Source organism: Ranitomeya imitator, chromosome 2, assembly GCF_032444005.1.
Source record: "Ranitomeya imitator isolate aRanImi1 chromosome 2, aRanImi1.pri, whole genome shotgun sequence".
Classification (NCBI taxonomy): domain Eukaryota; kingdom Metazoa; phylum Chordata; class Amphibia; order Anura; family Dendrobatidae; genus Ranitomeya; species Ranitomeya imitator.
In genome coordinates this window covers 294,112,115-294,184,203 of record NC_091283.1, presented here as the reverse complement: position 1 = coordinate 294,184,203, position 72,089 = coordinate 294,112,115, and the positions used below count along the sequence as shown (strand labels likewise).

Below are 72,089 nucleotides of genomic sequence, written 5' to 3'. Positions count from 1 at the left end.
TAATTTTATTGCCCTCCTTTGTACTCTCTCTAGTTCCATTATATCCTTCCTGAGCACCGGTGCCCAAAACTGGATACAGTACTCCATGTGCGGTCTAACTAGGGATTTGTACAGAGGCAGTATAATGCTCTCATCATGTGTATCCAGACCTCTTTTAATGCACCCCATGATCCTGTTTGCCTTGGCAGCTATGGGACATGGGGATTTACCAATAGCCCTTTGTCAGGTCTAGGGTTGTAATGTACCTTGCGGGACCAAGTCTCTCAATGAGCTCGTCCACATAAGACACCGAGTATGCATCAAATCTATAGACTTCATTCAGCTTGCTGTAGTCGTTGCAGAACCGCCACTCACCATCAGGCTTTGGCACGAGGAAGACTGGACTCGATCATCCAATTTTCGACTCCTCTATCTCCCCGAGATCTAGCATCCTCATCACCACATTTGAAATCACCTCCTGACGTGCTTCCGGAATTTATAGGGATTGAGGTTCACCCTGACATGCAGTTCTGTCAACATGTCATATTCTACCACCTGAGTATGCGCTGACAGCTCCGAGAACAGGACTTGGTTCTGCTGCAACAGCTCCCGACACCGTTGCCACTGGGCGGGAGTTAGAGTCTCCGCAACAGTGACATTGTCCACTGTGGCTTTGGGACTGGCTCCCAGGCAAGGGGCGTCCAGCTATTTTTGGTCTCGCCAAGGTTTTAGCAAGTTCACATGATAAGACTTGGTGCGGCTTCCTTCGGCCCAGCTGTGTACCTTGTAATTAACTTCACCCAGTTTTTCCACCACCTCATATGGGCCTTGCCACTTAGCTAGGAACTTGCTCTCCGCCATACAGAAAAGCACTATTATTATTTTATTATTATTATTCATTTTTTATAGCTCCATTTATTCCATGGCGCTTTACATGTGAAAGCGCTAGCATGGGGTTCCCGGGTTGGAACTGCCTCAGTCTCGCTGTTTGGTCATAGACCCTTGCCTGTGCTTGGAGAAGATTGTACTTCACGATAGTCATTACAGTCGCCATTTTCTCCTGCAGCTGCAGAGCACAGAATATTAGGAAGAAGGAAAAAGATGCAAGACGATAATACACAGATAGGAATAACAGAGAGGAAATATTGGAGAACAATACATGCAATATTGAGATTGATCCAATCATTGTTTAATTAAAAAAACAATCTGCTTATTAAACAAACAAAGCTCAGCTCCATACACACATGGCTCTGCTACATGCACGTTGTACACACAGGGCTCTGCTCAGTACATGTCGTAGACACATGGCTCCGCTCCGTACAAACATGGCTCCTGTCCATACACAAACAACTCTGCTCTGTACATACAGTACACGCACGGCTCAGCACCGAACACCCTGTACACACACAGCTCCACTCAACACACCCTGTACACAGGCGGCTTCACTCCATATATCACATGGCTCCGCTCTGTACACCTCGTACACACGTGGCTCTGCTCCGTACACCTCATACACGTGGCTCCGCTCCATACACCTTGTACACACGGGGCTCCACTCCGTACACCTCATACACACATGGCTCTGCTCCGTACGCCTCGTACAAACACATGGCTCCGCTCCATACACCTCGTACACACACAGCTCAGCTACATCCACACTGTAAACCCCTCCTGACCCCACACATAAACTTCCCCTCATCCAGCACCATGACAACCAGCACAGCAGAGTCCTGCATACAGTGAGACCCCTGATCATGTGACCCCTGACTCCTCCCCTACTGTGACCTCATCACAGGTCCTGTGCGCACAGAGCAGCCATATATGTGGTGTGCGGCTCTGCAAGTGAAGGTATGTGGAGATTCCCCATTACTGGCGCATTAATATTAGAAATATATTGCTTGGTCTTCCAGACCTTATCTTGATCTCCACTGTTCCTGGTAACTGCTATTTCCTAATAACATTTAGGACTGAGGAAAGGGCAACTTGAAAATGCTTTACTATCTTCTTCTATCCTTCTCCTGCTTTGTGGCCTCCACCATTTTCAGAGCGCTCGGCAGCTGCTTAGAACACATGGCTGCTGATTTTTGGCACAAGGTTGGAGGAGGCTGGGTGTTCTGTCTTCCTCCACGTAGGATGCTGTGTGGATTCCAACATACGGCTAAACCTTCATCCACATCCCAGTAAACAGACTGTGTTGATGCTTAAGTCTTATTTATTAGGGTGATGATAACCAAAACTATAACGTTGAACAACAATGGTGGACAGTATTCATAGTAGATGATCGAATAGTGAATGATGTTGATGTACAAAGTGGATGTTCAGTGAATAATCATAGTGGATGACTGATCATAGTGGATGACTGATCATAGTGGATGACTGATCATAGTGGATGACTGATCATAGTGGATGACTGGTGAAAAACTGTAAAGAATAACAGCATTTCAGTATATGCACATACAGGGTGCAATCACATAAATAACTGGGACATTACAGCAAGAATTATACAGAGTGCATTACACAGTAATTCTAACAGCACTGCCCTATTCTATACAAGAATGCATCTATCTACATGCAGAGTACACATTAACCTAACTGCAAGCTGCAAAGCACATCTGCCTAACTATATCTGACTATAGGAGCTGCATAAGGCTTAAATACTAACACAAACATAAGATGCATTAAACCTTTATAAACGTACCGAGATCCGTTAGGACAGGGGTAAGAAAGTAAGCGAGACAGGAGCACGTGTGCCTCTCTGCAGATCTGAGGAAAAATGGCTACTGAAGCTTGTCTGTTGTGAGTTCTGTTTTTGGGCTCCCTCTGGTGGTTACTGATGGTACTGGGTGACTTGTGTTCTCTGCGGTCTCTGGTCTCCACCTGTTCCATCAGGTTATGGGAGTTTCCTATTTAACCTGGCTTTTTTGTCATTTCCTCGCCGGCTATCAATGTAATCAGCGTGTCTTTTTACCTCTGCTCCATGCGTCTGTTATCTTCAGGACAAGCTAAGTTTTGATTTTCCTGTTCCACGTTTTGCTTAATTTTTGTCTTAGTCCAGCTTGCAGATATGTGATTCTTTGCTGCTGGTTGCTCTAGTGGGCTGAAATTACTCCTCATGTTCCATGAGTTGGCACATGAGTTCAAGTAATTTCAGGATGGTTTTTTGAAGGGTTTTTCGCTGACCGCGCAGTTCACTTTTGTATCCTCTGCTATCTAGCTTTAGCGGGCCTCATTTTTGCTGATTCTATTTTCATAACTACGTATGTGCTTTCCTCTCATTTCACCGTTATTACATGTGGGGGGCTGCTATTTCTGTGGGGTGTTTCTCTGGAGGCAAGTGAGGTCTGTGTTTCTTCTGATAGGGGAAGTTAATCCTTCGGCTGGCGCGAGACATCTAGGAATCATCGTAGGCACATTCCCCGGCTACTGCTAGTTGTGTGTTTAGGTTCAGGATCGCGGTCAGCTCAGGTTCCATCACCCTAGAGCTTGTTTTGTTTTTGTGCTTGTCCTTTTGTGGTCCCCTGCCATTGGGATCATGACAGTATAGCCGGCCCAAAGAAAAAAAAAATTGGTCATCGTTTTGGCTGAAGTAGGAGGAAAAGTAGTCTGAGGAAGTTTTTTTTTTTTTTTTTCCCCTCCTCAGTGTTTGCTGCCTAGCCTTAATTGCAGCTTGGCTGCTTCTTTCCTCCTCTTAATCCTTGAATGGCTCTGACCTCAGCTGTTTATCATGGACGTCCAGAGTTTGGCTTCCAGCCTGAATAATCTTGCTGCTAAGGTTCAAAATATACAAGATTTTGTTGTACATACGCCTATGTCTGAACCTAGAATTCCTATCCCAGAGTTTTTTTCTGGAGATAGATCTAGTTTTCTGAATTTTAGGAACAATTGCAAGTTGTTTCTTTCCTTGAAATCTCGCTCCTCTGGAGACCCTGCTCAGCAGATCAAGATTGTTATATCTTTCCTGCGGGGTGACCCTCAGAATTGGGCATTTGCATTGGCACCAGGGGATCCTGCGTTGCTCAATGTGGATGCGTTTTTTCTGGCATTGGGTTTGCTCTATGAGGAACCTAACCTAGAGATTCAGGCTGAAAAAGCTTTATTGGCTCTCTCTCAGGGGCAAGATGAAGCAGAAATATATTGTCAGAAATTTCGGAAATGGTCGGTGCTTACTCAGTGGAATGAGTGCGCTCTGGCTGCAAAATTCAGAGATGGCCTTTCTGAGGCCATTAAAGATGTTATGGTGGGGTTCCCGGCGCCTACAGGTCTGAATGAGTCCATGACTATGGCTATTCAGATTGATCGGCGTTTACGGGAGCGCAAACCTGTGCACCATTTGGCGGTGTCTTCTGAACAGGCACCTGAGATAATGCAATGTGATAGAATTCAGTCCAGAAGTGAACGGCAAAATTATAGGCGGAAAAATGGATTGTGTTTTTATTGTGGTGATTCAGCTCATGTTATATCAGCATGCTCTAAACGCACAAAAAAGGTTGATAAGTCTGTTGCCATTGGTACTTTACAGTCTAAGTTCATTCTGTCTGTGACGCTGATTTGTTCATTATCATCCATTTCCGTCGATGCCTATGTGGATTCAGGCGCTGCCCTGAGTCTTATGGATTGGTCATTTGCCAATCGCTGTGGGTTTAGTCTGGAACCTCTGGAAGTTCCTATTCCTTTGAAAGGAATTGGCTCTACACCTTTGGCTATGAATAAACCTCAGTACTGGACACAAGTGACCATGCGTATGACTCCCGTTCATCAGGAGGTGATTCGCTTCCTGGTACTGTATAATTTACATGATGTCTTAGTGCTTGGTCTGCCATGGTTACAAACTCATAACCCAGTCCTGGACTGGAAAACAATGTCTGTGTTAAGCTGGGGATGTCAGGGGGTTCATGATGATGCATCTCCGATTTCTATCGCTTCATCTACTCCTTCTGAGGTTCCGGTATTTCTGTCTGATTATCGGGAGGTTTTTGAGGAGCCTAAGCTCAGTTCGCTTCCTCCTCACAGGGATTGCGATTGTGCTATAGATTTGATTCCTGGCAGTAAATTTCCTAAAGGTCGTTTGTTCAATCTGTCAGTGCCAGAGCATACTGCTATGCAGAATTATGTTAAGGAGTCCTTGGAAAAGGGACATATCCGTCCATCTTCATCCCCTTTGGGAGCAGGTTTTTTTTTGTGGCCAAAAAAGATGGTTCCTTGAGGCCTTGCATAGATTATCGTCTTTTGAATAAGATTACAGTCAAATATCAGTATCCTTTGCCATTGTTGACTGATTTGTTCGCTCGCATTAAGGGGGCTAAATGGTTCACTAAGATTGATCTTCGGGGTGCGTATAATTTTGTGCGGATAAGGCAGGGTGATGAGTGGAAAACCGCATTTAATACGCCTGAGGGCCATTTCGAGTATTTGGTGATGCCTTTTGGACTTTCTAATGCTCCTTCTGTCTTCCAGTCTTTTATGCACGATATTTTCCGTGAATATCTGGATAAATTTATTATCGTGTATTTGGATGATGTTTTGGTTTTTTCTGATGACTGGGAGTCTCATGTTCAGCAAGTCAGGAAGGTGTTTCAGGTTCTGCGGGCCAATTCTTTGTTTGTAAAAGGTTCTAAATGTCTCTTTGGAGTCCAGAAGATTTCTTTTTTGGGGTATATTTTTTCCCCTTCTACTATTGAGATGGATCCCGTCAAGGTTCAGGCTATTTGTGACTGGACGCAGCCTACATCTCTTAAGAGTCTACAGAAGTTCTTAGGCTTTGCTAATTTTTATCGTCGCTTCATAACTAATTTTTCTAGTGTTGTTAAGCCTTTGACGGATTTGACTAAAAAGGGTGCTGATGTTACTGATTGGTCTCCTGCGGCTGTGGAGGCCTTTCAGGAACTTAAGCGCCGGTTTTCTTCGGCTCCTGTGTTGCGTCAGCCAGATACGTCGCTTCCTTTTCAGGTTGAGGTTGATGCTTCCGAGATCGGAGCAGGGGCGGTTTTGTCACAGAGAAGCTTCGATGGCTCAGTGATGAAGCCATGTGCGTTCTTTTCTAGAAAATTTTCGCCCGCTGAACGGAATTATGATGTTGGTAATCGGGAGCTTTTGGCCATGAAGTGGGCATTTGAGGAGTGGCGTCATTGGCTTGAGGGTGCTAGACATCGTGTGGTGGTCTTGACTGATCACAAAAATCTGATGTACCTTGAGTCTGCCAAGCGTCTGAATCCTACACAGGCTCGTTGGTCACTGTTTTTCTCCCGTTTTAATTTTGTGGTTTCGTACCTGCCAGGTTCAAAGAATGTGAAGGCGGATGCTCTTTCTAGGAGTTTTGTGCCTGACTCCCCTGGAAATTCGGAGCCCACTGGTATCCTTAGGGATGGGGTGATTTTGTCGGCTGTCTCCCCAGACTTGCGACGTGCTTTGCAGGAGTTTCAGGCGGATAAACCTGATCGTTGTCCGCCGGAAAGACTGTTTGTTCCGGATAATTGGACCAGTAGAGTCATCTCCGAGGTCCATTCTTCTGTGTTGGCAGGTCATCCTGGAATATTTGGTACTAGAGACTTGGTGGCCAGGTCTTTTTGGTGGCCTTCCTTGTCGAGGGATGTGCGTTCTTTCGTGCAGTCTTGTGGAGTTTGCGCTCGGGCTAAGCCTTGCTGTTCTCGGGCCAGTGGATTGTTGTCACCTTTGCCTATCCCGAAGAGACCTTGGACGCACATTTCCATGGACTTTATTTCGGATCTCCCTGTCTCTGAAAAAATGTCCGTCATATGGGTTGTGTGTGACCGCTTTTCTAAGATGGTTCATCTGGTACCCTTGCCTAAGTTACCTTCCTCCTCTGAGTTGGTCCCTCTGTTTTTTCAAAACGTGGTCCGTTTGCATGGCATTCCGGAGAACATCGTTTCTGACAGGGGATCCCAGTTTGTGTCTAGATTTTGGCGGACGTTCTGTGCTAAGATGGGCATTGATTTGTCCTTTTCGTCTGCATTCCATCCCCAGACGAATGGCCAGACGGAACGAACTAATCAGACTTTAGAAACTTATTTAAGGTGTTTTGTTTCTGCTGATCAAGATGACTGGGTTTCCTTTTTGCCGCTTGCCGAGTTTGCCCTTAATAATAGGGCTAGTTCTGCTACCTTGGTTTCTCCTTTCTTTTGTAATTCGGGGTTTCATCCTCGTTTTTCCTCTGGTCAGGTGGAGCCTTCTGATTGTCCTGGAGTGGACATGGTGGTGGATAGGTTGCATCGGATTTGGAGTCATGTGGTGGACAATTTGAAGTTGTCCCAGGAGAGGGCTCAGCAGTTTGCTAATCGCCATCGCCGCGTGGGTCCTCGACTTCTTGTTGAGGACTTGGTGTGGTTGTCTTCTCGTTTTGTTCCTATGAAGGTCTCTTCTCCTAAGTTCAAGCCTCGGTTCATCGGTCCCTATAGGATCTTGGAAATTCTTAACCCTGTGTCGTTTCGTTTGGATCTCCCGGCATCGTTTGCTATTCATAATGTGTTCCATCGGTCATTGTTGCGGAACTATGAGGTACCTGTTGTTCCTTCGCTTGAGCCTCCTGCTCCGGTGCTGGTGGAGGGTGAATTGGAGTATGTTGTGGAGAAGATCTTGGATTCTCGTGTTTCCAGACGGAAACTCCAGTATTTGGTCAAGTGGAAGGGTTATGGTCAGGAGGATAATTCTTGGGTGATTGCCTCTGATGTTCATGCTGCCGATTTGGTCCGTGCTTTTCATAGGGCTCATCCTGGTCGCCCTGGTGGTTCTCGTGAGGGTTCGGTGACCCCTCCTCAAGGGGGGTACTGTTGTGAGTTCTGTTTTTGGGCTCCCTCTGGTGGTTACTGATGGTACTGGGTGACTTGTGTTCTCTGCGGTCTCTGGTCTCCACCTGTTCCATCAGGTTATGGGAGTTTCCTATTTAACCTGGCTTTTTTGTCATTTCCTCGCCGGCTATCAATGTAATCAGCGTGTCTTTTTACCTCTGCTCCATGCGTCTGTTATCTTCAGGACAAGCTAAGTTTTGATTTTCCTGTTCCACGTTTTGCTTAATTTTTGTCTTAGTCCAGCTTGCAGATATGTGATTTTTTGCTGCTGGTTGCTCTAGTGGGCTGAAATTACTCCTCATGTTCCATGAGTTGGCACATGAGTTCAAGTAATTTCAGGATGGTTTTTTGAAGGGTTTTTCGCTGACCGCGCAGTTCACTTTTGTATCCTCTGCTATCTAGCTTTAGCGGGCCTCATTTTTGCTGATTCTATTTTCATAACTACGTATGTGCTTTCCTCTCATTTCACCGTTATTACATGTGGGGGGCTGCTATTTCTGTGGGGTGTTTCTCTGGAGGCAAGTGAGGTCTTTGTTTCTTCTGATAGGGGAAGTTAATCCTTCGGCTGGCGCGAGACGTCTAGGAATCATCGTAGGCACGTTCCCCGGCTACTGCTAGTTGTGTGTTTAGGTTCAGGATCGCGGTCAGCTCAGGTTCCATCACCCTAGAGCTTGTTTTGTTTTTGTGCTTGTCCTTTTGTGATCCCCTGCCATTGGGATCATGACACTTGTCTTCACAAGAAGAATGTGGGCGGAACTAACCCATAAGACATTGCTCTTAGGAGGGAAAGGTTGGTAAACAACATGAAAAGTAGGCAACTGATGACCTCCAGTGGCCACAACTTGAATAACATGATAATTAACTCTCTGCACATTAAGATGGGCAGAACACTCCCCGCTTGGCGTCAACAGATGCCACAATTAGGTTCTTTTGGGGAAAATAATAATGCAAGCTCGGTAACGGGCCTGAGGAACAGTTTGTTTTCTCCAAGTTTGCACACTCTGACCTCTACTTTCCGCACTTTCCCATCTTTACTGGGAAGGGTCTTAATGACTAGGCCGAGTGGCCACTCGTTCCGATGTGACTGACTGTCTTTGACGAGTACAACATCGCCAGATTGAATGTTTGAGCGGTCTTTCTGCCACTTTGTCCTGCTTTGCAGAGTGGAGAGATACTGTTTCCTCCATCTATTCCAGAAGACGTTGGACACGCTTTGTACTTGCCTCCATTGTCGTCTGTAGAGGTCTTTGTCATTGAATTCTCCGAGTGGAGCTTTCGGGACACAGGTTTTCTGTGTGAGTAACATTGCAGGAGTAAGGATGGATGGATCTCCAGAATCACTAGAAAGTGCTGTCTTGTAGGACTGGGTTACAAGAAATAGACAAGCTATAGCTCGAACAAGTGACTTCCATGTGGAGAACCTGCTGAACTGGTGAGATTCGAGGTGGCAGCTTGAAATCTCTGTATGTAGAGCAGACACTTGAGGTCGGATCTCTTCGTCTGCGTCTGAACCCACTAGTTCGAAAGTTTCAGGCCTGCTGATGTGGGACATCGAACGGTACAAAGAGGTAGGACCTGTGAACCGTGAAGTGTCCTTCAGATGACTGGGTGCAACGGATCTAGTCGCGTGGTCCGCAGGATTGTGGTGAGTAGGTACGTAGTGCCACTGATTAGGGTCGGTGGATCTTCTTACCCGAAGTACCCGGTTGCTGACGTAGACGTAGAAGCGTCGTGTCTCGTTACAGATGTACCCCAGTACCACCTTGCTATCGGTGTAGAACTCTGCATCCTTGATCTTCAGCCTCATCGCATCCGAGATCAGTTCGGCCAACTCAACTGCGAGGACAGCAGCACAGAGTTCCAGTCTGGGTATCGTGTGTTCACGAAGTGGCGCCAATTTCGTCCGGCTCATAACGAACCCGATATGGCATTGTCCGCTTACGTCTGTGGATTTGAGGTACGCTACTGCTGCAATCGCTTTGACTGATGCATCACAGAAAATACAAAGTGTTTGCGTTTTGACCTCTGTGGATGGCACAGGAGCATACGGTCGTTTCACACGAAGGTTGGTCAGGGCTTCAAGAGACTTCCTCCATTCTGCCCACAGGTCAGCCTTTCCCGCTGGAAGTGGATCATCCCAATCAGTAGTGTCTTGGGTGAAGTCCCTGAGCATCAGCTTTCCTTGGATGGTTACTGGAGCTACGAACCCCAAGGGGTCGTATAAACTATTCACGAAGGAAAGAACTCCTCTGCGCGTGAAGGGTTTCTCATCCTTGCTGATCTGAAAGGTGAAGGTATCTGTCTTCAGGTCCCACAGCAATCCAAGGCTCCGCTGCATAGGAAGGGGGTCGATGCTGAGGTCTAAATCCTTTAGATCGCTGGAATAGTCTTCAGAGGGAAAGGCTTCCATCAACTCTCGGCTGTTGGAAGAAATCTTGTGCAACCTTAGGTTAGACTGAGCGAGCATGTCACGAGTCCTCTTTAGTAGACTGATTGCGGCCTCACTTGTCGGTGTGGACTTCAAACAGTCATCCACGTAAAAATCCTTTTCCACAAAGGACCTGACGTCCGAGCCATACTCTTCTTCACCCTTTTTGGCAGAATGTCGGAGGCCGTAGATTGCGACCGCTGGGGAAGGACTGTTCCCAAAGATGTGTACCCGCATCCGGTACTCTGCGATGTCTTCGTCCGGGTCGTTGTCACGGTACCAGAAGAACCTCGGGTAGTTTCTGTGTTCCTCTTTGGCGAGAAAACAGTGGAACATCTGTTGTATGTCGGCCATAAATGCCACTGAATCTCTACGGAAACAGAGTAATACTTCCAGAAGTCTGTTGTTGAGGTCTGGGCCCGACAGTAAGACATCATTCAATGACACGTCTTCGCATTTGGCACTTGAGTCGAATACCACTCTAATTTGACCTGGCTTCTTAGGATGGTACACTCTGAAGATGGGCAGGTACCAACACTCCTCTCTGTGTCGAAGTGCAGGTGCAATCTCTGCGTGGTTGTTCTGGAATATCTTTCCCATGAAGGTAAAGAAATGTTCCTTCGTCTCAGGTGACTTCTGAAGCTTGTGTCTTAGGGAGATGAATCTGCTGTAGACCAATTCCTTGTTGTTGGGTAGGCGTCTCCTCTGAGGTCGAAATGGTAGAGGTGCGACCCAACTATTCGCCGTATCCTTGACTATTTGTTCGTCCATGATGTCCAGGAATATCTTGTCTTCTATAGACATCGCTACCTTGTTGTCTTCCTTCGTCCTGTGGAAGACTGTACATCCTATGTGGTCTTGTTCACCTTCACAGGCGTGGTCTTCGTTGATAGGAACTGAGAAAGGGCAAGGTAGGGGAGTGCTGCTCGGTAGTTCCTTTACCAGCAGACTATTGTGACACGGCTGGAAGAGAGATGGACGTCCATTTTCTAGTGTGCTGGTAAGCATACTGTTGACTTAGACAGGCTTGTGTGCTCCTCCTAGACAGACATCTCCTACAATGACCCATCCAAGGTCTTGCCTCTGCGCGTATGGAGCATTCAGTGAGCCGTTGATATATTCTCTAGTCTTGTGGACTCGTAGTATATCTCTTCCCAGAAGTAAAGCTATTGGCGCTTCTGGTTCCAACTTAGGTATCAGGTGGGCTATACGCTTCAGGTGGGGGTAATACGTTGCCACCTCTGGTGAAGGTATCTCAGACCTGTTGTCAGGAATCTGGTTGCACTCCAGGATGGTCGGTAGTGACAGACAGGTCTGGCCATCCATGGACTCCACTTTGTATCCGGTTGCTTCCCTCCCCACCGTCTCGACGGTACTTGAACATGTCCTAAGGGAGTAGGGAGAACTGGGGCCTACAATGCTGAAGTTGTCAAAGAAGATGGACCTGGCTAAAGACCTATTACTTTGGTCATCTAGGATTGCATATATCTTGAGCGCTTTGTCTCTGTGGCCTGTTGGATAGACTCGGACAAGGCAGATTTTTGAGCAGGATCTTCCTCGCTTGAGTCCCTTACAGATCTCCGTACATTGAGAGGTGACCGCAGGGGTGTCTTCGTCGGTGTTCTTCTGTTTCTCATCGTGCTCCTCTGCTTGTGACAACACTCCTGGAGGTGGTCCAGGATGCAAGGCTGTATTGTGATCCGTGCTGCTGCATTCTGCACATTTCACGCTAGCTCCACAGTTCCTGGCGAAGTGAGAGGTCGTAGTACAGCATTTGAAGCAGATGTTGTTTTCCTTGAGGAAACCTTTGCGATCCTCTAAAGTCTTCTCCCTGAAGGCTCTGCACTTTAGTAGAGGATGTGGTTTCCTGTGTAGAGGACACTGCTTACTGACATCCTGAGGTTTGCTCTCTTCCGTAGGGGGCTTAGTTGTCTTGTGTGGAGGACCTGTGGAATCAATATCAGTTTTATGGACTGCCACGGGTGTCTTACTGGGTTTGACACCAGGGGTAGTGGAACATGACAGAGTGAAATCAAAACTAGGGTCATTTCTGATCTTGGCTTGCTGGGTGACAAACTCAACAAATACAGTAAAAGGAGGGAATGGTACGTTATGAATTTGTTTATACCGTGAACCATGTATAATCCACCTTTCTTGAAGATTGTAAGGAAGTTTTTGTACTATTGGATTGACACCCCTAGCAGTGTCTAAGAATGCCAATCCAGCCAAGTGACCTTCCTTCTGGGCGACCTGTAACTCTATCAATAAATCATTCAATTCTCTAAGTCTTTGATAACCCTTGGGCCCTATCTTAGGGAAATCATCAATTCTTTTGAATAAAGCATTCTCTATTACTTCTACGGACCCATAGCATTCGTCAAGTCTTTCCCACACTTTACGTAAACCTATGTGTGGGTATTCTATGTTAATGTCTCTTAGTCTTTTAGCATGCTCGACCGATTCAGTTCCAAGCCACTTTACCAGGAGATCTAGCTCCTCACTACTAGAAAGGTCCAGTCCCTGAATGGCGTTCTGGAACGAAGCTCGCCACGACCTGTAGTTTTCGGCTTTGTCAGTGAACTTTACAAGTCCTTTTGTTACCAGTTCTCGGCGGGCAAAGAACTTTGCCAAGTCTATGGTGGCTTGATCAGTGTTGGTACGAGCCGGTATGTTATAGCCATGTCTAGTGTGTGGTGCGTCACCATACCTGTGAGACGCTCTTGGCTTCGGACAGTCTGCATAGTACCTTTCTGGTGAAGATGTCTCTTTAAGGTGAGGTGGGAGCTGTACCTTCTTCTCAGTGGAACGGTAGCTGTGGTCGACTCCTCTGTGTTGGACGTCTTCTTGTTTGTAGTAGTGAAGTTCAGGGTTGGATCAATGATAATCGGCGTAGGCTGATCGTTGTAGTCTGTCGAGGGTGTTGTCCATGCTGGAGTGTCGATGAACGTACTCTGCGACGCGCTGAGCTGGATCTTGCTGCTCTAGATCTGTTCCAAGAACGTTGCTGCGTCTCTCATAATCAGGATCCTTCATGGCTTCCAAGTACTCTGCCTTAGCTATTGCAGCTGCTGCCTCTTTGTCTACCATAAGTCTTTCAAGAGACACTTGCAGGCGCGCACCTTCTGCTTCTTGCTCTGCCCGCAAACGTGCGGTTTCAGCTTGCAGGCGTGCAGTTTGTTCTGCCTGCAAACGTACCTTTTCTGCCTCATGCTCTGCTTGTCTCAGCTTTAGATGCATTTCTTTCTCGGCAAAGGAGGACCTCGCTTTGGCTGCTTCAGCTTCAGCACGAGCGACAGCAGCCAGCTCTGCTAATGATGACCTGTTAGAGCTTGCTCGTGACCTCGTCTTGAGTGAGGATGTGCTGTTTCGAGACATTGTGCGCTTAGCTGCGTACTGCTGAGTGTTTTGGCGGGAAACTGAGTCTAGGTGCGGTGAGCTTCCGCGTGGCGGGAATGATGTAGCTTCTCTTGGTGGGCTGCAGTATAGTCCCGAGGCTGTATGACGGCTGCTGTGATACCCGAATGCGGAGCAGTGTGGGTGTTAGCGGTTCCGTACAGTCTGAACAACTACAGCCTGCGACCGGCTATCAGTTTCACTGAAGGCAGCTAATCTGTTCTTACTTTACAATCACCGCCTGCGACTGGCGGTCTCGTTTTTCACTGTTCTGTCTTCCTCCACGTAGGATGCTGTGTGGATTCCAACATACGGCTAAACCTTCATCCACATCCCAGTAAACAGACTGTGTTGATGCTTAAGTCTTATTTATTAGGGTGATGATAACCAAAACTATAACGTTGAACAACAATGGTGGACAGTATTCATAGTAGATGATCGAATAGTGAATGATGTTGATGTACAAAGTGGATGTTCAGTGAATAATCATAGTGGATGACTGATCATAGTGGATGACTGATCATAGTGGATGACTGATCATAGTGGATGACTGGTGAAAAACTGTAAAGAATAACAGCATTTCAGTATATGCACATACAGGGTGCAATCACATAAATAACTGGGACATTACAGCAAGAATTATACAGAGTGCATTACACAGTAATTCTAACAGCACTGCCCTATTCTATACAAGAATGCATCTATCTACATGCAGAGTACACATTAACCTAACTGCAAGCTGCAAAGCACATCTGCTTAACTATATCTGACTATAGGAGCTGCATAAGGCTTAAATACTAACACAAACATAAGATGCATTAAACCTTTATAAACGTACCGAGATCCGTTAGGACAGAGGTAAGAAAGTAAGCGAAACAGGAGCACGTGTGCCTCTCTGCAGATCTGAGGAAAAATGGCTACTGAAGCTTGTCTTCACAAGAAGAATGTGGGCGGAACTAACCCATAAGACATTGCTCTTAGGAGGGAAAGGTTGGTAAACAACATGAAAAGTAGGCAACTGATGACCTCCAGTGGCCACAACTTGAATAACATGATAATTAACTCTCTGCACATTAAGATGGGCAGAACACTAGGTTTTTACAAAGCTGGGAAATTTGCTTACACACACATATATATATATATATATATATACCTAAAATACAAGGGAAATGTGTCATCTTTAACTTTAGGCCTTTTAGACATCATTTAATCTTTAACTTGCTTAACTGTTCACAATAACAGCAAAAATATCTTTTACAATTGGGATAATTTTCAGTTTAGCACTTAGCAGCACATCTGCACTTTTATTATTTCCCTTTTTGCACAATAATATTGCATACACTAGTCCCATATTTTCATTTTTCTTTTTAAAATATTTTTATTAGGTTTTTGTATTAAAAACCGGGATTAGAGAAATGAGTGAAGGGAAGGGTTAACAGTAGACAAAGGAAGGGATCAATAAAATTAGAGAACCCTAATAACAGTCTCTAACAAACAAATACTGATTTGCAATTTGAAGAATGTTGTACGTAGATGTCATACTTAAATGTATACAATTCCGAGGAAAGAGGCACAAAATGGCAATTTTTAAACCTTAAATTTGCTGTTCCAGATCTTCCATTTCTTAGAATATTTGTAAATACTGCTATTGTTAGCCGCAAATCTCCATTCCAGAGTGCTATGTTGGTGAATTTTGTCCAAAATATCTGAGAATTTGGATGTTTCGGGTTTTTTCCACCAGAATGCCAATGCATTTTTGACAACTAATAGCATCCGTATGATGACATATCTAACCGAGGGGTCAAATTGCTCCATGTCAAGGGAAAGAAGCGCCCTTTGAGGGGTTATCATAAAGTTTCAGAAAAGGAGTTAATATGGCGAGATACCTGGAACCAGAGATTTTTTATTATCGGACAACCCCAAAATAAGTAAAAGAGATTACTCTGTTGTCCGCCGTCAGATGCCATCTTGTCATTATTTTAAAGTAGGACTCATGGAACGCCACTGATATGTTTGACTGGTATGTGTTTTTTATAGCGCTGTCCCATTGTTCAGTTCGCAAGTCTGTACAAAGGTCGGACTCCCACCTCTTCACATATACGTTTTTAGAGCTAACGTTGTCCTTGATAAATCTGTGGAAAGAGCTGAAAACTGCTGTTCACAAACCATCTCAATCAAACCTCACTGAGCTCAAGCTGTTTGCCAAGGAAGAATGGGAAAGAATTTCAGTCTCTAGATGTACAAAACTGATAGAGACATACTCCAAGTGACTTGCAGCTGTAATCGCAGCAAAAGGTGGCGAAAACAAAGTATTAAGTTAAAGGGGCTGAATAATATTGCACGCCCTACTTTTCAGTTTTTGAATTTCCACAAAAATTTAAAATAACCAATAAATTTCGTTCATTTTCACAATTGTGTTCCACTTGTTGTTGATTCGTCACCAAAAATGTACATTTGGTATCTTCATGTTTGAAGCATGATATGTGGGAAAAGGTTGAAAAGTTCCAGGGGGCTGAATACGTTCGCAGGCACTGTAACTATATAGGTTACTTCGGCTCCAAATGTTTTTATTATTTAGGTTGCACAGCAGTGAAGAATGGATTTCAAGATTCAAGACTTTACCGTCAGGAGTTTTTGTATACTGTCCTTTAGCATAGTAAAAAGGACCAGTTCAGAAGAGGGTAAAGGTACCTTCACACATAACGATATTGTTAACGATATCGTTGCTATTTGTGACGTAGCAACGATATCGTTAATGAAATCGTTATGTGTGACAGCGACCAACGATCAGGCCCCTGCTGGGAGATCGTTGGTCGCTGAATAAAGTCCAGAACTTTATTTCGTCGCTGGACTCCCTGGAGACATCGCTGGATCGGCGTGTGTGACACCGATCCAGCGATGTCTTCACTGGTAACCAGGGTAAACATCGGGTAACTAAGCGCAGGGCCGCGCTTAGTAACCCGATGTTTACCCTGGTTACCATGCTAAAAGTAAAAAAAAACAAACAGTACATACTTACCTACAGCTGTCTGTCCTCCAGCGCTGTGCTCTGCACTCCTCCTGTACTGGCTGTGAGCCGGAAAGCAGAGCGGTGACGTCACCGCTCTGCTTTCCGGCTCCCAGACAGTACAGGAGGAGAGCAGAGAAGCAGAGCGCAGCGCTGGAGGACAGACGGCTGTAGGTAAGTATGTACTGTTTGTTTTTTTTTACTTTTAGCATGGTAACCAGGGTAAACATCGGGTTACTAAGCGCGGCCCTGCGCTTAGTTACCCGATGTTTACCCTGGTTACCGACATCATTGGTCGCTGGAGAGCGGTCTGTGTGACAGCTCTCCAGCGACCAAACAGCGACGCTGCAGCGATTCGGATCGTTGTCGGTATCGCTGCAGCGTCGCTAAATGTGAAGGGGCCTTTAGTTGTATTTAGATTTTATCTCGCTGAATGTAAGGCATTTAATCCCATTGTGAATATTCCCAATTCTAATGCCAGATTTGTTCCATGATTCGGACAGAGGGAGGTTAATTATTAAAGCTAATAAGTGTAGAGGAAATTTCATAACTTGCTTAATTTTATTTAAGTCTTTCTTAGGTGAGTAATCGTCTGAAAGGCTATCTGACTCATCTGTAGACGGGTTAGCTTTATTCTCTTGGCCACTATGACCCTTTCATTTATACGATTTAGAGGTGTCCATTTTGGTTTGGTGTCTCCTTTAGTGTCACTTCTGAATGAAAGTGAGCTGGGATTTGTTTTAGTTTGTTGTTTTTTTGGGGCCAACCCCTTCTTTTATTGTCTTATTATATGTCGGTGTCATGATCCGTTCCGGAGTTTAGTCCTGTCTGCTCTTTCTCTGGGTGGATCATGTCAAGGGTTAACTTTGATCTGCCTCATTCCGGGCTCGGGTTTGTTATTTAGCTCCCAGGTATCCTGAGAGTGGTGTCAGCTATAGCTCTGTCTTTGGTGTGTGAACCTGACTCTGGAAGCCCTTGGTTTGTCCTACTGTGAACCCTGACTTATCCTGTGTCTGTTATCTCCCCCTGCCTGCCTTTCCCAGTGTCTCTTTGTTTGTCTGTATATCTGCTTGACTTCCTGGTTATGATCTTTTGGCTTGGCTCTTTGACTCTGTTTCAGTTTATCGCTATTGTACCATATTTTGCCCGTCCTGGTTTACTGATCCCTTGCTATGTCCTGACTAGGGTTGAGCGAAACGGATCGTTCATTTTCAAAAGTTGCCGACTTTTGGCAAAGTCGGGTTTCATGAAACCCGACCCGATCCCTGTGTGGGGTCGGCCATGCGGTACGCGACTTTCGCGCCAAAGTCGCGTTTCGTATGACGCGCTTGGCGCCATTTTTTTCAGCCAATGAAGGGGCGTGGGCAGAGTGATGACATAGGTCTTAGGGGCGTGGACGCCGATCGCCATGTTGTTGCTTGTGCGCTGTAGCGATTTGCACTGTGTAACACCAGCTTTTCAGTTCAGGGACAGACGGAGGGGGGAGAGAGAGAGAGAGAGAGAGAGAGAGAGAGAGAGAGAAAAGAAGAAGAAGAAGAAGAAGAAAAAAATCCCATTGGCTTTGCATTGGGTTTCGTGTTTCGGTCGATCCTCGACTTTTCGCCATAATCGGCCGATTTCACTCGACTCGACTTTTGAGATAGTCGGGTTTCGCGAAACCCGGCTCGACCCTAAAAAAGTCAAGGTCGCTCAACCCTAGTCCTGACTATTCATTCTGTCTAACTCCGTTTGTACTATTGTGCTGTCTTGTAATCTGACTGAGCTTTCCTGACCTCGTTCTCGCCACTAGGTGGAGTCTGTTCTGTTGCTCTGTGTGTGCAGTCTGGCTTCCCTACCAAGCTTCCCCTGGTGGAGGTTGCTCTGTACTGCACTGCAGCTGCATGACAGTCGGGATATATGATTGTTTTGGATAGGAAGGTTTTGATTCATCTCCTTTTAGTGGAGACCTAGATTTAATAGGACTTAATAGGTTTGGGAAGTCCTCATATGATTTTGAGAGAGCTCCTAGGGAGGTCTGTCTGTTTTTTTTAGATTTGTTTTTGAACTTCCCTCCAGCTGGCTCTATTTTAAGTCCACTGCCCCCAACAAGCCGTCAACCAGTAATTTTCACGAGAGCTGTATATGATAGTACAGTTCAGAGTATATATGTAGAATTTTTAACCTGCAATATAGCATAATACAAACGAGATTTCAATATACTTGCAATAGAATTAAAAATGACAAATAGACAAGTGGTTACACTATGACCATACAGTATTGGCAAAGATGGTAGGTAGGCAGGTAGGTCAGGTGAGTGATACCATTAAGTAGATAGAGAGGTTGCAACGATGTAGATGGCTGTTTCCCAATAAGGAGATATGTTGTGTGAAGAGAGACAACCAATCTTCTCATTGATACAGGCTTATATATCTTATTTATAAGGGTCTCAGGTGTAAGAGGGCCGAACTCTGGTGTAGTACAATGCCAGGTTGACTTCACCCCTCAAGCCATGTGGTGCCACAGGATAAGATTTATAATGAATATGCCTTTAAGTAGACTGCAAGGTTAAGGCAATATAGACAAAGTAGAGTATCTGCTCTGGTTTATTTATAATATATTAGGACTCGCAGAGTTAGTTATATCTCGGGTCTTTAACCTAGGCACTCGATACAGTACTGTTGCCTCCAGTATATAGGTTAAATTGCTTCAGTGATTATCTGATTGTCATCCCAAACAGGGTGTTGTGTGAATCTTATAGGAGGAAATGCAGGCCTATTGGTTTTCAGGTTTATCCTCCCTGTCAGCACTGAGCAGCGCCAAGTCCCCCTTTATTCTGTTATGCTTGGGGCCTTCCCTACGCCGTCCCTCAGTTAGTCCTGCTGGGAGTGTTCTCTTGTACTTTAGGGTCTGCCGCTGCCGGACTCTTTGCACCGCTCCTTGATGGGCCCCGGTAGACAACACTGGATCAGTCACTGACCACAGGGCTCGTAGCAAGAGGCTCACCGGCAGACTCTGCAGTCTCTTCTGTGTCATGCTGCAGCTAGATGCGAGGAGCGCCGAGAGCTGCTGTCACGTGGACGTGGCCATATCTACTTTCTGCACCTCGTGGTAAGCACAACTCGGGGCGTTGCAGGCCCGCTGCGGTTATTGAGTGAGATTCCCATTGTGCCTCACCAAAAGAGGTTGTTGTGGGTCCCTTGATGCTGGGGAAGTCCGTCTTGTGGGTCCTCTGTGTGGGTAACGCTGGCACTATGGCACAGAAGCAGTCCACAAAGATTAAATGATGAAAGAGAGGATCCCTACGCCTCTCCTGCACCGCTGTTGTCCTCTGATTTTAAAACGCTGTGTCTTTGATTTCTTTGTCCAAAAACCCAGATTTTGGTATCAAAATGGTCCAGGCCTGAAGAGAAACCGTTCTGGACAGGAAGGGTCAGTTAGATAATATTCTTGCAGGCTTTGTGAGTTGCTTTTAAGATGCCAGGGTGGGAGCTCAGACCTTCTGCCTTCTACATAGCCAAAGCTACACCCCCATATCTTCATTTTTCTTAAGTGTTTATCCACACTTTAACACTTTACAGCTCGCCGCTAATATTCACACACATTAATAGGTTGCTCATAGAGGAAACACATTCTTCACCACTCCCCCTCTACATGTATAATGTGTCCTTTTTCATGTTTATCTCCATACACATTAGGCCAGCACCCATTATACATTCCCTTGCCATTCTATTTACTGGCGGCACATTATTAGTGATGAGCGAGCACTAAAATGCTTGGGTGCTCATTGCTCGGGTTGAGCAAATTGGAATGCTCAGTTATTCGAACCGAGCAACGAGCCCAATGTAAGTCTGGGGGAGACACAAGTATTTTTACCGCGATTCCCCCCGGGGGTCCTTTTTAGGTCTAAAAACATCTGAAAATGATGGAAACACTGCTCAAATGATACAGGAACATCATGCGGATCGCCCCTGGAAGCATTCCTGACTCCTAGTTCACCGCTTTAAACAATTTTTTTCTGAGATTCATGCCATTTTTCCCGGGCCACAAAAAACACACTAAAACGAAACCAAAAAGGATTTTGCTGGGGAAATATGTCAAGGTACATCCTTTGCAGGTTAATTACTTGCCTGTGAGGCCAAATAATTAACCCCAGACCAAAAATTTCCTCCCCTACTTGGGCTTAGTTTAGACGCAGCATTTTTTAAGCGTTTTTCAACTTTAACATTGCTTTCAACCACTACAAATATATTTACTAGAAAATGTCATTGTAACATTTAACAACCCTAGCTGGCCATGTGGTGTGTGACACATTAGCAGACCCATCTCGTTTCATTTATGAAGGAAGGACTCTTAGGCTGTGTGCACACGTTTAGGAATTTTCACGTTTTTTCGCTATAAAAATGCTATAAAACCGTGAAAAAAACGCATACATTAAGCATCCTATTATTAGAATGCATTCCGCATTTTTTGTGCACATGCTTTTTTTCGACAGCGGAATCACATTCCGTAAAAAAACGCAACATGTTCATTCCTTGTGCGGAATCCTGGGGATTCCGCACACATAGGAATGCATTGATCCGCTTACTTTCCGCATGTGGCTATGCCCACCATGTGGGAAGTAAGCAGATCATGTGTGGTTGGTACCCAGGGTGGAGGACAGGAGACGCTCCTCCAGGCCCTGGGTACCATATAATTGTTAATAAAATATATATTCTCACCTTCCAGCGTCCCCCGGCAGGCTTCCTGCTCCTTGCGATGCTCTGCTCCCAGTAATGCATTGCGAAAATGACCTGTGATGACGTACGGTCTCGCGCGACCACTACGTCATCTGTGGTCATGCCGCAAAGCATTACTGGCACCGGAGCATTGCAAGGAGCAGGAAAGGCTGTCGGGGGACGCTGGAAGGTGAGAATATCACGATTTATTATTTTTTTAATTATTTTTAACATTAGATCTTATTACTATCGATGCTGCATAGGCAGCATCAATAGTAAAAAGTTTGTCACACTTGTCAAACGCTATGTTTAAGAAGTGTGACCAACCTGTCAATCAGTTTTCCAAGCGATGCTACAGATCGCTTGGAAAATGCTAGCATTCTACAAGCTAATTACGCTTGTAAGATGCTAGTGTTTAGCGGGAAAATGCATGCCAATTACGCATGCAATATACCTGCAGCAGGAGTTGCGGAATTGCCGCGGAAATTTCCGCGCCAATACTGCAACATGTGCACTTAGCCTAAAAGTCACAAAGCCTATTTTTACTGGTGCATCAGGCAGCATTAATCTTCTTAAAGGGCCATTATTAAACAGTGGGTCTCCTAAACCGTTATAGCCTATGGTGTGAGTGTATGGGCTGCCAAGAATTACGCACCACAATACCCCTGTCATAAGATGTCCATGAGGGCCTCCTGAAAAAATGTTCCATTGAATGCAAGGTCTGCCCTGCTATCAATTCATATGCACCCCAGTAAGCCTTTGAACCCACATACTGGATGGGCCCATGCAAATTCACTTCACAATATTCATTTTGTACTCCCGTACTCCTTTTTTTTTTTTACACATTGGCAGCAAAGCCAGCCCTGATGCATAGACAGTCATATGCACCCCATTACACCTTGAAACCCACATACTGGATGGGCCCATGAAAATCCACTTCACAATATTCATTTTGTACTCCCGTACTCCTTTGTTTTACACATTGGCAGCAAAGCCAGCCCTGCTGCATAGTCAGTCACATGCACCCCATTGCGCCTTGGAACCCACATACTTGATGGGCCCATGAAAATCCACTTCACAATATTCATTTTGTACGCCTTTGCTTTACACATTGGCAGGAAGGCTAGCCCTGCTGCATAGTTAGTCACATGCACCCCATTACGCCTTGGAACCCACATACTGGATGGGCCCATGAAAATCCACTTCACAATATTCATTTTGTACTCCCGTACAGCTTTGCTTTACACATTGGCAGGAAGGCCAGCCCTGCTGCATAGACAGTCATATGCACCCCATTACGCCTTGGAACACATATACTGGACGGGGCCCATGAAAATCCACTTCACAATATGCATTTTGTGCTCCTGTACTTCTTTGTTTTACACATTGGCAGCAAGGCCAGCCCTGCTGCATAGTCATATGCATAGTCATATGCACCCCATTACGCCTTTGAACCCACATACTGAATGGGCCCATGAAAATCCACTTGTATTTTTTTAATGGTATGATGGTGTACAGGAGAATTTTGCAATTTTATTTGCCACATTTTTAACACTATGGTTCAGATACAGCTTTAAAGAAGGCTAATACTTGCAATACAATGCAATTTTATTGCAAATTACAAAATTCAAGGAATAGTATGATTGAATAGTATGAATGCGTACACTTTTGTTTATGTACATAACATACAAAGGTTAATAAGTACATATAAGGATTAAATACATATGATGATTACTAATATATAAAGCTTAACTACATGAAGTATACTTAAATCATTAAGAGAATTTTAAACATCATCCGTCTTGAATATCAGAGAAGCAACACCAAGATAGAGAACCCCTGGGAGATTACCTACACTGCATAGGCATCCCCAATTATGCAGGTATGAGCACAATGTACATGTACAGGTACCCCAGTTTTAGCATGTGTCTTAGTCATGTTTCTCTGGTCTTATATAGTGATTTACACTATGTAGTAACTCTAGTTTCACCCAGCCCTTCAAGTGGCCAGCTTTCAAGGTTGTATGAAACTGAGATATCATGGAGTCATCAGACGAGGGGCCATAAACCCCTAGACCAGTGTTCCCCAAGTCCGGTCCTCAAGAGCCACCAACAGGTCATGTTTTGAGGATTTCCTTAGTATTGCACAGGTCATTGAATGCTTGCCTGTCCATGTGATGCAATTATCACCTGTGCAATACTAAGGAAATCCTCAAAACATGACCTGTTGGTGGCTCTTGAGGACCGGACTTGGGGAACACTGCCCTAGACTATAAAAGCCACAAGGATTTAGATCAAACCACCACAGGCAGAGTTTCAGTAAACCTTAATGTTTTACAATGACAAACAGCAAACATATAGAGGCTTAGAACTGTATGTGAAGTGAATAAAAAATGTCTCAAGATTGTGTCACTATGAGCATTGTCTGTCACATCTGTATGCATTCGCTATACAGTATTTTAATCTGGATTCCAAATCGCCATTTGTATATTTGCCATTTGTACATTTGATGCAGCCAAAGTTATGGCTCTCAAGGAGAGAAACTAATCTAGTGGACAAAGAAATATTTGTAATGAACTATTGATCCAAACTAACAGCATTGTTTTATCAAATTTATGTGAAGTGTATTGTGCCCAATGTGAGCCACCAGGTAACACAAAAAGGAGCTTTTCAAGTCAGCTCTTTAAGGTACACAAATGTTATGAAGTCTTTGCCAACAAGGATGTGGTTTCACCAATGGGGGGGTACCTTTTTTAAAAATATACTATTGCCATCACAGCCCCCCTTGCTCAAAATTCTGTGGCCTATAACAGTACAGAGCATATTCACCCTGGTCATCTAGTAGCAGTTAAAGAAGAGACATTGCAGTAGACAGAGTTAAGAAGTAGGCCCAATGTAGGGGCGTGGGTCTCTGAGACTTGTAATGGAGGGTATGAGCTGACAAACAATTCCCCAATTGGGGTCCTTTTTTAATAAATAAAATAGTGCCATCACAGCCCCCTTGCCTAAAATTCACTGGCCTATAACAGTACAGAGCATGTTCACCCTGGTCATCTAGTGGCAGTTAAAGAAGAGACATTGCAGGAGACAGAGTTAAGAAGTAGGCCCAATGTAGGGGTGTGGGTCTCTGAGACTTGTAATAGAGTGCATGAGCTGACAAACAATTCCCCAATAGGGGGTATCTTTTTTAATAAATAAACTAGTGCCATCACAACCCCCTTGCCCAAAATTCAGTGGCCTATAACAGTACAGATCACGCTAACACTGGTGATCTAGTGGCAGGTAAGGAAGAAGCATTGCAGAAGACAGTTAAGAAGGCCCAATGTAAGAGTGTGGGTCTCTGAGACTTGTAATGGAGGGCATGAGCTGACAAAAAATTCCCCAATGGGGGGTCCTTTTTTAATAAAGAAAATAGTGCCATCACAACCCTCTTGCCTATAACAGTACAGAGCACATTCACCCTGGTCATCTAGTGGTTCTGGAGGATGAGGATGAGGATAAGGAGGAGGAAAAGAACAAACAGACCAAATCTGGAAGTGTATACCCATGTGTGGTTGAGAAGAGGTGCATGAGAATACACCTCCCCAAAACAGAGAATGTACTTGAGGTTATGTTTCTCTGTTTTCACTTGGTGGTGTACAGAAGTCTTTCCCAATCGAGCCCTTGTTCATTTTTATAAGAGTCAGCCTGTCAGCATTTTCAATTGACAGGCAGATGGGCTTATCTGTTATAATTCCACCAGCAGCACTAAAAACCCGCTCTGACAGAGCGCTAGCAGCAGGGCAGGCCAGGACCTCCAAGGCGTAGAGAGCCAGTTCATGCCATGTGTCCAGCTTGGATACCTAATAATTAAAAGGCACAGAGGAATCCCAGAGGACGTTTGTACGATTTGCAACGTACTCCCTCACCATCTTCCCAAACATTGCACTTCTTGTGACAGCACCCCTTGCCTCTGTGCCGTCACGATGGGAGGGTCTGAGAAAACTGTCCCAGAACTTTGCCACTGTTCCTCTGCCTGAGCTGTATTGTAATTATGTCTCTCTCGCTTGGACTCCTTGGTTGTACAACAAACTCTGACATCTGCTGCCAGCGTTCTCACATGGGAATTTTCTAAGTAATTCCGCTACAAGGGCCCTCTAGTACTGCAACATTTTAGTACAACTCTCTCCCTCTGGCAGAGGAGATTGAAAGTTCTCCTTGTAGCGTGTGTCTAGAAGTGTCACCAACCAGTAATGAGTGTCACCCAAAATCTTTATAATGCAGGGTCACGTGAAACGCAGCGCAGCATAAAGTCAGCCATGCGTGCCAGACTGCTGACAGGCAAGACTTCCGTGTCCTCACCAACAGGACGGCTAACCATGCTGTCCTTCTCATCCTAATCCTCTTCCTCCCTGTTCTCAGGCCATCCCCACTGAACAGATGGTATGACAGCTGTGCTTGTAGTACCGTCTATAGCGCATGAAAGTAGCTCCTGTTCTGACTCCTCCTCGTTGCCTACCAATCCACGTTGAGAAGACGTGAGGCTGGGCTGAGTGTAATCCCCCTGTATGGTTCCTTTCTCCATGTCCTCGTGCTCTGCCTGCAATGCATCCTCTTTAATTGTGAGCAGAGAGCTTTTCAGAATGCTGAGAAGCGGGATGGTGACGCTAATTATGATGTTATCGCCACTCACCATCTTGGTGCAGTCCTCAAAGTTTTGGAGGATGGTACATATGTCTGACATCCATGTCCACTCCTCCCCTCTTCTGCTCACAGATCCATTCCAACATATGCAGCGTAGAATTCCAGCGCGTGGGGACATCACACACCAGTCGCTGAGCTAGTAGCTGCAAACGCTGCTAAAGCTGTAGCTGACTTTCTAAAATGGGCAGACAGATGGCGTACTTTCACTTGCAGATCCGGCAGCTCCTGGTAGCTTTTTGCTTTTCAGAAAACGTTTAACCACGAGGTTAAGCACATGGGCCAAGCAAGGTACGTGTGTGAGCTCATCTTGCCTCAGAGCCGCCATCAGCTTCCGGCCATTGTCACACACGACCATGCCTGGCTGTAGAGGTTCAGCGGTTTTATCCAAATATCTGACTGCTCTTTCAGCGCTGTCCACAACTCTTCTGCATTGTGCGGTTTGTCACCTATGCAGATTAGCTTCAGCACAGCCTGTTGCCGCTTGGCTGAGGCAGTGCTGTAGTGCTTTCAGCTTCTGACTGATGTGTTGATTTCAGAGATGGAGGATGAAGAAGAGGAGGAAGAGGTGCAGGAGCTGTAGACTGTGGGGGCATCCCTGATTGACGTAGGGCCAGCAATCCTCGGCATGGAGAGGATGTGTTCCATCCCAAGGTCCGACTGGGTCCTGGCTTTCACTGTTAACCCAGTGTGCGGTCAGTGAGATGTACTATCCCTGCCCACAAGCACTTGTCCATGTGTCCGAGGTTAGGTGGACTTTCCCTGTAACCGCATTGTTAAGAACACGGGTAATGTTGTGGGACACATTCTGGTGTAATGCCGGTACGGCATACTGGGAGAAATAGTGGCGACTGGGGACCGAGTACCTTAGTACGGCCGCCGCCATCAGGTTGCAGAAAGCTTCTGTCTCAACGAGCCTAAAAGGCAACATTTCTAGCGCAAGCAGAAGAGAAAGGTTACAATTTAGGACTGTGGCCTGTGGGGAGTTGGCGGGGTATTTCTTCTTGCGTTCCAAAGACTGGGGTATAGACAACTGAAGGTTGTGCTAGGACAAGGAGGTGGACGGGCTTGATGATGGTGCTGCTTGACTGTGGGCAACAACAGGTGCAGGGCTAGAGGCATCTTCACATGCACGGTGGACTGGGGATTGGCTTCGCCTTGTATGCAAAACAGTGGAAGAAGCAGTGATGTCACCTGCAGTGTTCCTGGAGCCTGGGGTTTGGCTCACAAAGTCGGGTGCTTTGCTGCCATGTGCCTGATCATGCTGGTGGTGGTCAGGCTGGTTGTTTTGCTATCCCTGCTGATGCACGCATGGCAGGTGCTGCAAATGGCCTGTTTGGGTTACCGGCAGACTCTTTAAAAAATAACCACACTCGGGAAGATCTAACAGTTGGAATGGCAACTTCCCTAATGTTGGTGTTACGGGGAACGGATGCACGCCTTCTGTCTGTGGCCACCACACTGCTTCTTCCTGCCTGTTGGGGGGATATGCCTCCTTCCCCATGTGTGCTGCTGCCCTCGCTCTGCATGTCCTCCTGCCAGGTTGGGTCAGTTACTATGTCATCCACCACCTTGTCTTCCACATCTGCACCCTGCTCCTCCTCCTGACTTTCTGGCAATTGTGTCTTATCATCGTCCACCTCTTCTGACACTTTCCCGCCATCTCCTTTGTGTGACCGTGGCTGGTCCAAGCTTTGGGCATTGCTACATGCGATCTCATCTGGCCCCACTTCAAGTTGACCTGCCGAGAGTCTGGAATCTTGAAATGGAAAACTGAACAGCTCTTCAGAGTGTCCAAGTGTGGGATCAGTTGGCTCAGTGCACTTGGCATGGTGGGGGGAAGGAGGATCAGGGTGAGGAATATCCAGGCCATGCTGATAACTACTCATACTTGACCGTGTGGAAGACATGGTAGTAGTGGTGGCTATGTGAGTGGAAGCATTATCTGCTATCCAAACAACAATTATTTCATACTGCTCTGGCTTCAATAGTGGTATGCTGCGGTCCCCTAGAAACTGGGACAGGAACGTTGAGCGAGAAGATGTGGGTCGTTGTTGTGGCCCAATTTCACCTTGGCCACGGCCTCGTCCTCTGCGCCATCAGCATCACGTCCACTTCCCCGTCCCTTGCCCCTTGCCTTGCCCATTTTAAATGGACTACTGCACTATTTCAAAAGCTCAACACAAATGTATTTATTTGGAGCTAAATGATATCTGATCAGTATGCTTGCAAAGCTACGATTTTTCAAACACAAACACCAGGCCTCAGCCTGACATAACAGACTGTGTTATATTTTTTTTGCAGAGTAACCATACCTCCCAACTTTTGAAGATGGGAAGGAGGGAGAAAGTCTGCGGCGTGCAACGCGGCAAATTTTAGGCCATGCCTCTGACCACACCCATTCATAATTAGTCACACCCATATCCACGTCCCAACCACACCCATTTAGCACTGCTGATCACACTGTTTCATATACAATAATTATAAACAAAAAATATGGCCACACAGTGCTCCATACTGCATAATGGCCACACATGATGCTCCATACTGTATAATGACTGCACATGATGCTCCATACTGTATGATGACTGCAGATGATGCTCTATACTGTATAATGACTACCCATGATGCTCCATACTGTATAATGACTGCACATGATGCTCCATACTGTATAATGACCGCACATGATGCTCCATACTGTATAATGACCGCACATGATGCTCCATACTGTATAATGACTGCACATGATGCTCCATACTGTATAATGACTGCACATGATGCTCCATACTGTATAATGACTGCACATGATGCTCCATACTGTATAATGACTGCACATGATGCTCCATACTGTATAATGACCGCACATGATGCTCCATACTGTATAATGACCCCACATGATGCTCCATACTGTATAATGACCACACATGATGTTAGGGACTGGCGGAACGCACCAAGTATGAGAAGATATGAAACTAGGTGCGTTCGCAGTCCGAGGTCCACCGTGCAGGTAAAAACCCTGCTGCTAGTATAGACGGACTATATGGCGGTACTATAAGAATACACACATGGGTTAACCTCACCCTGCGTGAAGGAAGCGACCCTGTTGCGTCACAGGACCGCGGTACCGCACATAGAGCGCAAGCAAGAAGTCAGCGAACACAACCCCAAGACTCAGGATTGAAGTCCGATTAGACCACTTGCTGGCACAACACCGCAACTGGGTGTATAAGGTAACTATAATAAATAATAAAAAGGCACAAGAGTGCGTGCGGTGCTGCACTGACGGACGCCACTAACCACCCAGACTTGGGTCAGGAAAGCGCAGAGCAAGCGCACGGCGCCGTACTGGCGGACACAGCAACTGGTAGCTGTAATGTGTGTTACGTGCTGTTGGATAAGTCGGGCGCTAGATAGCAAACATACACCTTCCGTGAACAGTCATCCAGTAGGGAGGGTTATTTAAAGAGCGACTTTCACTCACAACACACACACATATTTACAAGACAATACTAGCGCATGGCCGTGCGGTCATGCGCAGTTTATATAGTTGCAGCACAGGAAGCTGCTACTGAAGTTTTTCCCTTTCAGGACCTTCCTGGAGGACCAATGGAATGTGCTGCAGTACCTGAGCATGTGACCCTCGATCTCCAACGGGAGATCTTGCCCTGGGCATGCTCAGTGTGTGCAAATAAGGACTTAGTCCCAGAGAAGCCCGCTCGCCGCAGATCAGTGCAGGGTACAACAGGAGAGCCAGAAAAGGCAACAGTAACCCTTTGCACAGAATCAGTCCCAGCAAGACGCTGGGAGCGACGCCTCCGCTGAGCAGGCCCCACTGCGGCCGGTACAGAATGGGAGACCGCAGCAGACAGGGATCGAGATTCCCCCTGTGCAGCAGAGGAAACTCGACTCCTAACATTACCCCCCCCCCCCCTAGAGCCCCCCCCTCCTTGAGCCTCGCTACGCTCGAAGGCAGCAATGAGCTGCGGAGCCCGAATGTGCTCAGCAGGCTCCCAGGACCTGTCCTCAGGACCATAACCCTTCCAGTCCACCCAAAAAAATTTTTTGCCACGTACCACCTTGCACCCCAAAATAGCATTCACCTCATAATCGTCCGAAGACGAACCCGATGTCCCAGCAGATGACTCGGAAAACCGGGACATGTACACGGGTTTCAGGAGGGACACATGAAAGGTGTCGGTGATACCCAAGCGTGGCGGAAGAGCCAAGCGATAAACCACAGGATTTACCTGTTCGAGCACTTTGAAGGGACCTAAGTAGCGAGGAGCAAACTTAGTGGACTCAACTCGCAGCCTGATGTTACGGGCGGAGAGCCACACCAAGTCGCCAGGAGCAAAGGTCGGAGCGGGGCGCCGATGAGCATCGGCGGAGGACCTCATTCTCTCCTTATAGGCCCGAATGGCATCCTGAGTGTGGTCCCAAATATCCCGTGCCTCCACAGCCCAGTCTGCCACCCTGGAGTCTGCGGAAGACACAGGCATAGGCACAGGTACCCGTGGATGCTGACCATAGTTGAGGAGGAATGGGGTTTGACCAGTGGAGTTGGCTACGGCGTTGTTCAGCGCAAACTCTGCCCATGATAGCAAGGATGCCCAGTCATCCTGCCTGGCTGAAACAAAATGTCGCAGGTATGTGACCAAGGTCTGGTTGGCCCTCTCTACCAACCCATTCGTCTCGGGATGATAAGCGGAAGAGAGATTCAACTCAATACTGAGAAGACGACAAAGCTCTCTCCAGAACCGAGACGCAAACTGGGGACCCCGGTCACTGACAATTTTGTCAGGCATACCATGTAGGCGGAAGATGTGTTTAATGAACAACGCTGCCAAGGCCCGTGCAGAAGGTAACCGTGGTAGCGGCACCAAATGCACCATTTTTGAGAAATGATCGGTGATGACCCAAATGATGGTACAGCCGCGAGATTTGGGTAAACCCACGACAAAGTCCATCCCGACCATCTCCCAGGGCCTATCTGCCACCGGCAAGGGATAGAGCAACCCAGCTGGCCTTTGACGCGGAGATTTATTTTTGGTGCAGGAGACACACGCCAGAATATAATCCCTGACATCTCGGGCCATATGCGGCCACCAGTACGTCCTCGCCAGTAGCTCAGATGTCCTCTTTGTCCCAAAGTGTCCACCCACCCTGGACGAATGAGCCCAAGAGAGAACCTCCGGTCGCAAATTAATGGGCACAAAAGTCTTGCCCGGAGGCACAGACTCCAGCGAAACCGGCGCTATGGTTCTCAGGCTCTCGGAAGGGACAATAAGCCGAGGCTCCTCTTCCTCCTCTTCAGCTGACATAAGGGAGCGAGAGAGAGCGTCAGCACGAATATTCTTCTCCCCGGCGAGAAAATGAAGGGAAAAGTGGAACCGGGAAAAGAACAAGGACCATCTGGCCTGACGAGAATTTAGCCGCTGGGCTGTTTGCAAATAGACCAAATTTTTGTGGTCCGTGTAAACTTGGAAGGGAAAGCGTGCACCTTCCAGAAGATGTCTCCACTCAGAAAAGGCCAATTTCATTGCTAGCAGCTCCCTATCCCCGATGGAGTAGTTTCTCTCCGCTGGCGTGAAGGTCTTAGAGAAGAAGAAGCATGGATGCTTCCGACCTTGAGCATCCTTTTGATAGAGGACTGCTCAAGCACCAACGGATGAGGCATCCACCTCCATTAGGAATGGCTTATCCACATCGGGACGATGTAAGATGGGAGCGCTAGCAAAGTGGGACTTAATAGAAGTGAAGGCCTTGGAGACCTCTTCCGACCACAATTTGGGATTCGCTCCCTTCTTAGTGAGGGCTACCAAGGGAGCTACCAGAGTTGAGAAGTGGGGAATGAACTGGGGGTAATAGTTAATGAACCCCATAAAGCGCTGCACCGCTTTAAGAGAATGGGGCTCTTGCCAGTCCATCACAGCCTGTAGTTTGGCAGGATCCATAGCCAATCCCTGGGCGGAGATGATATAGCCCAGGAAAGGTAAGGACTCCTGCTCAAACATACACTTCTCCAACTTAGCATAAAGAGAGTTTGCCCGTAGGAGGTCGAAGACTCTGCCAACATCTCTCCGGTGGGAGTCAATATCTGGAGAAAAGATGAGAATATCATCCAGATAGACTACAACTGAGGTGGAAAGCATATCCCGGAAGATGTCATTGACAAAGTCTTGGAAAACGGCTGGGGCATTACAGAGCCCAAAGGGCATCACCAGATACTCATAGTGCCCATCTCTGGTGTTAAACGCCGTTTTCCATTCGTCCCCCTCACGGATGCGAATCAGGTTATAAGCACCCCGCAGATCTAATTTAGTAAACACTCTAGCTCCCCGAAGCCTATCGAAGAGCTCGGATATCAAGAGCAAAGGATACTTGTTCTTAACGGTGATAGCGTTAAGACCCCTGTAGTCTATGCATGGACGTAATTCCCCATTCTTCTTCTGCACGAAGAAGAACCCTGCCCCAGCAGGTGACACTGACTTCCTGATGAACCCTCTTGCCAGATTCTCTTGAATGTACTGAGACATGGCCTCCGTCTCCGGGAGAGATAATGGATAAACTCGACCCCGGGGAGGTTCCGCACCTGGCAAGAGATCGATAGGACAGTCATAGGGGCGATGGGGCGGAAGGATCTCCGCCGCCTTTTTGGAGAACACGTCTGCATAAGACCAATATTGCTTGGGAAGAGAGGAAAGATCTGCGGGTACCTCTGTAGTAGCAACCTGAACGCACTCTCGGTGACACCTACCCCCACATGATTCACCCCATCCCAGAATTCTGCCTGAGGACCACTCGATGTGAGGAGAGTGGTACCGTAACCAAGGTATCCCCAACAGGACCTCATCAATCCCCTCAGGAATGATGAGCAGAGATATAATCTCCTGATGGGATGGTGACATGGACAGAGTAAAAGGGATGGTCTGATGTGTTATCTGTGTGGGGAGTGTCGACCCATTCACCACTCGTACCGTTACTGGTTGAGATAGCATAACCAGGGGTATTGCGTGACGTTGGGCGAAGGCAGAAGACATAAAATTGCCCTCCGCTCCAGAATCCACGCAGAGCTCCACCGAGTGGGAGGATGAGCCAAAAGTTATTGTCCCCTTAAAGGACAATTTGGAGGCAAACGTCGCCGTGTCTAGTGCACCTCCACCTACTACCACTAGGCGCTGACGTTTCCTCGACCGCTGGTGACATCTGGTGGCTAGATGTCCTGACTGTTGGCAAATATGGCAAACCTGGAGTGCACGAGTGGTCCGGGACTTAGATCCCGCTCGTGACACTACCTTAGGTTCATGAGACTCAGGAGCCTGGGCTGGAGATTCCAAAGGTTTGGCGAAGGTGGGAGCCAGCCGAAACCTCTGCCTACACTGGGCTCGCTCTAACCTCCGCTTGTGAAAACGGAGGTCAATACGAGTAGATACTGTTATTAATTCTTCCAGTGTGGCGGGAATCTCCCTAGTGGCCAGGGCGTCCTTAACGTGGTCAGCCAGCCCCCTCCAAAATATGGGAATAAGGGCTTTATCCGACCACTCCAGCTCAGATGCTAGAGTTCGGAAGTGGACGGCAAAATGGCTGACCAAGGACGAGCCCTGAGTCAATGCCAACAGTTGGAGCGCCGTATCATGGGTGACACGAGGTCCCAAAAAGACCTGTTTCAGAGTGCTCAGGAATAACGGAGCACTCTGCACCACATGATCGCCACGCTCCCACAGCGGCGTAGCCCACTGCAACGCCCTGTCCGACAATAAAGATATGATAAAGCCCACCTTAGCCCGCTCTGTAGGGAAACGAGAGGCCAGAAGCTCGAGATGTATTGAGCACTGACTCACGAAACCCCTACAGGACTTACTGTCACCAGAAAATTTCTCTGGTAGCGGGAGGCGAGATTGCGTCGGTACAGGGGCGGCACTGGACAAGGTAGCTGCAGCCACACTTGCAGCCTGAACAGCGACAGCAGTAACATCCACAGCTGAGGTTGAACGCTCAAGAGCTGCCAACCTTTCCTCCAGCTGCTGGATGTACCGCTGTAAACGCTGATCGTCCGTCATTACTAGCCAGACCTTGGCGCTAGTATTATGTTAGGGACTGGCGGAACGCACCAAGTATAAGAAGATATGAAACTAGGTGCGTTCGCAGTCCGAGGTCCACCGTGCAGGTAAAAACCCTGCTGCTAGTATAGACGGACTATATGGCGGTACTATAAGAATACACACATGGGTTAACCTCACCCTGCGTGAAGGAAGCGACCCTGTTGCGTCACAGGACCGCGGTACCGCACATAGAGCGCAAGCAAGAAGTCAGCGAACACAACCCCAAGACTCAGGATTGAAGTCCGATTAGGGTATGTGTCCACGTGCAGTAAACGCTGCGTGTTTGACGCTGCATAGGGACGCAGCGTCAAACACGCAGCGTCCAGATGTTACAGCATAGTGGAGGGGATTTAATGAAATCCCGTCTCCACTATGCGTGGTAACACGCACGCGGCGGCCCTGCGACTCCGGACATGCTGCGCGTCTTTTCAGATCGCAGCATGTCCGTATACCTTGCGGCGACGCTGCGTCGCCGCAAGATATAGCACAGGGCCCTATGGTGGGGAGCGATGATGCCGGATGTGTGCTGTGAACACATCCGGCATCATCGCGTCCCAGAAAGGGGGCGGGGCTTACCGCAGAGCGGCTAAGCCGCTCCGGCGATACCGCCGGCCATCCTGAAAGTGGACACATACCCTAAGACCACTTGCTGGCACAACACCGCAACTGGGTGTATAAGGTAACTATAATAAATAATATAAAGGCACAAGAGTGCGTGCGGTGCCGCACTGACGGACGCCACTAACCACCCAGACTTTGGTCAGGAAAGCGCAGAGCAAGCGCACGGCGCCGTACTGGCGGACACAGCAACTGGTAGCTGTAATGTGTGTTACGTGCTGTTGGATAAGTCGGGCGCTAGATAGCAAACATACACCTTCCGCGAACAGTCATCCAGTAGGGAGGGTTATTTAAAGAGCGACTTTCACTCACAACACACACACATATTTACAAGACAATACTAGCGCATGGCCGTGCGGTCATGCGCAGTTTATATAGTTGCAGCACAGGAAGCTGCTACTGAAGTTTTTCCCTTTCAGGACCTTCCTGGAGGACCAATGGAATGTGCTGCAGTACCTGAGCATGTGACCCTCGATCTCCAACGGGAGATCTTGCCCTGGGCATGCTCAGTGTGTGCAAATAAGGACTTAGTCCCAGAGAAGCCCGCTCGCCGCAGATCAGTGCAGGGTACAACAGGAGAGCCAGAAAAGGCAACAGTAACCCTTTGCACAGAATCAGTCCCAGCAAGACGCTGGGAGCGACGCCTCCGCTGAGCAGGCCCCACTGCGGCCGGTACAGAATGGGAGACCGCAGCAGACAGGGATCGAGATTCCCCCTGTGCAGCAGGGGAAACTCGACTCCTAACACATGATGCTCCATAGTGTAATGACCGCACATGATGCTCCATACTGTATAATGACCCCACATGATGCTCAATACTGTATAATGACCCCATATGATGCTCAATACTGTATAATGACCGCACATGATGCTCCATACTGTATAATGGCCCCACATAATGCTCCATTCTGTATAATGACCATACATGATGCTCCATACTGTATATTGGCCGCACATGATACTTCGTACCATATAATGGCCACACATAGCTACTCCTACACACGTGGCTGCGCTCCGTACACTTTGCACACACGGCCCCGCTCTGTACACACGCTCTCTGCTCCGTACACCTCATACACACACGGCTCTGCTCCATACACCTCATACACACACGGCTCCGCTCCATACACCTCATACACACATGGCTCCGCTCCATACACCTCATACACACACGGCTCCACTCCATACACCTTGCACACACACGACTCCGCTCCATACACCTCATACACACACGATCCGCTCCATACACCTCGTATACACACGGCTCCGCTCCATACACCTCGCACACACACGGCTCCGCTCCATACACCTCACACACACACGGCTCCGCTCCATACACCTCATACACACATGGCTCCACTCCATACAACTCGTACACACATGGCTCCGCTCCGTACACCTCATACACACACAGCTCCGCTCCATACACCTCATACACACGGCTCTGCTCCATACACCTCGTACACATTTAGCTCCGCTCCAAACACCTCGTACACATTTAGCTCCGCTCCATACACCTCATACACACACGGCTCCGCTCCATACACTTCATACACACACGGCTCTGCTCCATACACCTTGTACACATTCAGCTCCGCTCCATACACCTCATACACACGGCTCCACTCCATACACCTCATACACACACGGCTCTGCTCCATACACGTCGTACACATTCAGCTCCGCTGCATACACCTCATACACACACGGCTCCGCTCCATACACCTCATACACACACAGCTCTGCTCCGTACACCTCATACACACACGGCTCTGCTCCGTACACCTCATACACACACGGCTCTGCTCCATACACCTCATACACACACGGCTCCGCTCCATACACCTCGCACACACACGGCTCCGCTCCGTACACCTCATACACACACGGCTCTGCTCCGTACACCTCATACACACACGGCTCTGCTCCGTACACCTCATACACACACGGCTCCGCTCCATACACTTCGTATACACACGGCTCCGCTCCATACACCTCGCACACACACGGCTCCGCTCCATACACCTCGTACACACATGGCTCCGCTTCATACACCTCGTACACACATGGCCCTGCTACATCCACACTGTACACCTCCTGACCCCACACAACGTATTACTTACCTCATCTTGCAGCACCATGTGGCAAGTTGGCAACCCAGCACAGCCGAGTCCTGCAATCCACAGAGGTCCTGATCATGTGACCCCCTGACTCCTCCCCTCCTGTGACCTCATCACAGGTCCTGTGCGCAGAAAGCAGGCAGCCATACGGAAGGGTAAGGGCCCGGGGCATGGCTTAACACAAGGGGTCGTATTGGTCCTGCTGTTTGCGGGAAGCAGAGCGTCCCGTGCTGGACAGCAGGGCAAAGGCTCAAAACCGGGACAGTCCCGCACAATGAGGGACGGTTGGGAGCTATGGAGTAACAGACAGCAAAAAAGGTGGGAAACCGGCCTACAATGCCCAAACTTGGAACACGCAGATATATGAGGCCTGTCACGGAAATATCACACTGCCAAATATGTGGCCTGTATTTTTTGGGGGGCCTGCAAAATAGTGCTGTATATGTAGAGTAACAGACAGCAAAAACAGTGGGAAACCAGCTTATAATGCCAGCCTTGGAGAACACAGATATATGAGTTATGAGGCCTTTTTTGTTTTTTGGTGAATTTAACCCCCCCCCCCCCCAAAAAAAAAAAAAAAAAAAAAAAAAAAGAGTGGCACAAGGCTACCACACAGAACTATGCTATTGTGGAAATACGATTTTTAAAAACAAAACACCAGGAATCACCCTGATATAACAGACTGTATTAATTTTTTTTTTGGCTTTTGGGTAGAACAAGGATAGCACACACAACTATGCTACGTATGCCTGACAAACTATGATTTTTCTACAGATGCACCAGGACTCAGTCTGACATAACAGACTGTATTTTTTTTTTTTTTGGGGGGGGGGGGGGGGGAAGGTGAATTTTTGGAAAAAAGAAAAAAAAATGAAAACTGCAACTAGGTATATAGTAAATAAGCAGCAGCAGACAGTTATGGAGCTTTTGGATGCATGCAGTGAGAGCTATGTAGTCACATACAGTGCCTGCAGGCCTTGCACTGATATGGATATGCTGTGCCCTGCCTACCTAGTGCTGCAATCTCGGGACCCACAAATTAGCCCTAAAAAGGACTGTTGGTTTCTGACGAGTTGTGGAATTAACAGTTGCAGACCTACACTAACTATTAAAAGCATGATTCTGACCATGTCTCAGCAGCAGCTCTCCCTACTCTCGCTGAATCCGGAGCAGAATGTGGTAAGCAGGGCGGCGCCAGGTCTCTTATACTCGGGATGATGCTGTGCAGCCAAGCCAATCGCTGCACGACCGCAACAAAGATGGCTGCGGTGTTTCATGGCCTGTCAGACAATCCCTGCAGCATGATTTGGATTCTAAAGTCTGCCAAAAATGCTCGGTGGAGACACCAGTTACCGCTGAATAATCCTGGAAATGCTCGCTGCTGAGAGAGGATCTTGGTGCAATTAACTGGGACGATATCCTGAGACACAAAAATACACAAAGAAAATGGGAGACGTTTATTAGCATCCTGGATAGGACCCGTGCACAGTATATACTGTATGGGAATAAACATACTAGAAATAGGAGGAAACCAATATGGCTAAATAGAGCTGTAAGGGGCGCAATAAGTGACAAAAAGAAAGCATTTAGAGAATTAAAGGAAGTAGGTAGTGAGGAGGCATTAAATAAATACAGAAAATTAAATAAATTCTGTAAAAAGCAAATCAAGGCAGCAAAGATTGAGACAGAGAGACTCATTGCCAGAGAGAGTAAAAATAATCCTAAAATATTCTTTAACTACATAAATAGTAAGAAACTAAAAAATGATAGTGTTGGCCCCTTAAAAATAGTCTGGGTGAGATGGTGGATGAGGATGAGGAAAAAGCCAATATGCTAAATGACTTTTTTTCATCAGTATTTACACAAGAAAATCCCATGGCAGACAAAATGTCTAGTGATAAAAATTCCCAATTAAATGTCACCTGCTTAACCCAGCAGGAAGTGCGGCGGCGTCTAAAAATCACTAAAATTGACAAATCTCCGGGCCCGGATGGGATACACCCTCGAGTACTGCAGGAATTAAGTACAGTCATTGATAGACCATTATTTTTAATCTTTAAAGACTCCATAATAACAGGGTCTGTGCCACAGGACTGGCGTATAGCAAATGTGGTGCCAATATTCAAAAAGGGGACAAAAACTGAACTCGGAAATTATAGGCCAGTAAGCTTAACCTCTACTGTGGGTAAAATACTGGAGGGCATTCTAAGGGATGCTATACTGGAGTATCTGAAGAGGAATAACCTCATGACCCAGTATCAGCACGGGTTTACTAGGGACCGTTCATGTCAGACTAATTTGATCAGTTTCTATGAAGAGGTAAGTTCCAGATTGGACCAAGGGAACCCAGTGGATGTAGTGTATATGGACTTTTCAAAAGCTTTTGATACGGTGCCACACAAAAGGTTGATACATAAAATGAGAATAATGGGGATAGGGGAAAATATGTGCAAGTGGGTTGAGAGCTGGCTCAGGGATAGGAAACAAAGGGTGGTTATTAATGGAGCACACTCGGACTGGGTAGCGGTTAGCAGTGGGGTACCACAGGGGTCAGTATTGGGCCCTCTTCTTTTTAACATATTTATTAATGACCTTGTAGGGGGCATTCAGAGTAGAATTTCAATATTTGCAGATGACACTAAACTCTGCAGGGTAATCAATACAGAGGAGGACAATTTTATATTACAGGATGATTTATGTAAACTAGAAGCTTGGGCTGATAAATGGCAAATGAGCTTTAATGGGGATAAATGTAAGGTCATGCACTTGGGTAGAAGTAATAAGATGTATAATTATGTGCTTAATTCTAAAACTCTGGGCAAAACCGTCAATGAAAAAGACCTGGGTGTATGGGTGGATGACAAACTTAAATTCAGTGGCCAGTGTCAGGCAGCTGCTACAAAGGCAAATAAAATAATGGGATGCATTAAAAGAGGCATAGATGCTCATGAGGAGAACATAATTTTACCTCTATACAAGTCACTAGTTCGACCACACTTAGAATACTGTGCACAGTTCTGGTCTCCGGTGTTTAAGAAAGACATAGCTGAACTGGAGCGGGTGCAGAGAAGAGCGACCAAGGTTATTAGAGGACTGGGGGGTCTGCAATACCAAGATAGGTTATTACACTTGGGGCTATTTAGTTTGGAAAAACGAAGACTAAGGGGTGATCTTATTTTAATGTATAAATATATGAGGGGACAGTACAAAGACCTTTCTGATGATCTTTTTAATCATAGACCTGAAACAGGGACAAGGGGGCATCCTCTGCGGTTGGAGGAAAAAAGGTTTAAGCATAATAACAGACGCGGATTCTTTACTGTAAGAGCAGTGAGACTATGGAACTCTCTGCCGTATGATGTTGTAATGAGTGATTCATTACTTAAATTTAAGAGGGGACTGGATACCTTTCTGGAAAAGTATAATGTTACAGGGTATATACACTAGATTCCTTGATAGGGCGTTGATCCAGGGAACTAGTCTGATTGCCGTATGTGGAGTCGGGAAGTAATTTTTTTTCCCCAATGTGGAGCTTACTCTTTGCACATGGGGTTTTTTTGCCTGCCTCTGGATCAACATGTTAGGTTAGGCTATGGGTTGAACTAGATGGACATATAGTCTTCCTTCAACCTTAATAACTATGTAACTATGTAACTATGCTGGCCGAGTACACCGAGCATAGTGATACTCGGGTGACTAATGAGCAGTGGCGACCACGTTCTCTCATCGCTACACATTATATATCCTGGCTTGGGATAACGGAACAAAAAAATATAAATAAAAAAAGAAAAAGAAAAAAAAAATTAAAGATAAATATAACTGTAAATCTATGTGTGTATATTTGTTAAATATATTATATTAAATCAAACAAAATTAATAATAATGAAAAATTATGAGATACAAAGTATACAAAAAACAAGGATGAAAAATTATTATAACAAAAGAATAATGGGAAAAAAATAAAAGAAATAATAATCATGAGATGGCAGACAAAAAAATATAAAAAAAAATTTTTTTAAATATACATCCATAGTAACATCAGTCCAATTTTTCTTTCAGGAATCATGTCCTTCTGGAACGACGAAGAGCACGAACATTCCGTCTCAATTCATCTCCACCAGAACGCAACCAGTCCAATCCATATGTTCAACAGAAAGAAGAGGCCGGCCATAATATGTAAGTATGATAGACTAAAAAATACATAAATAACAATTATTAATAAAAGCCGCTTGAAATATACAAATAGTTAAAAGAATTTAAAAAGATTAAAATAGCATATATAACTGAAAGGTGGTGTTATAGACATAAAGGTAAAAATATATAAAAAAGAGTATTATAAAAAGGGGGCAAAGCTAAGATTTTCATTCAGTCAATATGGGGACATATCCATTTAGTTTCCATCTGTGCTAGTGTCGTACTTATTTTTCCTCCTCTCTCATTAGGTGTTATCTTATCAATGCCCTTGACCCTCAAAAGTGATGCCTCACAGTTGTGTTTCAGTTTAAAATGCTTGGGGATGGTTTTTAATAAGGATATATCATCAACCTCCTTAGCTGCTTTTATCCCCAAGACATGCTCACGAACCCTTGTTTTCAATTGACGAGTAGTCATACCCACGTAGATTAGCGAGCATGGGCATGTGACATAGTAAATGACGGCTGTAGTTGTACATGTTATGGCCTGTTTGATCTCATAGTTTATTGTCCCTTCAGAGTTGCAGAAGGTCTGTGCTTTATCAATATTGGGACACGCCACACACTTACCACATGATTTACAGCCAGTGGCATGTTTAGTATTTGTTAAAAATGATGATAAAACTGGATTATAGGCATAATGGCTCTTCACCAAATGGTCTTTTAAGTTCAGGGATCTTCTGTAGGTGATATTTGGTTCCTCACCAATGTATCGAGCTAGAATGGGGTCGGCTTTGAGAATTCCCCATGACTTAGCTAGACATGATCTCATTAGATCATTTTGTCCATGATATCTGGTGATATACCTAACTACTTGATTGGATTTAGGAGTCTTTTGACCGTACAACGCTTGATGTCTGGTAGTGTTTTCGGCACGGTTATATCCCTTTTTAATAGAACGTCTACTATATCCTCTTTCAATGAATCTTTCTTTTAGATCCTGAGCTTGTTTTTCGAAATCAATATCACTGGAGCAAATTCTCCTCAACCTCAGGAATTGTCCTATGGGGATAGAACGTACCATTGCAGGGGGATGTGAAGAGGTAGCATGTAAGAGCGAATTAACTGCTGTAGATTTCCTATAAATATTGGTATATAGGCAGTCATCTTCTCCCTTAAAAACACATACGTCAAGAAAGTCCAAAGATTTAGAGTTAAATGTGTATGTAAGATGTATATTAGAGGTGTTATGATTCAAACCTGACATAAAGGACTGTAAAAAGTCCTCCGATCCCTGCCAAATAAAAAATACATCATCAATGAATCGCACCCATAATAAGATGCGATTCATCCATGTCTCAGACATAAAGAGGTCCCTCTCCCACAGCCCCAGGAATAAATTTGCATAAGCAGGCGCAAATGAAGCACCCATAGCTGTGCCCTGGAGCTGTAGGTAGAGGGACCCCTTAAAAAGAAAAAAATTGTGCAATAATGAGAACTCAAGTAAGCGTATAGTAAATTGTCTCATGGAGCTAGGCATAATTGAGGACCCCATAAAATGTGTGGCTGCTCAAACCCCATCACTATGGCGGATATTTGTATATAGACTTTCCACGTCACAAGACACTAGAAGTGTGTCATTGCCTATATGCAATCCATCAATTCTTTTGAGGAACTCGTTGGTATCTTTGATATAGGATGGTAGTTCCTCAACTAGTGGCTTCAATCTGGAGTCTATAAATTTATAAAGTCGGAATTACTTGGCCTTCTTCGGGAAGCTTTGGATTCAGGTATCATCAATAAAGATTTATTTACTGCTCTTCAGGTGTCTGAACCAACAATTTCTACACTTTATTTACTCCCTAAAGTGCACAAAAATCAAACCACGCCACCAGGCAGACCTATAATTTCAGGGTGTGGGAACTTTCTGGAAAATGTTAATAAATTTATAGACTCCAGATTGAAGCCACTAGTTGAGGAACTACCATCCTATATCAAAGATACCAACGAGTTCCTCAAAAGAATTGATGGATTGCATATAGGCAATGACACACTTCTAGTGTCTTGTGACGTGGAAAGTCTATATACAAATATCCGCCATAGTGATGGGGTTCGAGCAGCCACACATTTTATGGGGTCCTCAATTATGCCTAGCTCCATGAGACAATTTACTATACGCTTACTTGAGTTCTCATTATCGCACAATTTTTTTCTTTTTAAGGGGTCCCTCTACCTACAGCTCCAGGGCACAGCTATGGGTGCTTCATTTGCGCCTGCTTATGCAAATTTATTCCTGGGGCTGTGGGAGAGGGACCTCTTTATGTCTGAGACATGGATGAATCGCATCTTATTATGGGTGCGATTCATTGATGATGTATTTTTTATTTGGCAGGGATCGGAGGACTTTTTACAGTCCTTTATGTCAGGTTTGAATCATAACACCTCTAATATACATCTTACATACACATTTAACTCTAAATCTTTGGACTTTCTTGACGTATGTGTTTTTAAGGGAGAAGATGACTGCCTATATACCAATATTTATAGGAAATCTACAGCAGTTAATTCGCTCTTACATGCTACCTCTTCACATCCCCCTGCAATGGTACGTTCTATCCCCATAGGACAATTCCTGAGGTTGAGGAGAATTTGCTCCAGTGATATTGATTTCGAAAAACAAGCTCAGGATCTAAAAGAAAGATTCATTGAAAGAGGATATAGTAGACGTTCTATTAAAAAGGGATATAACCGTGCCGAAAACACTACCAGACATCAAGCGTTGTGCGGTCAAAAGACTCCTAAATCCAATCAAGTAGTTAGGTATATCACCAGATATCATGGACAAAATGATCTAATGAGATCATGTCTAGCTAAGTCATGGGGAATTCTCAAAGCCGACCCCATTCTAACTCGATACATTGGTGAGGAACCAAATATCACCTACAGAAGATCCCTGAACTTAAAAGACCATTTGGTGAAGAGCCATTATGCCTATAATCCAGTTTTATCATCATTTTTAACAAATACTAAACATGCCACTGGCTGTAAATCATGTGGTAAGTGTGTGGCGTGTCCCAATATTGATAAAGCACAGACCTTCTGCAACTCTGAAGGGACAATAAACTATGAGATCAAACAGGCCATAACATGTACAACTACAGCCGTCATTTACTACGCCACATGCCCATGCTCGCTAATCTACGTGGGTATGACTACTCGTCAATTGAAAACAAGGGTTCGTGAGCATGTCTTGGGGATAAAAGCAGCTAAGGAGGTTGATGATATATCCTTATTAAAAACCATCCCCAAGCATTTTAAACTGAAACACAACTGTGAGGCATCACTTTTGAGGGTCAAGGGCATTGATAAGATAACACCTAATGAGAGAGGAGGAAAAATAAGTACGACACTAGCACAGATGGAAACTAAATGGATATGTCCCCATATGGACTGAATGAAAATCTTAGCTTTGCCCCCTTTTTATAATACTCTTTTTTATATATTTTTACCTTTATGTCTATAACACCACCTTTCAGTTATATATGCTATTTTAATCTTTTTAAATTCCTTTAACTATTTGTATATTTCAAGCGGCTTTTATTAATAATTGTTATTTATGTATTTTTTAGTCTATCATACTTACATATTATGTCCGGCCTCTTCTTTCTGTTGAACATATGGATTGGACTGGTTGCGTTCTGGTGGAGATGAATTGAGACGGAATGTTCGTGCTCTTCGTCGTTACAGAAGGACATGATTCCTGAAAGAAAAATTGGACTGATGTTACTATGGATGTATATTTTTTAAAAAAAATTTTTTATATTTTTTTGTCTGCCATCTCATGATTATTATTTCTTTTATTTTTTTCCCATTATTCTTTTGTTATAATAATTTTTCATCCTTGTTTTTTGTATACTTTGTATCTCATAATTTTTCATTATTATTAATTTTGTTTGATTTAATATAATATATTTAACAAATATACACACATAGATTTACAGTTATATTTATCTTTAATTTTTTTTCTTTTTATTTTTTTCTTTATATTTTTTGTTCATTATTACTCTTTGCAGCCCATACATAATTTTGGAGATTTAGTCCATACTTAGGATCAAGTATCTATTATTACTATGAAGACCATGTCTTCTTCCCTATTTTCTCTATTTGCCCCAGTCTAAACTCACTTAGAGGTTAACTATGTGATTGCAGTACCTCCGGCATGTATTCTTGTCTCCCTTGCGGTGTTCCTGGGAGTGCGCCTGCGCTGTCTGCGTCCTGGAGCCCTGGCGTCCGAGTCACTGTGTCTTAGCAACGCCGGGTACTCTGTTGTGAGTTCGGTTTTTGGGCTCCCTCTGGTGGTTACTGATGGTACTGGGTGACTTGTGTTCTCTGCGGTCTCTGGTCTCCACCTGTTCCATCAGGTTATGGGAGTTTCCTATTTAACCTGGCTTTTTTGTCATTTCCTCGCCGGCTATCAATGTAATCAGCGTGTCTTTTTACCTCTGCTCCCTGCGTCTGTTATCTTCAGGACAAGCTAAGTTTTGATTTTCCTGTTCCACGTTTTGCTTAATTTTTGTCTTAGTCCAGCTTGCAGATATGTGATTCTTTGCTGCTGGTTGCTCTAGTGGGCTGAAATTACTCCTCATGTTCCATGAGTTGGCACATGAGTTCAAGTAATTTCAGGATGGTTTTTTGAAGGGTTTTTCGCTGACCGCGCAGTTCACTTTTGTATCCTCTGCTATCTAGCTTTAGCGGGCCTCATTTTTGCTGATTCTATTTTCATAACTACGTATGTGCTTTCCTCTCATTTCACCGTTATTACATGTGGGGGGCTGCTATTTCTGTGGGGTGTTTCTCTGGAGGCAAGTGAGGTCTGTGTTTCTTCTGATAGGGGAAGTTAATCCTTCGGCTGGTGCGAGACGTCTAGGAAGCATCATAGGAACGTTCCCCGGCTACTGCTAGTTGTGTGTTTAGGTTCAGGATCGCGGTCAGCTCAGGTTCCATCTCCCTAGAGCTTGTTTTGTTTTTGTGCTTGTCCTTTTGTGATCCCTTACCATTGGGATCATGACAGTACTCCGTCCCTGTGCGGGCTGGCACGTGACTCGGGCGCTTGGACTTCCGGGTCCACCTGACGGCGCATACGCCGTTTACACCCGGGTCATCACAATGGAACTTGATACGGTATAAAAAGGCCCTTCAATATACAAAACGTCTCCCCCTGACGAAGGAAAGTGTTTTCCGAAACGACCTGGCGACTCTCCCTACAGGTAATTTACAGATAGCAACCTTTTATTATTTTTGTGTTTTTTGCACCTTGCACCTTGTCGGTGTGATAACTTTGTCTGCAGCGGTGTGCTGTTTCCACCTGTGGCTCTGCACTCATTGAGTGCTTACTTCAGTGTAAAATATACCCATGGCAAACTGCACATTATAGCTGTGTGCTTTTATATTTTGTGGCTCTGCACACTGACATATGTGATAGATTTCCTATATTTTGCACTATATTTTGGTTCCTTTGAACCGGTAATTGTGTGTTGCTTTATTACCGATTTTTTTACACTTATCTTAAATTATGGCTTTTTATTTTGTTTGCCCATCTTTTTGCATAAGCTTTTTTTGCACAAATGCACTTTATTCCGTGTTTTTGAGCCGATAGCTTGGCTCTTATATATATTGTGGCTCTGCATATCTATATTTCAACATAGGGTATATTTTTGTACTATACACGTCACTATTTAAAAGATTTTTTTCTGCAAAAAATTTTTTTTGCTGCTTTATCTTTTTTATTTTTTTATTTTGCAAATTTGCACATATGCATTAGTGCACAGATAATTGTTGTTTATATTTTCTTGCTTTTGGTTACATTTTATTAGTTTTTTAATCAGTTTTCTATCTGTATTAACCAGGATTGGAGGTCACCACGTATATTTATTACCATAATTGTATAACAATTTTTTCTAATTGTCCTGTCATAAAATCGCGTACTTGTTTTTATTGAATTTTTAACTATATTTTTTTATATATAACATTGTTGCCACTTCACTACAATAAAGGCTATCTGATATCTATCTTCTGTGTGGATTCACTCCTTTTGGCGTTCCAGGTCATGGTTGTTGTGGTTGTTCAGCTTCAACTTTTGCGGCTCCGGATGATAAAAGGGGCCCTGGCAGAGTAGATTCTCTGATGTTTGGAGAAAGATTGGACCATCCACCTTCAGTTCTCTGATGAGGTGATACCAGCTTCTCTTTGGCCATGCCGGAGCTACTAGAATAGCCTGGACTTGATCGTCTCGGATCTTCCGGAGGGTTTTTGCAAGCAACGGTATTGGAGGAAACACATATGCTAGATGGAACCTCCATGTATGAGCAAAGGCGTCTACTCCCTGAGACCTGTCCTTGGGGTCTAAAGAGAAGTAGTTCTCGACCTGTGCATTCTATGTCGGGAAGTCCCCATCTGTCCGTCAACATTCTGAAAACATCCGCCTTCAGGCTCCATTCTCCTGGATGCAAATCGCGACGACTTAGGAGATCCGCATGAGTATTTACTGACCCTTTGAGGTGTATTGCTGATAGAGAGGGGAGATGTTTCTCTGCCCAGCAAAAAATTCTGTTTGATATTGTTTTCAATTGATTGAACTTCGGACTCCCCTGGTGTTTTAGATGCGCTACAGTCGTCATATTGTCTGAGTAGACTCTGACATGTTGACCTATGATGAGACTGCTGGCGGCCAGAAGGGCCCTCTCCACTGCCATCAATTCTCTGAAGTTGGAGGACTTGGAGCTTTCTTTCCGATTCCAGTGACCCTGGAATGGGATTTGCGAGACAACTGCTCCCCAACCTCTTTGACTGGCATCTGTTGTCACTGTCACCAGCGGATCTTGTATCCAGTCTGCTCCTTTTAGCAGGTTTGTTTGGATCGCCCACCAGGTTAACGAGGCTTTTACCCTCCCTGGAGTGTACACTCTTCTGTTCAGGAAATTTGGATTTCCGTTCCAGTTTCCTAGGATATGTGCCTGCAGTACTCTGGAGTGGCTTTGAGCCCACTGAACTGATTGTATACAGGCCGTCATCGACCCCAGAAGAGACATTGCAGTCCGCAGAGTCGGAGACCGTTGTTTCTTGAAGTCTAGGACCTTGGATATCAGGTTCCTCTGGTGTTCCTCTGGTAGGAAAGATTTTTGATTTCCCGAGTCCAAAAGGACTCCGAGGAATTTTATCACCTTTGATGGTAATAGTTGAGACTTGCTTAGATTGGGTATCCAACCCAAAAGCTGTAAGATATTCAGAGTTTTGGAAATTCTCTGATTGAGAATTTCGGCGGAAGGACCAATTATTAAAAGGTCGTCCAAGTACGGCACTTTAGCGACGTCTTGGTAACTGAAGTGAGCTACAGCTTCCGCCATGACTCTGGAGAAAACCCTTCGGGCCGAGGAGATCCCGAAGGGGAGAACATTGTATTGGAAATGTAGGATTTTTTGATTGAATTGGACCGCAAATCTTAGGTATTTCCTGTGGCGAGGATGCATTGGAATATGGAAATAGGCATCCTTGAGGTCTATTGTTGCCATATAGGAATGAGGAGCTATCAGAGGAATGGCTGTTTTTACTGACTCCATTTTGAATTTGCGGTAAGTTATGTATTTGTTGAGAGCTTTTAGATTTATTATAATCCGAGCCTGCCCGGAAGGCTCTTTTACCATGAAGATACGGGAATAGTGTCCTTTCCCTTGCTCGTTTACCGGGACCACGGAAATAGCTCTCAAGTCTAGTAAGTCCTGTATTCCTGCCATCATCAGTTTTTGAGTCTCCCAAGATGACGGGGAGGTGACTCTTAAGATCCTGGGAGGAGGCGCATCGAACTCTATCAGAAGACGCTGTTGGATGACACTCACTACCCAAGGGCTGTTGGAGATATTCTGCCAACTGTGAACGAAGTTCAAAAGCCTCCCCCCCACCGGATCGGAGTCATTGTTTTTCTTGTTGTGTTTGTTGGGGAATAAGGATGTTTTTAGGTTTCCCCTTGGCATAACTCCACTTCCCGGTTTTTCCTTTTCCTTTACCCTGGGAGGGCTGGGGCTGGGAGGGTCGCAAAAACTGCTTCCTGGGAGGTCTTTGTTCAGGAAGAGTTTTCTTTCTGTCCGTGGCTTTTTCCAGGATGTCATCTAATGAGGGCCCAAACACATAGTCACCCTTAAAGGGAATGGAACAAAGTTTTATCTTTGAAGTGACGTCTCCACTCCACATTTTTAGCCAGAGAGCTCTTCTGGCTGAATTTGTTTGGACTAGAGATCTGGTGGCCACACAGATGGATTCCAGTGAGCCGTCTGCAAGGAACCCAGTTGCTCTATGTAAAATAGGCAAGGAGTCCAACACTTCTTCTCTCGGTGTACCCTGAGAGATGTGGTTTTCTAGCTCTTCTATCCAGCGGAAGAGAGAGCGGGCCACGCAGGTGGATGCAATGTTGAATCTGAGGGCCGAGGTAGAAGTTTCCCAGGATTTTTTGAGAAGGCTCTCAATCTTCCTATCTAAGGGGTCCTTTAACTGGGAAGAATCCTCGAACGGCAGAGCCGTCTTCTTAGCCACTCTAGCCACCTGAACATCTATTTTGGGGATGTTCCATTTGATTGAATCCTCATCTTGAGGAAACCGATTTTTAAAGTCTGAGGGTGTAGTCAGCTGTTTCTCAGGCAGTTCCCACTCATTATTGAATATGTCTATGATACTTTTATGTACGGGAAACCCAGGTTGTTTTTCGGTATGTATACCGAATAATTCGTCTTGTATAGACTGAGGAACTGGTTCCTCCTTTAGCCCCATAGTATTCCTCACTGCAGACACCAATTCCTCAATGTATTCAGAGGAAAAAAAATATTTTCTAATTTCCGCAGATTTATGGGGTAACACATCTTCCCATTTGACTGAAGATGACGTATAAGACCCTTCAGACTCTGATCTGGAATATTCCTGGATTTTCCTCTTTTTGGGAAGTGATGGACCAGGTGAGGACAGTGGTGGTGGTGGAGGGGAAGCAAGCGGGGCCAAAGAGGTTTGGACCTCTTGTCTAACCAGGGAGCGAATTTCTTTAATTAATGAAGGGTGTTCCGCCCGGACTACTTTATCCGTACAAGGTTGGCACAACTTTTTCTCCCAATGTAAGGGCATTTTCACATTACAGGTAGTGCATTTGCGTTTAGTAACGGTTCTAGGGCCAGGCTTGACTCCCTGAAATGAAAGAGGAAGCGGTGTAAGAAGGTATACTTAAAACTACCTTTAAACGGGTCCCTTCTCTGCCGCACTTACTGGGGCTTGAGGAGTGCTGGGCTCTGCAGCTGCAGGGCAAGACGAATCCATGCTTTCAGCAGGCTTACCTGAGACGTCTTCGCAGCTTATATAGAAAATAAGACTGCACCAGCGTGTGGCAATTAGCTGCCCCTCCCCCTCCGTGGTCCTAGGCAGGCGTGCGAGGGTGCAGCGTGCCTCACACGCCGTTCGGTAGTCCATAACGCTGGACAGGATATCACTCCTATGCAGGAGCGCCGACCCGGAAGTAGAAGCACCACGTGACTTCCGGATCGCCGAACAGCGCGCACAGGAGGGGGAGACGCCGGAGAGCTCAGGGAAGCCTCCAGGATGGGCTCACCGGTCCGCTTTATCCCCCAAGAGGATGCAGGAGGACCGGGAATGCGGTCCCGAATCCAGAAGAGACGGGAGCATAACGGAGGAGGAAGCCCTAGGGGCCCGACCACCAATGCCCGGCAAAGAAATATGAAAGGTACAACTGCAGAGCCGGCCGCGCAGCGCACCAGGAACCTCTCCATGCCCCATGGGGGACAGGAAAGACACTGGTTAATGGGAGGTGGGAGGGGTTTTTAACCTCTTGTGCTTCCTGTCCCCCATTAGGGTATGGAGACAACCTCCTGTGGCTGTCGTGGAAGGCTGCTAGAGAAAACCCACGCAAACACGGGGAGAACATACAAACTCCTTGACCTTGATGACGCAGTTTCCTGTTACTATGAAGGCTATAGCCCCAAAGCTAGAATAGATTTGGCACCAAGCAAAACATTGGGGTGCCAGGGAAGAATTTGAGGTACCAGGCCATGGTAAAGTGCCTGAGGCAGCTGGTTATGGCGGCACAACCCAGGTGGCACCAGAAGAGTCCCAATCTATGCCAGCCATTCCCGAGAACCAGGCCTGCACTGGTCAAGACCTGAAGTCCAGAATATGCCTGCCAAAGCCTGAGAACCTGACCTGCAGCGGTCAAGACCAGACTACACCAGGCAAGAGCAGAGTTCCACCTCTTATTTCTTCTGGTACAAGAGACATCTGCTGTTGGTCAAGCACTGAAGATCTGTGAGGAGATTCCGCTCAGTAGTATACGCCTGCAGTGAAAAGCAGGAGGCGCGAGTGAGCCGGCCACTGCTTCCAGCCCTGACGTCAGTACGGGTGTTGGTCCAGGGTAGAACAACAGACAAGGCAAAAGCTGGAAGGCGGCCCAGCGAGCCTTGATAGGCTTTATTAGGAGCACTTATGGCCTAACGGGAAGAGGCGGAGACCCCACTATGGCCGGTGTTCGCAGAGTAGAGTGTTGTCGACTATAGGAGTCAGGAAAATCACCCTTGTCAGTAGCTAAAGTAACATGTGGTTAGAGGCTGCTATTACAATGAGAGTGAGGCGGAGAATTCATTGTGTATCTGATATTGTATATTTCACCTCGTAATCTCTCTGTTTTGCATTATTCACTGTTGCCATAGTGATCACAATTCCCAATATCAGGAAATAATTATATTGGTTACTTCCGCCTTGTGTTTGTCTGTGTGTTGTATCCGGTCACCTGATTACAGGGGCATTATCCTGTGTGGGGGGCATCATATATACTGCATAAGAGGCATATTGGGGGCATTACACTGTGTGGGGTGCAAGAAAGGGGCCCTGTACTATGGGAACAATCCGCTACCTCACTTCCTGTCTTCCATAGTTGGGTCGTATGTATCTTCTATTACAGGAAACAGAACAAAAACATCATGATTCTTATAAAGTGGCAACAAAGACCCCAAAAGAGTCTCAGTCCTAAAGGGGTTAATGTCCCCCGCGCTCAGTAATGGGGAATCTCCACTTACCTCAGCCTGCAGAGCCGCTCATGATATATATGGCTGCTCTGGGCGTACAGGACCTGTGATGAGGTCACAGGAGGGGAGGAGTCAGAGGTCACATGATCAGGGGAGTGCATGATATCCGCAGTGAAGACGCTACATGGAAACTTCTCCTCAGTGACATTTCTGCCATTATTTCCCCTCACTACTGGCACAATTACCTCTCGTGGCCTTCTCTACACAGTGTTATGTGTGGAATGTAACGTGCGATTTCTCTGCTTGGAGACAAATAGACCCCACACATGAGGGAATAATAATAATAATCTTTATTTATATAGCGCCAACATATTCCGCTGCGCTTTACAGTTTAAAACACAAAAGTCATAAGTAACAACGTTAACAATACAATAATTAAAGCAAAATAAGACGGAATAAGACAACCCTGCTCGTGAGAGCTTACAATCTACAATGAGGTGGGGAAGATACAAAGTACAGGTGTGTATTTACAATGATGTATTTACAATGATGGTCCAGCCATCTTCAGGGGTTGGGGAATAGATAGGGATAGTGAATGGGCTACACACACACACAGACATAAAATGAGTTTGATTAGTGAACGTGATAGGCTGCTCTGAACAAATGTGTTTTGAGCGAGCGCCTAAAACTATGCAAATTGTGGATGGTCCTAATGGAACGCCCCCAGACACAGGGCCACGACGTTTCGGTACCGGGCCTCTCTGGTTCGGTCCTGAGGGTGTCACAGTGGCTAGACCCGGTCCGCGACCCTGCTAAGGGGCGTCCAATGAAGGTGGTGGTATAGTCTGTCAGGAGTTCGTGACGCCACCTGTGGTGTTCGGTCAGGGTGACCGACGCTGCTGTGGGGGTCCGCTGGGGTGATGGAATGGCAGCTGGATGGTATACCTTCCCACAGGTGAAGTATGTCCCCAGGGCTTCCCAGTGAGGTGGATAGTGATGGTGTGAGGTGCAGGCAATAATGAGGACACAGGTTTGCAGTCTCTTTACCTTTTACTGAAGGCTTCAGTACACTCAGTCCAGAGCACGTTCAACCGGGCTATCAGAGACCGGCCGGTCCGATGGGCACATCCAGAGTTTCTCTCGCAGATGGAAATCGTTGCCTACCAATAGCGCCTGTGTGTTGTAGTCCTACCCTGCTGAGCATTCGGAATAGTCCTCACAACTGCTGTTCTCTTTCGTTCGTTCTCTACAGCTTCCTTTCTCTCTCTCGTTCTTTGGTTCCAGATGTTGCTAGTTTCTAACGTCCCCCAGATATGTTATGGCTAGGATGCCACCCGTTTGACGGGAAGGCTTGGAGGTCTTCCGGGACCCTAGAGATGCCCCTCTCCCAATGTTGCCCCCTATGTCTTCGTAGGTGTAGAAGGTAGACAGCCAACCTATAATTGACTCTCCAGCGGAATTTGAAGTAATGCGTGAAGTCAGTTACTCCTACGGTGATCCGGCCACCGACTACGCGCCTCAGTAAGATGTTGCCTTCCTCTCTCGGCACGACTCTTACTGGCTCTCCTTTGTGCTGATCTCGTTTACACTGTTCCACAATATTCTTCCCCTCTTGTCTCTTCCTTAGGCTACCGCCGCAAGGTGTGCAGGCGCGGTTCCGTAATGTTCTGTTCTGTCGCTAGGCACCTGCCAGGTTCCCACGCCTGACAGGTGCCCCCCTGTGTCTTCTCCCCGCAACACCCCCTGCCACGGGATGTTGCCTGGTTCCAACCCAGTCAGCTTCTGCCTAACTTCCTCCCCAGCCCCTAGTTTTACCAGTGTGAGGAGTAGCCCAATAAATAAAGCCTTTTGCTCCCCCTAGTGGCCGGAGTGTGAATTGTAATGTGTTCTGGTGATACCTGGTCAGGAGAACTCTTTAGTGCCATCGGACGTACCGCTACTCGCCTTGGGGCCATACTGCAACGACCAGGTCTCTGGGGCGCTGCACTCCCCCCCGGTTAAATCCAGTACTCCTGGACTGGGAAGAAGAACAACAATACAATGCAGTGAAAGACATACAAAATTTTTAAATGCTAAGAACATTAAATAGAAAAGGTGCTTCCCTTTATGGGAGGTGAGGACACTTGAACGTTACAAACAAAAATAACAGTTTTAAATATTTTTAAATAACGTTTAGACTATAAATAACTTTCTGTACCCAGCCGGGTATTCTACTAAGTGCAAAATTTTTGAACCTTAAACTAACTCTTCCTTTAAGGGCGTATAGCTGAACCCACTAAAGGCCTACTAACAAGTACTATAACAACTCAACCTTCTTTTCCGTTCTCACTTCGCCAATGCAGGACCGCCTAGCTCCTTTGGCTGAGCCTACTGCCATTGCGCCGACCATCTTTCTACATTTCTCGGGAGGACTCTCTCTCTCTAACCCCTACGGGCTCACTTCAGACTTTCCTGTCCTCAATCTTTATTAACATTATCAACACTTTCTATATCCTTCAACATTATTAACGTTTCGGTAAAACAATCATCAACATTCCCTTTAAGAGGGACCCAAGTCTTTGGTGCAGATTCTCTTTTCAGCAAGCAAGTCCTTCTGCAGCAAGTCTTCGCAAAGTCTTCACAAAGTCTTCACAAAGTCTTCTCTGACTTATAAAACCAGTAGGGGGCACCCTTAAAAAGGTGCAACTATTTACAAGGCCAGTTTGTGAATCATTCACCGTCCATGATTCGGCAGTCTTTAAACAGTGATGAACAGTAGAAAACAAACAATAGAAAACAATAGGGATCCCGGGTCAACAAAGGGATCCCTAGGAGTTAACCCTGGACGGGTTTGGAAGTAACAGCAGGAAACAGTTGACTATTTACAAATTTTCAGGTCTTCGAGGTTTAGTGCTGTAATGGGTGACACGACGTAGGCCGGTGGCGACCACATCCTATCCGGGGAAAGCCTGGCTCCGTGTCACCTTCCAGCACCGTCGTATCAGCAGCGATCTGGGTGCAAACGTTGATACCGGTGGCAGACTCCACAAGCAGAGCACCACACGTCGGGATGGTAGTGCTGGGTCCTATGGGGTCAGGGGTCAGTGGAGTCCCGCCACCAGTTTCAGTCGTGATCGTCGATGGCGCAACCACTAGTGCGCAGCGTTTGACTCTCTTGGCATACCACCCTCGCTCACTCCAGTGGCGGGTGTAGGTCACATGGTCCCCTCTGTACAAGTTGCGGAGTGGAGGGACACTGCGGGACTGGGGTTCCACATTGCAGCTAGTCACATAGACCTCGGTCAGCAGCCCTGGCTCTAATATGAAGCCGCAACCCCTCCCCCGGTGGAAGGCCAGCACAATACCCTGTTTTATCAAACTCTCAGGGCAACAATTGACAAGGGGCACCCGTTCCTCGGGTCGGATGGTCTGTTCCATTCTTTCTCGATCTTCCCATTGCGAGATTAGGCTTCGCCTATACTGATCCCAGGTGAGCCTGATGACGTAGGAGCCCTCCTGTCGGGACCCGTCTGGCTGAAACCGGGGGGCATTCCACTCAAAGACCACTCCTCTGGGGCTGATGTTGATCGGTATACCCAGCGGTGTCGGTAGTGGGGGCAGGATCCCCTTCATGGTGTACAGGGCCGCCACCACGATCTCAGTAGCGGGACACCAGTCATCAATGGGCTGGGGAGCGGTCGCCGGAGCCGGAACTGTCGGTGGGGCAGGGGCGCTGTTGGTACCTGCGTCTGATGTGGTTCCACCGATGTCGGTCGGCTCCGCTGACGAGGACGCTGGAGTCTGCTGCAGCCCTGACCACGGCTTCCCTTGGGCGGCCTTCCAGCACAGCTCCGACTTCCATTTCCTCTCTGTCGCCGACCCCCCGTCTGGAGTCGGGTGGCCCAAGGCCTCCTCCGGCAACTCCAGGGGATCCGGGTCCCCACATGACGGCAAGCTCTGGGTCGGCCCTGCTGGGCTGCGGTGCTCCGGGGTCACTTCGTCGTCGTTCGGGTGCCCGCTGGTCATCAGCTCCGCTCCTGGGTCTGCAGCACACGCACGAGGCTCCATCGCCCTTGGGGGTTTGAGCTCCTCCATTCCTGAGCTCGTCCTCCTGCAGCCGTAGTCGGAGGGGGCGGGTCACGCTGTTCGCGCCGTTTTCTCGATCTCCTCCCATGACACGCCCTCCTTCTTCTCCTGCGCTCCTCGTGGCGCAGCAATGGCGGCGGTTTTGGCGGGAATCATGTGTCAATAGCAATACACAGTCCTTGCTATAAATCACAGTCCAACACGTTTCAATCACAGTTCCAAGGCACACATGACCCAATTCTTCAGGCTTAAGTACGATCCTGTTTGTGACGCCAAGTTGGAGCGCCCCCAGACACAGGGCCACGACGTTTTGGTACCGGGCCTCTCTGGTTTGGTCCTGAGGCTGTCACGGTGGCTAGACCCGGTCCGCGACCCTGCTAAGGGGCGTCCAATGAAGGTGGTAGTATAGTCTGTCAGGAGTTCATGACGCCACCTGTGGTATTCGGTCAGGGTGACCGATGCTGCTGTGGGGGTCCGCTGGGGTGATGGAATGGCAGCTGGATGGTATACCTTCCCACAGGTGAAGTATGTCCCCAGGGCTTCCCAGTGAGGTGGATAGTGATGGTGTGAGGTGCAGGCAATAATGAGGACACAGGTTTGCAGTCTCTTTACCTTTTACTGAAGGCTACCGTACACTCAGTCCAGAGCACGTTCAACCGGGCTATCAGAGACCGGCCGGTCCGATGGGCACATCCAGAGTTTCCCTCGCAGATGGAAATCGTTGCCTACCAATAGCGCCTGTGTGTTGTAGTCCTACCCTGCTGAGCATTCGGAATAGTCCTCACAACTGCTGTTCTCTTTCGTTCGTTCTCTACAGCTTCCTTTCTCTCTCTCGTTCTTTGGTTCCAGATGTTGCTAGTTTCTAACGTCCCCCAGATATGTTATGGCTAGGACGCCACCCGTTTGACGGGAAGGCTTTGAGGTCTTCCGGGACCCTAGAGACGCCCCTCTCCCAATGTTGCCCCCTATGTCTTCGTAGGTGTAGAAGGTAGACAGCCAACCTATAATTGACTGTCCAGCGGAATTTGAAGTAATGCGTGAAGTCAGTTACTCCTACGGTGATCCGGCCACCGACTACGCGCCTCAGTAAGTGTCAGTATCCAGTCCTGGAATCTGTTTCTCTTGCCCTTAGACTTGCCCTTATTTAACATGGATCTTGATGTTTCACGTCGGCCATCTTGCTTCCTGCCAAAGTTGTATATAAAGCCAGCACCTGCTCTGTTGCTTGTGTATTATGTTTTGGACCTTGTTCCTCTGCAGTCCCAAGCCTGGACTTACTATCCCTGTTGGTCCTTTCCTAACGGCGGAGTCCTCTGCCAACCTGCACGTCTGGATCACTGCCTGCTGACCAAGTGATTGTTGGACACCTGACTTCAGAAACCTCTGACTGACCACACCTGCGGTGAAGTAAGAACTCCAGCCAGCTCGTGTGTTCCTCTGCTCTGCAAGAGACTGTGTCAGTGCTGGACATTCTTGTGCACTCATTGCTCAGTGACTTTGCATGCTGTGTCGCAGAGTATCAGCTCTGCTATTACTGCTTATCAGATTGACTGAACATTTATCTGGACTTACATGCTATATTGCATTCAGATCACAAATACAATTCTGCTTGTTCAAACCAATGTGTCTGCAGTCTCTTTGACCTAGCCACTGGTGTCCAGTTGTATCCACTAGTATCGTGACAGTAAGATGTTGCCTTCCTCTCTCGGCACGACTCTTACTGGCTCTCCTTTGTGCTGAACTCGTTTTCACTGTTCCACAATATTCTTCCCCTCTTGTCTCTTCCTTAGGATACCGCCGCAAGGTGTGCAGGCGCGGTTCCGTAACGTTCTGTTCTGTAGCTAGGCACCTGCCAGGTTCCCACGCCTGACAGGGGCCCCCCTGTGTCTTCTCCCCGCAACACCCCCTGCCACGGGATGTTGCCTGGTTCCAACCCAGTCAGCTTCTGCCTAACTTCCTCCCCAGCCCCTAGTTTTACCAGTGTGAGGAGTGGCCCAATAAATAAAGCCTTTTGCTCTCCCTAGTGGCCGGAGTGTGAATTGTAATGTGTTCTGGTGATACCTGGTCATGAGAACTCTTTAGTGCCATCGGACGTACCGCTACTCGCCTTGGGGCCATACTGCAACGACCAGGTCTCTGGGGCGCTGCACTAATATCTTGGGGTAGAGCATTCCAGAGGATTGGCACAGCACGGGAGAAGTCTTGGAGTCGGGAGTGGGAGGTACGGATTAGTGCAGAGGTTAGTCGAAAGTCATTTGCAGAGCGCAGTGGTCGGTTAGGCCGATAGACAGAAATGAGGGAGGAGATGTAGGGGGGTGCCGCACTGTGGAGAGCTTTGTGGGTGAGAACAAGTACTTTGAATTGTATCCTGTAATAAATGGGTAGCCAGTGTAACGACTGGCGAAGAGCGGACGCGTCCGAGTAACGATTAGCCAGATGGACGACCCTGGCTGCTGCATTAAGGATGGACTGGAGAGGGGAAAGTCGAGTGAGGGGGAGGCCAATTAATAGAGCATTGCAGTAGTCCAGGCGGGAGTGGATCAGGGCGACAGTGAGGGTTTTAGTTGTCTCCATGGTGAGAAAAGGGCGGATTCTAGAGATGTTCTTTAGGTGTAAACGGCACGAGCAGGCAAGAGATTGTATATGGGAGGTGAAGGAGAGATCGGAGTCAAACATAACACCCAGAAAGCACGCCTGCTGCTGGGGTGTTATTTTGGTGCCACCCACGGAGAGGGAAATGTCAGATTTAGGGAGGTTAGTAGATGGTGGGAGCAGAAGAAGTTCAGTTTTGGAGAGGTTGAGTTTCAGATAGAGAGCAGACATGATGTTGTTGACTGCGGACAGACAGTCAGTGGTGTTCTGTAGTACAGCAGGAGTAAGGTCAGGGGATGACGTGTATAGTTGTGTGTCATCAGCATAAAGATGGTACTGAAAGCCAAATCTGCTGATGGTCTGTCCAATTGGGGCCGTGTAGAGGGAGAACAGAAGGGGGCCAAGGACTGAGCACTGAGGTACCCCGACAGCAAGAGGAAGAGGAGATGAAGTGGAGCCAGAGAACAGAACACAACACTGAAGGAGCGGTCAGAAAGGTAGGAGGAGAACCAGGAGATAGCAGTGTCCTTAATGCCTAGTGACTGGAGCCTAGAGAGCAGGAGAGGGTGTTCAACAGTGTCAAAAGCTGCAGAAAGGTCGAGAAGAATGAGCAGAGAGTGGTCACTGTTACGTTTTGCTGTCAGAAGGTCATTGGTCACTTTGAGTGCAGTTTCTGTCGAATGTAGGGGGCGGAAACCGGACTGTGTAGGGTCTAGGAGGGAGTGAGTGGAGAGGTAACGGGTAAGGCGGGAGTATATCAGGCGCTCCAAGAGTTTAGAGAGGAAGGGGAGATTGGAGACCGGTCTGTAGTTGTTTGTGCAGGATGGGTCGAGGGTGGGTTTCTTTAGTAATGGAGTAATGATAGTGTTTGAAGGAGGAGGGGAAAATGCCAGAGGAGAGGGAGAGATTAAAGATTGTTGTTAGGTGACTTGTGACGACTGGAGAGAGATACTGGAGGAGATGTGAGGGAATGGGGTCGGTAGTGCATGTAGTCGAACGAGAAGAGGAGAGGAGCTTGGAGACTTCTGTGATGGAATCGAATGTGGAGAGTGAGCCAGGGGCAATGAGGGGATGGATGGGAGTAACTAAACTTGGTGATTAGGAGCGGATTTCCTGACGGATATTGTCTATTTTCTCTATAAAGTGGGAGGCCAGGTCATCAGCACAAATGTCTGTGATAGGTGCTTGTGCTTTTGGCCTGAGGAGGGAGTGAAAGGTGTCAAAAAGTTTCTTCGGGTTGTTGGATAGTAAGATCAGGGTGGTGAAGTAGGTCTGTTTGGCGAGGTGAAGGGCAGAGTTATAGGTCCTTAACATAAATTTGAAGTGTATGAAGTCTTCTGGTGTGCGTGTTTTCCTCCATAAGCAATCAGCACACCTACAGCATCGCTGGAGAAAGCGGGTTTGCGATGTGAGCCAGGGCTGTTTTACTCTGTGTTTGGAGGTTCTGAGGGTGAGGGGAGCTACTTGGTCAAGGGTGCTTCTAAGAGTGTCATTGAAGTGATGTACAGCCAGATCAGGACAGGAAAAAGTAGAGATTGGGGACAGTGATGTGTAAGGAGTCTGAAAGTGTATGAGGGTTAATGGCTTGTAGATTTCTGACTGAATGGTAGGTAGGAAGGTGCTGGGGTGAGCGAGGATTTGTGAGTGTGAAGGAGAGAATGTTGTGGTCAGAGAGGGGAAGCGGTGAGTTATCTAGGTAGGAGATTGAGCAGAGCCGGGTGAAAACCAGGTCCAGGGTGTTACCGTCTTTGTGTGTTTCAGAGGTTGAGAGCTGTGAGAGGCTGAGAGAAGTGGTTAGTGATAGAAGCTGGGATGCAGATGTGGAAGTGGGGCTGTTAATGGGGATATTGAAGTCTCCCAGGATAAGGGTTGGTAGTTCTGAGGACATGAAGTGCGGCAGCCAGACAGAGAAATGGTCCAGGAAGTGGGTGGGTGAGCCTGGGGGCCGGTATATGACCGCTACTCTGAGGGAGAGGGCAGGAAAGAGCCTGATTGTGTGGACCTCAAAAGAAGGGAATGAGAGTGATGGAACTGGGGGGATGACCCCATCACCAGTTACCAGAGGTCTACTATATGGCGGCATATGATTGTGCTATCGACCCCATACCAGGAGCTAAAATGACGAAATCTCGCTTATTTAACCCCTTCCAGAGTTTGGCTGAGGCTCATATACGACCATCCACCTCTCCAGTCACTGTGAGGGTATTTAGTTAAGCTTTACAGCAGTGTATCAGGTGTCGACTGTAAGAAAGTAAAGTTAGATTAGAAGGTGACTAGCAGATTAGGAAGAACAGGCCTCACACAGTGAAACTGCCTGACAGACAGCTCTGTCAACCAATCAGAGGTCAGCTTTCATTTTACCTCACCTATTATGATACGGTTGTCTAGGAGCAACATGGAATGAGCTCCGAAGGAAGTGGTAACTGTACTGACCGCAGTCCCTAAGCTCAACACAACACTAGAAGTAGCCATGGAATGCTCCTAACTCTCCCTAGGCATCTCGTCACAGCCTAAGAGCTAACTACCTCTAAAGATAGAAGCAGGAAAGCTATCTTGCCTCAGAGAAAATCCCCAAAGGATAGATTAGCCCCCCACAAATAATGACTGTGAGTGGAGAGGGAAAAGACATACACAGAATGAAACCAGGATGAGCACAGGAGACCAGTCTAACTAAATAGATAGGACAGGATGGAATACTGTGCGGTCAGTATAAAACACTACAAAAATCCACGCAGAGTGTACAAAAAATCTCCACACCTGACTAAAGGTGTGGAGGGCAAATCTGCCTCCCAGAGCTTCCAGCAAGACAGAATAAATTCACACTGATAAGCTGGACAAACATAGAAAGCACAGAATGGATAAGTCCACAATCTATGGACAGAAAAGGGTAAGCAAAAACTTAGCTTAGCTGAACTGGTCAGGATAACAGGGAACTCCAAAGAGATGTGAATCCAACCAGGAACCATTTACAAGTGGCACTGGCTGAAGATAGAGCCAGACTTAAATAGCCGAGCAGAAGAGACGATAAGTGGAGGCAGCTGATGACAGCTAACTCCAAGGAGCAGCCATGCCACTAGAAACCACAAGAGGGAGCCCAAGAGCAGAACTCACAAAAGTGCCACTTACAACCACCGGAGGGAGCCCAAGGGCGGAATTCACAACACTCACCAGTTTCAAATATGAAAGATGACCTCTGGCTGCTACGGACAACCAAAATGGTTTTACTCTGAGGCAATTTTTATTAATCAGGCCACTAACATTTGTTGTAGAAATCAGCGAACCTTGTCACATACATTTGCTATAGCAGTGCAGTGGTCCCTATTTACTCAATAAAATTGTACTATTAGTGAACTAGTAAGTCCTTAAGATCCCTTCATACTGAATGATACCGCTGACGATTGCAAGGCTAGAGGGTTCAAGCACCATAAAAAATGTATTTATTTCAGAGTCGGGTGTCGGAGTGTCGGGTGTCTGTTGTGAATTCCGCTTTTGGGCTCCCTCCGGTGGTTGTAAGTGGCACTTTTGTGAGTTCTGCTCTTGGGTTCCCTCTTGTGGTTTCAAGTGGTATGGCTGCTCCTTGGAGCCTAGAACTCCTACTCCTGATTTGTTTTTTGGAGACAGATCCAAGTTTTTGAACTTTAAAAATAACTGCAGATTGCTTTTTGCTTTGAAACCCCGTTCTTCTGGTGATCCCATTCAGCAAGTAAAAATCATCATATCCTTGCTGCGTGGTGACCCTCAAGACTGGGCTTTTTCTCTTGAAACAGGGGATCCGGCTTTATTGAATGTTGATGCATTTTTTCAAGCGCTCAGATTATTGTATGATGAACCTAACTCTGTGGATCATGCAGAAAAACCCCTGTTGGCCTTGTGTCAAGGTCAGGAAGCGGCAGAATTATACTGCCAGAAATTTAGGAAATGGTCTGTGCTTACTAAATGGAATGAGGATGCTCTGGCTGCTATTTTCAGAAAGGGTCTTTCTGAAGCCCTTAAAGATGTTATGGTGGGCTTCCCTACGCCTACTGGTTTGAGCGAGTCTATGTCTCTAGCCATTCAGATTGATCGGCGTTTGCGCGAGCGCAAAGCTGTGCACCATATGGCAGTGTCCTCTGAGCAGAGTCCTGAATCTATGCAACGTGATAGGATTTTGACTAAAACAGGACGGCAGGAATTCAGACGTCAGAATAGGTTGTGTTTTTACTGTGGTGATTCTGCTCATGTTATTTCTGATTGCCCTAAACGTACTAGGAGGGTCGCTAGGTCTGTTACCATTAGTACTGTACAGCCTAAATTTATTTTATCTGTGACCCTGATTTGCTCATTGTCGTCCTTTTCTGTCATGGCATTTGTGGATTCAGGCGCTGCCCTGAACCTAATGGACTTAGAATTCGCCAGGCGCTGTGGTTTTTCCTTGCAGCCTTTACAGAGCCCTATTCCTTTGAGGGACATTGATGCTACTCCATTGGCCAAGGATAAACCTCAGTACTGGACGCAGATGACCATGTACATGGCTCCTGCACATCAGGAAAATTGCCGTTTTCTGGTGTTGCATAACCTGCATGATGTTGTTGTACTGGGTTTTCCATGGTTACAGGAACATAATCCGGTGCTGGATTGGAAAACTATGTCTGTGACTAGTTGGGGTTGTCAAGGGGTACATAGTGACGTTCCTTTGATGTCAATTTCCTCTTCCCCCTCTTCTGAGGTCCCTGAGTTTTTGTCGGATTTCCAGGATGTATTTGATGAGCCCAAGTCCAGTTCCCTTCCTCCACATAGGGACTGTGATTGTGCTATTAACTTGATTCCAGGTTGTAAGTTCCCTAAAGGCCGACTTTTCAATCTGTCTGTGCCAGAGCATGCCGCCATGCGGAGCTATGTTAAGGAATCTTTGGAGAAAGGGCATATTCGGCCGTCTTCGTCACCATTGGGAGCAGGTTTCTTTTTTGTTGCTAAGAAGGATGGCTCCTTGAGACCCTGTATTGATTATCGTCTTCTTAATAAGATCACGGTCAAATTCCAATACCCCTTGCCTTTGCTTACTGATTTGTTTGCTCAGATTAAGGGGGCTAGTTGGTTTACTAAGATTGACCTCCGAGGGCCATATAATCTTGTTCGTATTAAACAGGGTGACGAATGGAAAACTGCATTTAATACGCCCGAAGGCCATTTTGAATACCTTGTGATGCCATTTGGGCTCTCTAATGCTCCATCTGTGTTCCAGTCCTTCATGCATGATATTTTCCGCAATTATCTTGATAAATTCATGGTTGTATATTTGGATGATATTTTGATTTTTTCCGATGATTGGGAGTCTTATGTGAAGCAGGTCAGGATGGTGTTCCAGATCCTTCGTGATAATGCTTTGTTTGTGAAGGGGTCTAAGTGCCTATTCGGAGTTCAGAAGGTCTCTTTTTTGGGTTTTATTTTTTCTCCCTCGTCTATAGAAATGGATCCTGTTAAGGTCCAAGCTATTCATGACTGGATTCAACCCACATCTGTGAAGGGCCTTCAAAAATTTTTGGGCTTTGCTAATTTCTATCGCCGTTTCATTGCCAACTCTTCCAGTGTGGTTAAGCCCCTTACTGATTTGACGAAGAAAGGCGCTGATGTGACGAATTGGTCCTCTGTGGCTGTTGAGGCCTTTCAGGAGCTTAAACGCCGATTTACTTCTGCCCCTGTGTTGCGTCAGCTGGATGTTTCTCTTCCTTTTCAGGTGGAGGTCGACGCTTCTGATATTGGGGCAGGGGCCGTTTTGTCTCAGAGGGAATCTGATGGTTCTTTGATGAAACCATGTGCTTTTTTTTCCAGAAAGTTTTCGCCTGCGGAACGCAATTATGATGTCGGCAATCGGGAGTTGTTGGCTATGAAGTGGGCGTTTGAGGAGTGGCGACATTGGCTTGAGGGAGCTAAGCACCGCGTTGTGGTCCTGACTGATAATAAGAATCTGATTTACCTCGAGTCGGCCAAGCGGCTGAATCCTAGACAGACTCGATGGTCCCTGTTTTTCTCCCGTTTTGATTTTGTGGTCTCGTATCTTCCGGGATCTAAGAATGTTAAGGCTGATGCCCTCTCTAGGAGTTTTTCGCCTGATTCTCCTGGAGTCCTTGAGCCGGTTGGCATTCTTAAGGAAGGGGTGATTCTTTCTGCCATCTCCCCTGATTTGCGGCGGGTGCTTCAGGAATTTCAGGCTGATAGGCCTGACCGCTGTCCTGTGGGGAAGCTGTTTGTTCCTGATGGATGTGAAGTGACCGAGGGCAAGGTCGCCCATGTATATCCATGATCTGGCCCAGCAAAACTTCCACACTCAGATTCTATTTTAACAACCGTATCTTTACTGTTATACATTTTCTTTAACGCAGCGGAACACAATAATATACAGTACAAAATATGCCTATTCACAGAGATAACGTGTAATAACAAACTGTCCCTCACTTTCCCTATCCACACGTTACCAGTTCCTTTGTTCCAAGAGGTTATCTTCCCACGTCGCAGGCCTGTCTGTCACTGCAGGGGGACGCTCCAGCCGAAGAGAAAAACAACAGGGATTGAACAAAACGCCGTCTCTCAGGTCCAGACTGTAGTCCTTGGGGTTCAACAGGTAAGGGTGGAATGTTCAGCCTCTCAACAGAGGACCCGCTTACAGTTCATGGGCTCCAGGGTCTGTGAAGATGTCACCGTTGGGTGCTCCGCAGTGTGGGAGCTGGGAACAATCTGGATGTCGGCTTCCAAGAGATAGCGGTCATCCAGGCAATCTTCTATATCGCATCTACAGGAGGACGCCAGCAGACACAGACCTCTCTCTGCACACACCAGTTTCCCGGGCTTTCTCTTTTCCTCCCCTTCCTGTTCACATGACATCACAGGGGGAAGTTTTGCCAATACAGTTTGTCCCTCTGTAATCACACTTAGCATAGGTATAACTTCTGGCCACACGGGGGCAGTGTCTGTCACAGATTCTATGTCAATGATAACAGAACAGTCACAGCCGGCCAGCTCACTACACCCCCCCCCGCTTAAAGGTTGGCAGTCCCTGTCAACGACTGTCTCCAGGGCGGCGATGGCTGTGGAGGTTGTAGGACCCGGCTGCGAAAAGGGCCACACATATTGGTCTCTGTAGGACTGTCCCGGGGGCACTCCTGCGGTGGTCCTCGTTGTCCGCCTAACGGGTGCTAACCTCTCTTCCCGATCAGTCACCCCACTCTCTGCCCCAGTCGGTAAGTCAGTCGAGGAGGTAAGGGGTTCAGACGCTTCAGTCAGGCGAGCAGGGGTAGGGATGTCTTCCACCTCTACATCCCCGGTATCGGTGTCTCCCACAGTATTAGTGATATCCATCTCTCTAGGTATCACAGGAGGGGAGTCAGGCTGAGAACGACAGGGGCGCAACATGTTGCGGTGCAGGGTGCGGAGGCTGCCGCTGTCTTCGCCTTGTACTTGGTAGACGGGGCCACCAGGGTACGGGTGTCCAATTATTCGATAGACTTCGGTCTCCCACTTGGGCCGGAGTTTTCCTTGCGGTTTCTTTATACGAACTAGGACCAGTTGACCCACACTCAGTAGGTCTTCTTGTACTGGAAGTGGATCAGCGTGGACCTGGTCCTGGATCTGCTGTTCCACCAGCCGGTAGACAGTTTCCATCCTTTGACGGTGTGCTTGTAGCCAGGAAGGATAGGTACCACAGGTGTCTTCATCAGAGTTAGACAGGTGTAGCTCATGGATGCCTTTGCCTGGGCGGCCAAAAAGGAGGGTGTAAGGCGTGTATCCGGTGACAGAATGAACTTGATTGTTATAGGCCCACAGCAGTTCTGGGAGGAATCGAGGCCAGTCGGGCTTTTTGTCTTCTGCTAAGGTTCGGATCAGTTGTAAGAGGGTCCGGTTGAAACGTTCACACGCGCCATTCCCTTGCGGATGATACGGGGTGGTCCTGGACTTCTTGATTCCATACATCTGCTGGAGTTCTTCAATGACTCGCCCTTCGAAACACGCCCCCTGATCAGAGTGTAGCCGCTCCGGACACCCGTAGACCCGAACGAAGTGCTGACAGATGGCCTGTGCAGCTGATTCGGCAGTCTGATCTTTGGTAGCAACAGCGACGGCGAATTTCGTGAAGTGGTCTACCATCACCAGACAGTACTGGTAGCCACTATTCGCCGTTCCAATCAACAGATAGTCCACCATCAACAATTCGAGGGGCCTGGATGTGCTAATAGTCTGGACGGGTGCACGCTGCTCAGTAGACTTGTGGAGTTCACATGTACAACATCCTAGGCAGACGTTTTCAACCAGCTTACGGAGTCCTGGGCAAAAAATGAATTGCTGGGTCCACCGGAGGGTCTTGTCTTTGCCGAAGTGGCCGTTCCTTCTGTGGGCTTCAGCCACCATCTCATGGGCCAGCTGCACCGGGACGACAATCTGCAAACATTCTTCCAGCATATGGGATAAAAGGGCCCTGCGATACAAGACTCCATCCTTCACGATCAGCCGATCCCATTGGGCAAGTAGGGCAGAGGTCCTGGTTGAGAGTCGGGCTCTTACTTCGGAGGGTGGTTTCTCTTGTGTCTTCACGTACTGTTTCAGTAAGACGTGTTCAGGGTCTCGATCTTGAAGCTTGGCCCATTCTTGTTGGGACAGGGGTGACCCCACTATGGCTTCGATCCCGCCTACAGCATACTGGCGGCTATCTTCTATTTGTTTAGCTAGCCGGGCAAAGTCGGGCAGTTCATCTTCCTCCAACTCTTCATCCCGGTCCCCCACTGGCGAGGATGATGTCACTCTGGAAAGGCTGTCAGCATTCTGATTCTCCGTCCCCGCTCTTTATTTAATTTTGTATTGGAATCTAGAGAGCCTTGCCATCCAGCGCTGTTCCATTGCCCCTAGTTTGGCATTTTCTAGGTGGGCAAGAGGATTGTTGTCTGTCACGACCAGCACCTCCGCCCCTGTCAGGTAGCCAGCAAATTTCTCTGTCATAGCCCAGGTCAGGGCCAGGAGTTCCAGGCGGAAAGAGCTGTAGTTGACGGGGTTCTTTTCGGTGTCACGGAGGGATCTACTGGCATAGGCTATTACGCGTTCCTTGTTATCTTGGACTTGGGAGAGGACCGCCCCGAGACCTTGAAGGCTGGTGTCTGTGTATAACTGGAACGGCAGGGTGTAATCTGCAAATGCCAGAATAGGGGGCGATGTCAAAGCAGCTTGAAGCGCCCGGAAGGATTTTTCTTGGTCGGGCCCCCAGCTGATGCGTCGTCCTCTGGGACTGTTCGCGGTCCCTCGGAGAGTCTCATGCAGTGGTTCCGCAAGCCGGGCAAAGTCCTTGACAAATCGGCGGTAATAGCCCGCTAGTCCCAGGAAAGCCTGGACTTCTTTGATGGTAGTTGGTTGTGGCCACTCTCGGACAGCTGCTATCTTCTCTGGAGAGGGTTGGACACCTTCGGCTGAGATCCGGTGTCCCAGGTAATCGATCTCCTGCTGGAATAGACGGCACTTGCTGGGCTTCAACTTCAAGCCGTGTCTCTTCAAGCGCTGGAGCACTTTGCCAAGCTTGTGAAGATGATCCTCAAAGGTGGCGAAGTATACCACGATGTCATCAAGGTATATCAGCGTGAATTCGAAGTTGAAATCTCCCAGACAGCGTTCCATCAGTCTCTGAAAGGTCCCTGGTGCGTTACTCAAGCCGAATGGCATCCGGTCAAACTCGTACAGGCCCATGGGAAGGATGAAGGCGGTCTTTTCTCTGTCCTTCTCACTCATGGGGACCTGCCAATATCCACTGGCCAAGTCTAGAGACGAAAAATATTTGGCCTTCTTCAGGGCGGTCAGTGACTCTTCGATCCGGGGGAGTGGATAGGAGTCCCGGATCGTGCACGCGTTCAGCCGACAGTAGTCTACGCAAAATCTCAGGGACCCATCTTTCTTTTTGACTATCACCACGGGTGCAGCCCATGGGCTCTGGCTCTCCCGCACCACTCCAGCGTGTAGCATAGATTCTAAGAGGCTTTTCACCTCCTGGTATTGTTGAGGTGGTATTTGTCGGTACCTCTCGCGAATAGGGGCAGTATCGCCCGTGGGAATCTCGTGTTGGATACTGGTGGTGTACCCGAAGTCGGTGTCATGCTTTGCAAAGGAGTCTTGGTGTTCTCGCAGTAGTCCCTCCACTTGAGACACTTCCTGTTTGGTGTACTGGGACGGGTCCAGTTGCACTTTTTCCAGTAATTTTCGCCCAATATCTTCATCATCTGCTTGAGCATTTATGGCTGAGACAGTTACCGTCCAGCCATCTTCTGTAGACGGGGTGAATTGTAAGGGCCCCATGGGGTTCACTTCTGTGGGTAGAGCATATACTCTGGCAAGTTGCGTGCCAGCTTCGAGGGCTACACCTACGTCTGCGGTGTTGTTCAGCCGGACAGGGACTCTTCCGTTCCTCACGACAGCTAGGGTGCGGGCGACCAGTGGGTTTAGCTTACCCCCACTTGGAGCCCTCGGCTCGATTAACACTTCAACTCCTTCAAGCTGTCGGTTGGTGTTAAGAGGCAGGGAAATGACTGTCTCTTTTTCAGCGGGCAAAGTAATCCGGGTACAGCGGGGCACTTTAATGGCTGCTAGGGGTAGTTGTTCCTTTGCCATCTGTTGGAGTCCAACGGTCCGGATTACGCGCTGGAACGCCAGACGAGTCGGTTTATGTTTCGTAACTTTCTGCCAGTACTTGGGCCCTTTTCTTGTCAACAGCATAAGATCCAGGTCTTTCAAGATATTCATTCCGATTATTACTGGGGTCTCGGAGCCGAAGCCTTCCTTGACAATGACGATTCCTCGTTTCCCTAGGTCTTGTCCGCAAGCCTTCGTATCCATCGAGGCGACTCCGGTTACTGGAATGGGTAGGTTATTAGCCGCAATTATCTTAATGGCGGTATCTGGATCACAAGCAGTCCTTGGTTTGAGGTACTTTTCATAAAACTGTTCAGAGATCGTGGTCACTTGCGACCCAGTGTCCATCAATCCTTGTACTGCAACTCCCTCCAGAATAACTTCAAGTGTAGGACTACTCGAGGCAAGAGTACTCCGTTGCTGGCTCTGTTTTTCTACACCCCATTCTCTGTCCCCCCCTGCTGCTCGAACCTCAGTTGCAGGGGTGTCTAGTTTAACGGCGGCCATTGTGGTGAGACCTGGCGTGGCTGCTCTGCTCGTGGATGTAGCTGATATTCTGTTCGTCGTGGTAACTGATGGTTTGTTCATTGAGGACAACGATTCGCCCTATGACGAGGATCACCACATGACCAGCACGGTCCTGCGGGACGGCTAGGTTGCATCCGCTGGTCTCTCTGTCGTTCTAGTGTTAACTGTGACACCTGTTGCTGTAAATCTGCTACCATCTGTTTCAGCTCCTCGGTGTCACTGTTGGGCTGTTTAACGTCTAATATGGATCTGCACGCAGCGCTTTGAGTCCCCACATCCATGACGGGTCCCCTAGAACGTTCTATGGCCTCCTGCTTGACTTCAGCGAAGGTGAGAGTCGGCGTCATCCGAATCAAGTCCTGTAGCGTACGGTTAAGATACTGGTCTCTCAGCCCTATAACGAATTGGTCTCTCAGTACCAGGTCACGAGGAGCTATAGTAGTCAGTTGTTCCCCTTTTGCACAGACTTGTTCAAGGAGTACCTGAAGGGCATTTGCATATTGGGGGATGTCTTCCCATTCAAGCTGTGTCCGTCTAAAGAACAGGTATCGCAGTGTTCCCTGGTACGTAGTAGGTCCATAGGTCTTTTCCAGCACCCGCACCAAGTCCTCCAACGTACGCTGCCCCCTGACCGTCTCCAGTCTGACTGTCGTCCATGCCTCCCCCTCTAGCGTCAGTACCGCCATTTCTGCCAAGGTCTTAGGGTCAATATTATACATTTCTCCCAGTATCCGCACTTGTTCCGCCCATTCTGGTACGGGGTAGTTTCGCCCGCCAAACTTCCTGACCTGGTTTACAATGGACACCGGCGGCGGTTTCTGACTGTACACTGGGTGGGAATCCTGTTGGGCACAGATCCTGCCGACTACGCCAGATGAAGTGACCGAGGGCAAGGTCGCCCATGTATATCCATGATCTGGCCCAGCAAAACTTCCACACTCAGATTCTATTTTAACAACCGTATCTTTACTGTTATACATTTTCTTTAACACAGCGGAACACAATAATATACAGTACAAAATATGCCTATTCACAGAGATAACGTGTAATAACAAACTGTCCCTCACTTTCCCTATCCACACGTTACCAGTTCCTTTGTTCCAAGAGGTTATCTTCCCACGTCGCAGGCCTGTCTGTCACTGCAGGGGGACGCTCCAGCCGAAGAGAAAAACAACAGGGATTGAACAAAACGCCGTCTCTCAGGTCCAGACTGTAGTCCTTGGGGTTCAACAGGTAAGGGTGGAATGTTCAGCCTCTCAACAGAGGACCCGCTTACAGTTCATGGGCTCCAGGGTCTGTGAAGATGTCACCGTTGGGTGCTCCGCAGTGTGGGAGCTGGGAACAATCTGGATGTCGGCTTCCAAGAGATAGCGGTCATCCAGGCAATCTTCTATATCGCATCTACAGGAGGACGCCAGCAGACACAGACCTCTCTCTGCACACACCAGTTTCCCGGGCTTTCTCTTTTCCTCCCCTTCCTGTTCACATGACAGATGGACAAGGTGATTTCTGTGGTTCATTGTTCAGTGTTGGCTGGTCATCCTGGGATTTTTGGTACCAGAGATTTGGTTGCTAGGTCCTTTTGGTGGCCTTCCTTGTTGCGCGATGTCCGTGCTTTTGTGCAGTCCTGTGGGACTTGCGCCCGAGCCAAGCCTTGCTGTTCCCGCGCTAGTGGATTGCTTTTGCCTTTGCCGGTCCCTGAGAGGCCCTGGACGCATATTTCCATGGATTTTATTTCGGATCTTCCTGTTTCCCAGAAGATGTCTGTTATCTGGGTTGTTTGTGACCGGTTCTCTAAAATGGTCCATCTGGTACCTTTGCCTAAGTTGCCTTCCTCCTCAGATCTGGTTCCATTGTTTTTTCAGCATGTGGTTCGTTTGCATGGCATTCCGGAGAATATTGTGTCTGACAGAGGTTCTCAGTTTGTCTCTAGGTTGAAGGCGGGCCTTTTGTGCTAGGATGGGCATTGATTTGTCTTTTTCTTCGGCGTTTCATCCTCAGACTAATGGCCAAACTGAGCGAACTAATCAGACCTTGGAGACCTATTTGAGATGCTTTGTGTCTGCTGATCAGGATGATTGGGTGTCTTTCTTGCCGTTGGCCGAGTTTGCCCTTAATAATCGGGCTAGTTCGGCTACTTTGGTTTCTCCTTTTTTTTGTAATTTTGGTTTTCATCCTCGTTTTTCTTCTGGGCAGGTTGAGCCTTCTGATTGTCCTGGTGTTGATTCTGTGGTGGACAGGCTGCAGC

General features: G+C 47.1%; 1 long non-coding RNA gene across 1 annotated transcript; it reads right to left on the bottom strand.

The window, feature by feature from the left end:
• Positions 1–13,953: 13,953 nt before the first annotated feature.
• Positions 13,954–52,125, bottom strand: LOC138667395 (uncharacterized). Its single transcript, XR_011318739.1, has 2 exons — positions 52,073–52,125; positions 13,954–14,163 (listed from the first exon to the last, which is right to left on the bottom strand). It is a non-coding gene; the product is annotated as an uncharacterized lncRNA (long non-coding RNA).
• Between the last annotated feature and the right edge of the window lie 19,964 nt (positions 52,126–72,089).